The sequence below is a fragment of the Hypomesus nipponensis genome, chromosome 13 (genome assembly GCF_054491055.1).
Source record: "Hypomesus nipponensis isolate SF chromosome 13, ASM5449105v1, whole genome shotgun sequence".
Classification (NCBI taxonomy): Eukaryota; Metazoa; Chordata; class Actinopteri; order Osmeriformes; family Osmeridae; genus Hypomesus; species Hypomesus nipponensis.
Window position 1 is genome coordinate 18,045,558 of NC_140373.1, and position 70,028 is coordinate 18,115,585.

General features: G+C 43.8%; 8 protein-coding genes across 13 annotated transcripts in view; 4 read left to right on the forward strand and 4 right to left on the reverse strand.

Annotated features, from left to right (window-relative positions):
* Positions 1–6,310, forward strand: part of qki2 (QKI, KH domain containing, RNA binding 2) — a 10,560-nt gene extending 4,250 nt beyond the window's left edge. For 3 of the 4 annotated variants that reach the window (XM_084670298.1, XM_084670299.1, XM_084670300.1), the window contains 4 exons: positions 1,172–1,259; positions 1,888–2,175; positions 2,648–2,722; positions 4,854–6,310. In XM_084670298.1, the coding sequence (XP_084526424.1) occupies positions 1,172–1,259; positions 1,888–2,175; positions 2,648–2,722; positions 4,854–4,876 (474 nt within the window). In that variant the 3' untranslated portion in view covers positions 4,877–6,310. Of the gene's footprint in view, positions 1–1,171; positions 1,260–1,887; positions 2,176–2,322; positions 2,723–4,853 lie in introns of all 4 variants that reach the window. The other variant, XR_014729532.1, reaches the window with a different exon arrangement.
* Positions 6,311–17,839: 11,529 nt separating this feature from the next.
* Positions 17,840–22,165, forward strand: timm23a (translocase of inner mitochondrial membrane 23 homolog a (yeast)). Its single transcript, XM_084670853.1, has 7 exons — positions 17,840–18,279; positions 18,554–18,612; positions 18,718–18,811; positions 18,928–19,012; positions 19,207–19,265; positions 19,393–19,503; positions 21,466–22,165. Exons 1-7 carry the CDS (start codon positions 18,174–18,176, stop codon positions 21,582–21,584), a joined length of 633 nt encoding a protein of 210 aa, XP_084526979.1. The 5' UTR covers positions 17,840–18,173; the 3' UTR covers positions 21,585–22,165.
* Positions 22,166–22,548: 383 nt separating this feature from the next.
* On the reverse strand, positions 22,549–24,625 carry LOC146260511 (elastase-1). Its single transcript, XM_084670851.1, has 6 exons — positions 24,490–24,625; positions 24,119–24,228; positions 23,912–24,006; positions 23,522–23,802; positions 22,970–23,133; positions 22,549–22,728 (listed from the first exon to the last, which is right to left on the reverse strand). Exons 1-6 carry the CDS (start codon positions 24,623–24,625, stop codon positions 22,549–22,551), a joined length of 966 nt encoding a protein of 321 aa, XP_084526977.1.
* A 1,650-nt stretch (positions 24,626–26,275) lies between these two features.
* On the reverse strand, positions 26,276–27,241 carry LOC146260512 (uncharacterized). Its single transcript, XM_084670565.1, has one exon. The coding sequence runs from the start codon at positions 27,239–27,241 to the stop codon at positions 26,276–26,278; it is 966 nt and encodes a 321-aa protein (XP_084526691.1).
* Positions 27,242–27,269: 28 nt separating this feature from the next.
* Positions 27,270–28,210, reverse strand: LOC146260513 (uncharacterized). The gene is made up of 2 exons (XM_084670567.1): positions 27,386–28,210; positions 27,270–27,275 (listed from the first exon to the last, which is right to left on the reverse strand). The coding sequence occupies exons 1-2, from the start codon at positions 28,208–28,210 to the stop codon at positions 27,270–27,272; spliced, it is 831 nt and encodes a 276-aa protein (XP_084526693.1).
* A 5,522-nt stretch (positions 28,211–33,732) lies between these two features.
* nat9 (N-acetyltransferase 9) lies at positions 33,733–36,270 on the forward strand. Of its 2 annotated transcripts, XM_084670888.1 has the most exons (7): positions 33,733–33,899; positions 33,981–34,067; positions 34,605–34,714; positions 34,843–34,983; positions 35,072–35,131; positions 35,285–35,379; positions 35,478–36,270. In XM_084670888.1, exons 2-7 carry the CDS (start codon positions 33,991–33,993, stop codon positions 35,646–35,648), a joined length of 654 nt encoding a protein of 217 aa, XP_084527014.1. In that variant the 5' UTR covers positions 33,733–33,899; positions 33,981–33,990; the 3' UTR covers positions 35,649–36,270. The 2 variants fall into 2 exon arrangements, with proteins under 2 accessions (XP_084527014.1, XP_084527015.1); XM_084670889.1 differs by lacking the exon at positions 33,733–33,899 and having other exon boundaries at positions 33,906–34,067.
* A 104-nt stretch (positions 36,271–36,374) lies between these two features.
* Positions 36,375–39,243, reverse strand: lrrc59 (leucine rich repeat containing 59). Of its 2 annotated transcripts, XM_084670887.1 has the most exons (8): positions 38,991–39,243; positions 38,637–38,754; positions 38,487–38,546; positions 38,247–38,405; positions 38,039–38,143; positions 37,845–37,917; positions 37,437–37,628; positions 36,375–37,341 (listed from the first exon to the last, which is right to left on the reverse strand). In XM_084670887.1, exons 2-8 carry the CDS (start codon positions 38,733–38,735, stop codon positions 37,061–37,063), a joined length of 969 nt encoding a protein of 322 aa, XP_084527013.1. In that variant the 5' UTR covers positions 38,736–38,754; positions 38,991–39,243; the 3' UTR covers positions 36,375–37,060. The 2 variants fall into 2 exon arrangements, with proteins under 2 accessions (XP_084527013.1, XP_084527012.1); XM_084670886.1 differs by having other exon boundaries at positions 38,637–39,242.
* A 30,632-nt stretch (positions 39,244–69,875) lies between these two features.
* The window catches only part of LOC146260516 (uncharacterized), a 5,139-nt gene continuing 4,986 nt past the window's right edge, over positions 69,876–70,028 (forward strand). The window contains exon 1 of the mRNA XM_084670353.1: positions 69,876–69,996. Within this exon, the coding sequence (XP_084526479.1) occupies positions 69,876–69,996 (121 nt within the window). The remainder of the gene's footprint in view (positions 69,997–70,028) is intronic.

The window sequence follows — 70,028 nt, forward strand, 5'->3', positions numbered from 1 at the left end:
AAGTATAAAGACTTTTGTGCCAATGTCGTCTTAAGTTCGAAGTAAATCGATAGCAGCTCTTTAAAGGGTTGACCTCCACTATACAGTTCTCAGACTTGTCCAGTCGACACATGAAACCATACATCAGTCGTCTCAAGAGTGCCTTACAGGTTGGTACGTGCTTAGACACAAACAACTGACTAGCACTATGCCACCTAGGCACATTAAGTAGCAATTTAAAAGCATCATTGTAAGCTATTTTCAGTCTCTGTATACTCATTTTCCTGTAAATAGACCATAAATGAGCGTTGTACAATGGTGTTATGTAGGTTCTAAACAGGGAAAATTTAATTTAATCTGAGCACATAGAAAACTTTCTTAACATATTGACCTGAGAATATGTTTTACAACGCTGTCAATATCGTTGTCATCTGTCCAATCATCAGAAATGACATGGCCCTGATTTTTTATTTCCTCACAAACACCAAGGGGACTGTCAGATAAATAAAAGGTAGGCAAGGTTAATTTCCTGTCCTGATTACTTCTGACTATCATTATGTGGCTTTTCTTTGCATTTTATTTTATATCATGATCTATGCCATACTGAGAGCACTCCCTCAGCATCTTTTGCAACCCAGCACTATATGGGCTGAGTAAGACCAAATAATCTGCGTACATCAGGTGATTGACAATAGATTCACCTACAAGCCTGTATTTGTCTTATTCAGCTGACTTGATAAGTCGTCCATATACACATTAAACAAAAAGGGAAATAAAATTCCTCCTTGTCGAACTCCGTTACCAACATGGAAAGGAGCTGATACAGCATTGTCCCATTTAACATGAAAAGTTTGATTGGCATACCAGAACACCAAAATCCTCACAAGAGGTCTAGGGACACCTCTCGCTAGCAGCTTCATAAACAGTTTTTCATGACAAATTCGATCGAAAGCTTTGGAAGCATCAATAAAGCATAAAATTACAGATGAATTAAGACTTGTGTACCTAAAGACAATCTCCTTCAGAGCATAGATACAGAGATCAGTACCATGTTTTCTTTTAAAACCTGTTATGTACTGTAACCCAAGCTTAAAGAAACGGCAACTTGATTGATACTGTTTTGTGTGTGTGTTTGAGTCCGTGTGTGGTAGACTGGCTTAAATGACATTATATAGGATTTGTGTGTGTGTAGGCTGAGGGAGAGGACAGTCTGAAAAAAATGCAGTTGATGGAGCTGGCCATTCTCAATGGAACCTACAGAGATGCTAACATCAAGACTGGTAAGTATGACATCATCACCAAACGGCTCTTGTGTTTGTGCTGGAGGTTCACTTTAGAGATTAGGGTAAGGGGATGTGTGGAGGAGGTCAGCTGAGGTTAGATGATGTGTGGAGGGAGCAACTAAGGTTAGGGGATGTGTGGAGGAGGTCAGCTGAGGTTAGGGGATGTGTGGAGGAGGTCAGCTGAGGTTAGGGGATGTGTGGAGGAGGGCAGCTGAGGTTAGGGGATGTGTGGAGGAGGGCAGTTGAGGTTACGTTATGTGTGGAGGAGGGCAGCTGAGGTTAGGGGATGTGTGGATGGGGGCAGCTGAGGTTAGGGGATGTGTGGAGTAGGGCAGCTGAGGTTACGGTATGTGTGGAGGAGGGCAGCTGAGGTTAGGGGATGTGTGGAGTAGGGCAGCTGAGGTTACGGTATGTGTGGAGGAGGGCAGCTGAGGTTAGGGGATGTGTGGAGGAGGTCAGCTGAGGTTACGGTATGTGTGGAGGAGGGCAGCTGAGTTTAGCAGATGTGTGGGTGGGGAGTCGGCAGCTGAGGTTAGGTTCACAGTGAGTCTACTGTATTTCAGAATACTTTCCTTCTTGTAATGGATGTTTGTGTGCTTTCTTTTTCTGTCCTGTGTTTTCCCAGCTACTATGGGCTTCTCTCTAGCCTCCCATCAGGCCCCTCGCATCATCACTGGCCCATCCCCCATGCTGCCTTCCACTCTGAGAAACCCCACCCCCCTCAGCACGCCCACCATCATGCCACATCTGATTCGACAGATCCAGAGCTCAGCTTTAATGCAGGGAGCCAATCCCCACGCAGCACTGATGCAGCAAGCTCAAGAATCAGGAATTATATATGCACCCTATGAGTATCCCTACACACTCACCCCGTCAATACTGGAATACCCCATTGACTCTACTGGAGTACTAGGTAAACACACGTGCAAACAAACACTCTCAAAATAACAAAAACATGGAACATCTTGAAAGGCATTACATATATGATATGTATGAGAATGAACTAATTATTAACAATTGTGAAGGCTTTGGTCTCAGCCCTGTTTCTCCCCCACTGCAGGTATGGCTTACCCAACCAAGGGCTAAGATGCTACACACCTCCTGCACAAGATGGCTCTCAGATACAACCCCTTAAATAAACCATCACAAAGTCATTTTAGGGTTCACATTTCAAATGATCTCATTCTGGAAACAATAAGTTGGAATATAAAATGCATGTGCATTATTCCGTCTCATAAATGTGCATCTACTTTTAAGGTTACTGTAAATTTTCTTAGAAAGGTAGCTTGAAAATACCAGATTTTGACACGAGAGGTTTACTGTGTGTATGTCACAATTTTTACTAACTTTTTGTGTTTTGGTCATTGTTATTACACAATGAGCAGGTGCGATGACTGCTAAGGTACGACGCCACGACATCAGACTCCATCCTTACCAAAGGGTAGTGACCCCAGACAGAGGTCAGTTAGTTCACCAGTGTATGTGTGTGTGTGTGTGTGTTTGGACCTATTTATCTGTAGTATGATCCAAGGTTGGTTTCTATGTAGCAGTTGAGTTTGTGTCGTGCTAAGAAGAGCTGGTGAAATGTGTTGAGGTTGTGACAAACTTGAAAATTAGGTTACAGTGGCACAAAGGAAAGGAGTAATGAGACAGTTCTTAGCATGATTAGTGGGCACATGGGGTTGACCCCCAGTATGATAATGGATTGGTCCATTTACTGCAAATGTAAACACAAGTTTACATTTATAATGAAGTCAGTCCATTACAACCCAACCTAAGAGATCAAATAGTTTTATAAACTTAAATTATTGATTCATTTTCATGAACTAGATGTAGAAAAAATTACATATACTTTCATTTGTTGTTGTTTTATATATCAATGTTTTTTATTCTGGATTCTGGGCAAACCTTAGCCCCCACTCAGACTCCCTGTGAGAATGGTTATATGCAGCTTTGGTCATGGTAAGGTACTGTAGTGTGATCCTATAGGGTCCAGTAGTACTTCAAAGATGGTGTCTGACACCTTATTAACATATATTAGCGCAGGTGTAAATTATTTTTTTCTGGACCTTCTCTGATGAGCCATAGGGTTTACAGTCAGAAGGTCTTTATTCCATTTTCAGCAACATTGTCTTAACTGTTAAAGGGAGTATTGTGTATTGGCAAATGTGTAAGAATTACAAAATTAAAAGTAGTGTTTAAGTTTGTGGAAATGTATGTTTTTAGCCACAAATAATAAGTAGCAAAAATGAGCTATACATTGCCACTACATTGCATGTCTTGACTGTGCATTCTAAAAATATATAATAGACCCCCATGGTTATGAAATATTGGAAGGCCTCACAACTGGGTCATCGATTAGGAGGTTTATAGCATTAGAGAACCATATTGTTATTAGTGAAACAAAGCAACAAGCTGTGTTGATAGGTGTTGTGTGTTCTGGTCCTGAGTCTGAGGCCCTTTGGTTCTGCTGGTAAACCTCCTCAGATGGAGGCTCTGTAGAGAACAACAAACAGAATAAAGTCTGAGACAAGTCATTCTCCGAAGAAGAAACTAAAGCCTGCAGTGGAAATTTATAAGTGTCAATTACTTATTAATTCCTTCTAAAATCATATTTCTTAACATGTCATCGCTGTCTTGTGATTAGATGTATCCTTGCTTTCGCACTCCGTTTGAATGCAGTTCTCATATCAAAGTCTGAAAACCATAATTAAACTATAATCTCATCATCGTCTCTGATGGCCCTCTCTGCCCAGACTGATGCTTTACACTAAAATGTCACCGTGTTCCAGTGCCTCCTTACATGTATCTTTGAGTCATATAGCAGATGCTATTATTCAAAGCAATTTACAAGAAGCATGTTTATCAATAGTAAGGGAAGCGACATTCTCAACATCAGTAAAGCTTCTATAAGAACAAGTGACTAGCGGTCACACCTCTATGTCAGATACATGAAGATATCAGATGTCAGATACATGAAGAGCTGGATGGGGTTGAGAGAGAGGTTGGCCCAGTGGATTTGAGTAGATCAGAGGAAGGTGGGGCTTTGATGTTTAATTATTTAGATTATTCTCTCTTATAGTCATACGTGTACCCAAAGTTGAAGATAAAAGTGATTGATGGTTGGAAACAGTTGGGGTCAGTTCCACTGTGGAGAAGCTAATGGAGGATCCCTGGTGGATCCAGGAGCCACAGTTAGGCTGTCAGTGTTTCCAGGGTTTCAGGCTGTGCTAGGCGCATCATCACTAGCACTTGTAGCGGGCATCTGTAGCAAAAGCACTAGTTCTTTGAACCTAATATGCAAATATAAAACCTTTAGTAGCACTGCTGTGAACAATACGCCTGGTATCTGTTGTGTGCTGCAATTGAGATACCTGTACTGGCAGTGATATTGATGTGATTGTTCAGACCATGGTTATGAGCTCATATGCCGCTAATGAAGACATGTTTGATCCTGATGTCTGCCTCACTGCAATAGATCTGTTGTCATCCTTCCGCCACTAGTTGACACTAATATCTTTTCTATCTTTTTTCTTTGTCTTCTTTGTTTCTCCTCGTACCCTCCTCTCTGTCTGTCATCTAACTCTCCAGCTGCCACAGCAACTAATCCATGACCTCTGACCTTCTGACCTTTCCGCCCACTGATGACCCATCCACCTCACTTTGGCTCTCGGCTGCACCCGTGCCCCAGCCCAATCCACCAGAGACCAGCACTGCGTGAACAACCTCTGTCTCTGCCTAACCAGCCAACCAGGGGACATGATAGGAAACCCCTTCAGAGGACTCACTCATGGCCACACCTCCTAACCAGGTGTCCCCGCCCACCCCAAGGCCAAAGTACTTCTACTTAGTTAGTGTCCTCTAACTCTTGCCATGGTATGAGTCCAAGTGATGCATTTATAAAGATAATAATGAATCAAACACTGAGAGGAAACTCTACATGCTCAGGAACAACACCCCAGTCCTCTCACAGTGCAGTAAATGAGGAGACATGTTCTTTTGTCATCATGTTGCCTTTGTATCACCATAGCGTTTTATAAATCTGATGAACAAATAATAATTAATGATACAATACGAGAAAGATGTTACAAATCAGGACAACATTCCTGGCATTGTATTCCTAATGAAATACAAAGTGTCTCAATCAAGTTTTTAAGATAAATCAGGCCTAGCTTGTCTAAAGAGTATTCCCATAATCCTGTGTGTCATATATAAATATTATTTATAAAAACATCTTGGAGCACAATTGTACTGAACCTGTATTTGGGTATTAAGGCCCTAGCTATGCATTGCTATTGGTAGGTTCCTTTTTGGCTACCGTGTCTGTGGTAGTCTTCTACCAATACGACAGGGCCATCATATCAGTGTTAACATTTGTGTTTGTTAATTTGTTTGAGTTTTTTGGAAGAGTGGAAGGTAGATTTGTGTTTACTTGTGAGTGTGCATTGGCTTTCAGGTGAACTGTGTCTGTTGCATTTTGCCTCGGATCAACTTGTACTCCACTCAGTGCCTTCAAGAGAATACAATAATATATTCATTTTTAACATCTGTAACAAGGTTATAATATATTTTTCTATTATATTTTGTAAGTGAAAAATAACATTAAATGACAATGTCAGATAAGAAAAGTATGCCTTATCATGGATTATAATTTCAAATTTTCAGCTATAATAATGAAACTTTAAGCAGCTTTATCACATACTGGTGTGCCAAATGTTTGTAAAGTCCTGATGTAGTGAACATTTTTTTCAGAATTTTTTGTTGGTCTGTGTTGCTTACCTTCTGTGCCTTTTATATATAGATGTGACTGTTAATGGTGTAGTATCACTATTACTCTCCAGTACCAAGTATTACTAACTGACCAACCCAGTGATCTTTAACAGCTTTACTGATATCTGTCTCTGCTTGGATTTCCTTTAGAAAAACACCAGCTGTCTGGAAATAAAATGTGTTCAACATTGAATGTTTAACTTTTTAAACATTATTGGGAAAAAGAATAACTCATTGTACTGGAAACAGCAAACTATTAAACTATTAAAACTAACAAACTTGGTTACTTTCACTCTGTCACATAATTCTGCCAGTGAGCTTTTTTCCTACTAATAGTAGACTGTGGATACTGCAACAACTCTGGAAATACTAGTAAACTAAATGACTACAGACCAAAAACGATGCCAAAGGAAATATATCAAGAAATTTGTTTTTGGAAGGTCATGAAGAAGTTGAATGCAACAATCTTCCCTCTTCCCTTTCTCTCTTTCATACTTTCTGTTCAATCAATTAATCCTTTATTGACATACATGTGTATATTTAACAGTTACACTCACCCTATGAGGACTCACTCACACGCTCAGACAGTCCTCACAAAGTGGAAGTAAAAAGCATGATCTGGAAACCTACTTTCTGCTGTCTAGTAACTTGAATGAGATATTTTCAGAAGTAGTGAGCCTCTTTAGAACATCTGGTGATCTCCTTCCTGTAGCTCTCCCATCCACTACATCAAAGTCCCAAAACTCCCACCACTCACAACTGAAATCCAATCTGAAGGTATGTGTGTGTGAGTGAGGGTACAGTTGTGGTATAATGTACTCAACCTGCCATAAGTGACCATCCTATGTACCTCCTTCAGTTTCCAACCAACTGGCGAGTTGACATTATGTTTTATCATACCATCTAACATCGAGGTAAATCCAAGTTGTTTTTGTGCCAGTTGTCTGAGGACAACTAGTGAACCTGATGTTTGTGTAGACGTTTAAACAAAGCATGGTGACTGATATAGTCATCAGTGCTAGCTCACTGATCAGGCAGCAGAACATGAGTACTGAGTGCTTGTCCTGGTAGGTGTGTAGCTCCTGTCAAGGTCTGCTCTGCAACGTCCATCAGTCCAGAGGACTGACAGTCAACAGCTTGTCAACTTGTACTCCTGTGTCAGGACAAGGTCAAATTCTCAACCAGGTCAGTATGAGACGAGAGAAAGATTGGACGTGTACGCTCGCACACACACACTCACACCTTGGGAATGACAATATGGGATGACGCTCTGGGATGACATTCTGGGAATGACACTGGGATGTCACTCTGGGATGACTCTCTGGGGATGACACTCTGGGGATGATACACTGGGGATGATACTCTGGAGATGACACTCTGGAGATGACACTGACACTCTGGGGATGATACTCTGGGGATGACACTGACACTCTGGGGATGATACTCTGGGGATGACACTGACACTCTGGGGATGATACTCTGGAGATGATACTCTGGGGATGATACTCTGGGGATGACACTCTGGGGATGATACTCTGGGGATGATACTCTGGGGATGACACTCTGGAGATGACACTGACACTCTGGGGATGATACTCTGGAGATGATACTCTGGGGATGACACTCTGGGGATGACACTGACACTCTGGGGATGATACTCTGGGGATGATACTCTGGGGATGACACTCTGGAGATGACACTGACACTCTGGGGATGATACTCTGGAGATGATACTCTGGGGATGATACCCTGGGGATGACACTCTGGAGATGACACTCTGGGGATGATACTCTGGGGATGACACTCTGGGGATGATACTCTGGGGATGATACTCTGGGGATGATACTCTGGAGATGATACTCTGGAGATGATACTGACACTCTGGGGATGATACTCTGGGGATGATACTCTGGAGATGATACTGACACTCTGGGGATGATACTCTGGGGATGATACTCTGGGGATGATACTCTGGGGATGATACTCTGGGGATGATACTCTGGAGATGATACTGACACTCTGGGGATGATACTCTGGGGATGATACTCTGGGGATGATACTGACACTCTGGGGATGATACTCTGGGGATGATACTCTGGGGATGATACTCTGGGGATGATACTCTGGGGATGATACTCTGGAGATGATACTGACACTCTGGGGATGATACTCTGGGGATGATACTCTGGGGATGATACTGACACTCTGGGGATGATACTCTGGGGATGATACTGACACTCTGGGGATGATACTCTGGGGATGATACTCTGGAGATGATACTAACACTCTGGGGATGATACTCTGGGGATGATACTCTGGGGATGATACCCTGGGGATGATACTCTGGGGATGATACTCTGGGGATGACACTCTGGGAATGACACTGACACTCTGGGTTGACACATGGAACCACCGTTGGCACACAAAAAATAAAACTGAACAAAGCGTAATAAGGCGATGTACCTGGTCGGTATTCCAATGTACAACAAACAAAGGAGCAAAGGTGAATGAACTAAATTAATCTATCAGAATGAGAGTTCAAACAATCTCTCAGGGGTTCTCAACCCTGGACCTCAGGGACTCCCAGCCCTGAATGTTTTAGATGTTTCCCTGCTCCAGCACAACTGATTCAAATGAATGGTCGTTCGCAGGCTTCTACTGAGCTAGATAACGACTCAGGTCATTTGAATCAAGTGGCAGCAGCACCATGGAAACGCACATCCCTTCAATCACCAGCAATCAGTGTTGGAGGAGAGGGAGACAGGTGCTTAGTATGTTTGTCTTGCTGACAACAGTCCAGTGCTCCGGTAGACGTGGAGTTGAACTCACCGGAGCACGCAGTCCTTCACAACAGATGGATGGTTGTGCCTCTGCTGGGACATGGCAAGGTGGAGCTGAGCCGGCCGTTGTTTGGGCAGTTGTCTGATGATGATCCAAGGATCTTCAGGCAGGTCTGAGAGGTTCAGGAACCCCAGAGATGAGGGAGCCAAACCATGGAAAGAGTGGGATCTTTGTTCGCCACTGGTGACGAGCGGCGCGAGAAGAGAGATGTGCTGGTCGCATACCAGTTTTGGATCAAAAAGATTGGCAATTGTAAATCTTAATATAAACATGGAATATAGATTTGCATCTTCAATACCTGATTTTCAAAAACGTCAAAAATATTCAAAACCACATTTTCAAGAGCACAGAAAATCTTTGTATGTTGGAAAACCCGATCTTCAAAATCACAGTAAAGATTTGTACGCTTCATTGGATATATAGCACTAAATTATTATAAAAAAGACACCTGCAAAATATGAATTTTGAGTGCCCAGGATGAATCAGAGTGAAGGGGCTGCAACGTGAAGAGAGCATGCCAAACTGGCAGCAAATACTAAATAAAAATTTAAAATCATAATTTTGGCGTCGAAATGATTATCCAAACAACATCAATCGCGGCACTGCACTCCGTTGGATTATGAAGAGGACACATGCAGAATATGAACTAGCAGAGTGTACGGTTATTGAACTAAATGTGGGAAACTAAACCCATTCTAATTTGTACACACACACAGATTCCTGTCAAATTGCCTAAACTCTGTGGCCTTCCACCTATCCACTTCCGAGAGTGATTGTGGTTTACGAGCAAATTCATCTGGAATGTAAGTAATCTAATATTCACAAGAGCGTCAGAGATTCTATTCACAAGTCTGGAAGGTGGGTGAAACTTTAGATGTCCCTTTAGCCAGAGGTTTATCAGCTGCCTGACTACACCTTAACACACCAAGTATATCTAGTCAAGTGGAATTGTGAGACCATTACAACATTAACACTTGTAAAGGGATGGAGACCATGATGGTGCTCTTCATCAACTTGTCTAGGAAAATGCCTCATCTGTTATTACACTGTCTAAACGGGGATATGTCATTCGGTGATTTATGTACACTCCACTTTGAATGTCACGCCCGCCCAGTGATAGTCTGGTGTGGGTGGGATTGTGTTTAGTTTCTGTTTGTCAACCCTGACATTGAATGCACTTATCACACCCGTGATACCCATTATGTGCTTTGGTGTTCTTGACAAATGAACATGCAGGTATGTCACATGTAACTGAAATGTTCCCGCGAGTTTGACTGTTGACTGTACTTGTGTATTGAATAGTGTTTTATTAACTTATTGTTTGAGAGAATATGTATTAATTATTTGATCTGTAATGTACTATACAGCTAATGAAGCAATTCATGGAAAAGCTCAGAACAGCTTACACGAAAACTGCTGCAAATATGCAGAAGAAGCTTCCCTTGATCAGCCAGACACTGAGGGCCCTGTCTGCTCTGGATCCCCTTCTGAAAGGTCACTCACAGGCAACCATCCAGCTGAAGAGGTTGAGTGATATGGTGGCACACCCCCTACCAACTGAGATGCCCATCAAGAAATCATTAGATACAATGTGGATCTGTCCCTGCCCAGTTTCAAGGATAGGGATTGCTTGGTGGAGTGGTTTGGTCATGTCTTTGGGAAGAGAGAGAAATATCCAGCCCTCACTGCATTAGTAAAATGTGGTCTCTTTTTATTTTTCATGGTCCAAGAGTGGAGTCATTATTCAGTCTGATGAATGAAATCATCAACCCCAACAGTGGGAACATGAAAGTTTCAACATTTCAACCTCTTTGGATGAGAGGATGTCAGGTATGGGGAGGTGGATTACAAACTGTGCAAAAACATCCAGTCAGCAGGAGTCCTTGACAGATGACAGGAGAGTCATCTATAAAAAATATAGCTGCAAGCAGCGATGCGGGTTCCTCCGCAAAATATCATAAACATGTACACTGCAGAAGATCGAGAGTTGGACAACAAAATAGCAAAACGACTTCATGTTTGGTCAACAACAGGCTGAATGGGGATTTGAACTCATGAGCATAAGGTTACAAGTCAGTCTCTATCCTCTCTCCTGCACATCAACTGTTGAGATTATATGAATAGAAAGGGCAGAGTATTAGCTTTGGTCAGCTTTGGGACAAAGGCTATGAAACGGTTGACATTTCAAGGTGAAATTGCATGAAATTGTGCATGGTATTTCAGAATGATGTCATCCTGTTTAACTAAACAGATAATCAAAATGATGACAGGTCAAAAGATAATGGCTGGATTCCAACCTACTACCTTATACTTTACAGGTCACCATCCCAGCCCATTGAGCTATTCTCAGTGATGAATATTCTCATGTTCAGTTACTGTATAAAAAAGTAAGCTGTTTCTCCTTAGTTAGTTAGTTAGCCAAAGTTGAGACTGCTTGTACATTTCCTATAAAAACGGGACAACGGGATGACTGGATTGCTGCTGTAAAGAATAACTTACTCATAGTTTTTTTAAAAGGTTGTTTGGAGTGGAATAACTTGTCATGGAAGGGAATTTCAAATCATGCCTAGCATCAGTGGGGATGTGTCCTGGCTTAGGTTACTGAAAAGAATTTGTGCAACGGACAAGGGATCCACCTGAACAATCAATTTACTTCATTAGAGATAACCATTAGAGTTATCTCTATCATGCGTAGACTACAAGTAGCTAGCTACTGTGGTGAACCTGGCTTGTTTTGCAGTGGTTTACACAGTCTCACTAAACAGATAATTGGAGTGTTGTGATGGGCTCAAATAAACAAGCATTGCTATGTTTTACAATCGGAGGATTGATCGGAAGACTACAAAAAGCACAAAAAAAGCAGTTTCTCCAAAGGCGAGCATTGTCAGATTTGGTCCAAGTTCAATCATTGGTAATTTTGTCATATTTTGACATATCATCTTTGCATGGTACTTCAGGGGTGTGTGACCTTAAAGCCTATTAGGTTTGAACCATCCTTCAAAAATACATTTGATTTAGTGACACAAACATATTGAGAAAATGTGTACATTTAAATAAATACACCCCTTTCAGCCATTTTGTATTTGATTCATTTGTCTTAGGTAAAATTTGTAAATACGTCAATGATACATATCTATACAAAATCTCAAGTCAATTAAACCTTTGGTTCAAGAGAAGAAGAATTGTTAAGGTTTTCCAAAATTATCACTGAACAGAAAATTCCATCATGGCTGACCTTATGGATTCTTGAGGCTTTTTTGTTCCTAATGAAAAATGAGGTATGCACACAAAGTTTCAGAAGAATTGGAGCAATGGGGTAGCCTGGCTGCCAAACAAAAAAAATTGTTCGGGAAGTTGGTCTGGAGGGTCTCGTATTGGGGACAACTACAGAAAACCCAGAATCGGGACGGACCAATGAAATTGCCAGGGCGGGCTTTATACGATGATGGACAGATGATCAACAGTAACGTAATCAACAACGTCACGAAAGAGCCCTTGGGTTGAATTTGTTTTCAAAAAACAACATAATACGTTGTTCTGATTGGTTGTAGGTCTATTCAATTGAGCCTAGAGGCATTTGTTTTACGAGTTCGGTTGAAACACGCTCCGTACTCAAAGCCCAACGGAGAGTTTTCAGACTCATATTCTGACTAGAATTATGAGTATGACAACTTCAGGCTAGCAATGGGGTGGAAATGCCATCACTTTGAAAAGTTGACTTTTGGGTGTGGCCTGTGGCGCCCCCTATGGTCCGATGTGCCCCATATTTAATGTGCTAAATTAGAAGATTTGACCAGGGACTTTTAGAGATATTGGGGCAGAAGGAGAATAAGAATAAGAATACTAACAAAAACAATAGGTTCCCTCCTACCGAAGGCACCCTAGAATCAGAATCAGAATCAGAAAGGGATTTATTTGCCATGAAAGTTTGCACAAACAAGGAATTTACCTTGGCAGGAAGGGGCATACAATAAACATATAGGGACCTAAAATTAAAATATGTGGGCTATCTATACTAAGGGTACATAAACTAGCAGTACTAAGTGGAATTATAATTAAATAAAATGTATAATAAAATAAAATATAAGTTGCCATAAAATAAAATATAAGTTGCCAATTACAATATAAAAGAACAAATTAAGAACAAATACAAATATTACAAAAGATACAAATGTACAAGATAGAATTGTGTAAATGCAATGTGTTTTAAGCAGGAAGTCATTTAGAGTCAGTGTGGACCCTTGGCCTTGTTGAAGAGGCCAACAGCGGAAGGGCAAAAACAGTTTTTGTGGCGTGAAGTATTGGTCCTGATGGACCGCAGCCTTCTGCCGGAGGGGAGTGACTGAAACAGGGAATGTCCAGGGTGGAATGAGTTGGCCACAATCTTCCTTGCTCGCCTCAGGGTCCTCGAGGTGTGCAGGTCCTCGAGTGAAGGCAGATTGCAGCCAATCACCTTCTCAGCAGTGCGGATGATACGCTGCAGCCTGCTCTTGTGCTTGGAAGTGGCAGCAGCGTACCAGACGGTGATGAAGGAGGTAAGGATGACTCAATAATGGCTGAGTAGAAGTGCACCATCATTGTCTTTGGCAGGTTGATTTTCTTCAGCTGCCAAAGGAAGTACATGCTCTGTTGTGCTTTCTTGGTGAGGGAGCTGATGTTCAGCTCCCACTTGAGGTCCTGGGAGAGGATAGTACCCAGGAAACGGAAGGACTCCACAGTGCTGACTGGGGAGTCACACAGGGAGATGGGGGTGAGTGGGGCGGTGTTCTTCCTGAAGTCCACAACCATCTCCACTGTCGTAAGAGCATTGAGCTCTAGGTTGTTCTGGCTGCACCAGGTCACCAGGTTGGAACCCCGGACGAACCCTAATGATGTCTATGGATGTGTGTTAGCTTTACAGTAAATGATGCTTTTGATTTATAGACAATAAAGTAGTTCAACACAGGTAATCCCGTTTGTTTAATTGTTTATGACTTATGCTATACAAAAAAATTCTTTATGGTTAAAAGAACATGACATTTTTTTACAAGAGCACAGATTCTACATTGAACTAGCCTCTTAATTTTGCTCTCAACAATTGATGAATTGATGCGGTTAACTTTACAATACAAGAATTTTCCAGGGGAGCATGCCCCTTGGACCCCCCTAGAGGGGCGGGGATGCCCTGTATACTTCTCACCTTTTTTACCCCTGACCTGTTTGCATGCCTGGTAATGAGAGTGAGGGGAAAACAGAAGGGAATACAAGCACACAACAAGACAGAACACACATACCAGCAGGGCGAGGGATGTACGGGGGGGGCCAGGTCAGCAAGCATAATGCTGGGGACAGACTAAACGGTTTTTAGAAATCTTATAAGAAAAATCTTACCAAAAAAAACTGTTAACTCACCCCAGTGGTGTTTCTGTAAATTGTTTTAGGGCTTAGGAACATTTTCATGTTGGAATTAAATGAGAATACACAGTATTTTAAAAGCTACACACTTTCAAACATAACATGACCCCCTCAGGCACAAACTGTGAGAGACTACAAACATGAGGAAAAAAAATCCTAGATTTAGCCCTTCTGCCCCCACAGTGTGTGGTCACTTCTAACACACCTCACACCAAAGGAACATCTGATAAAATAATCTGCGGAACCATCAAGATAATCAGGATATTACCTAGGATTGTCGGAAGGGCCGAAATCGGCCCGATTATCCTGTGGTGTATCCCCAGCATAAGGCAGAGGGTCTCTCTCGTTTGACTAATGCAGCTTTGGCCCTGCATCTGGATAATAAGCTACTAAAGGAGATACACAACATTATATTCAATTTCATCTGGAAAAATAAGACACATTATATTAGAAATACTGTTCTTATGGATTCATATGAAAATGGTGGACTAAATGTATTGGATTTTTATACTTATATAATAATACTGATAAATTGGCTAAAACAATTTTTTGGGAAACCCCTCTTCAGTTTGGAATATGTTACCTCTACATGTGTTGTCTAATCTTGGTGGCTTAAACTTTTTTCTTGCTTGTGACTATGACCTTGACAAAATTCACGTAAAATGATCTGCATATCATCGACAGGCTTTTTTGGCTTGGTTTCTCATATACAAACACAATCTTCCTCATCACAACTATTTGATCTGGAATAACAAGAACATTTGATATTGGGTTACACTCCAACTTGTATTAATTTATTTTTTTCACCCTTATTTAGCCAGGTAGGCTAGTTGAGAACAAGTTCTCATTTACAACTGCGACCTGGCCAAGATACAGCATAGCAATAAGACACATACAACATAGTTTCACATAGAATAAACAAGCATAATAAGCACAGTAATTACAAATAAAACAGTTCAACACTGAGGATAAAAGTGCAGGTAAAAATACTGGAGTGCAAAGGAGCAAGATTAAATAAATAAATCAATACACTATTGGGATGATGTAGATAGATGGGCTGTTTATGTACAAGTGCAGTGATCAACATTGGCCCCTTGGGCATAATCTTGTTAATACCAATATTGGTAGAAATAATAATAGATCTATTCAACTTTGTTTCAGAGAGATATAACTACGGTGTCTTATGTTATTCCTTACTGGAATCGTTTTGTCAATGATATTGTTTGGAAAAATGTCTGGCTTCTACCTAATTTATATTTAGTCACAAATAAAGTGAAGGAATTTCATTAGAACTTATCCATAAATGTTATCCAGCAAAAAGCTATATTGAGAAAAGATTTAAGAAAGACATTGATGTTGTTTGCAGTTTTTGTAATGAATATGTAAATAAATATTTGTGCATTTATTCTGACATTGTTCAATTGTAAAATCATTTTTGCAAAATCTTTGTAAGTTTATTACTGAAAATATTGAGGCTGATTTTTGTTTATTTTGGAAGGAAGTATTGTTTGGGTTATTTGACAGTTCCAGGAAAAACATCTGTGTATATATAATTAGGTTGATTTCAGGTAATGTGGGACACTTTATGGTAGTGGCTCCAGTAGACTTTCAACATAACTGTTAACTCACCCCAGTGGTGTTTCTGTAAATCGTTTTAGGGCTTGGGAACATTTTCATGTTGGAATGAAATCGGAATACACAATATTTTAGAAGCTACACACTTTCAAACATATCATGACCCCCTCTCTCACTCAGGCACCATTTTCAGGTAATGTGGGACAGCTTGTCTGGTAAAGTGGGACAGTCATCGTCTGTCAGCCTAGTCTGCTAATATAATAATAATTAGTTTATATACAACAATGCTAGGTGCAAGGGTGTGGCAAGATTCATTTAGTTGTGGGGTTTGACTTATACAATAGGCATAAAGTGTAACTGATGTAAACCTTAGTGATCTGCAGTCTATGTGCTACCTAGATAGTCCCGCTGGGTTAGCATTTCGTTGGACTAGCGTTTGCGGTCATGCTTACAAGTCTGAAAGCGCTGGTTCAATGACATTGTAAGTTGTTATTTAGTTGGGAACTTAAGTGCAGTATGTTGCATTGGTATTAAACATTTGAGAACTGTCAAATTAAATTACTTTTATAGCATAAACACAGCATTACTAGATGTCCCACTTTACCTGAAAAATGCTGTCCCACATTAACTGACATGATCAGGTAATGTTGGACAGTCACATAAAACGTTTTTTTTCTTTCTAACAAAGCATTATTTTACACATTTTTGTGTGTGTTTCAATCAGTGGTTAAAGCACTTCAATATGCTGCAATAGTTTTAATTGTAACTTAATTTAAATTCCTTTCCCAGCCTTATCATTGAGAAATGTAATGTCATATGCCGCTGAACTTTCGATGCGTTTTTTCTGTATAGACCTCTTGTCAAGCCAGATCACGCCTACTCTGATGATGTCAGACAAATAAAAACCACTGCATAGTGACTAGAAGTGTTGTATTTACGAGTCAAGATCAGCTCTGGTGATTGGATGTCAGTTTTGCACATATTAAATCATCAAAATGCATAACTGTCCCACTTTACCTGATGTCCCACATTACCTGAACTCACCCTAATAATAATTCGTTTGTATACAACAATGTTAGGTGCAACGTTGTGGCAAGATTAATTTAATTGTTGAGTTTGACTTATGCAATATGCATAAAGTGTAACTGATGTAAACCTCAGTGATCTGCAGTCTATCTGCTAGCTACTGTAGCTAGGCCCGCTGCGTTAGTATTTCGTTGGACTAGCGTTAGCGGTCACTCTTACAAGTCTGTGAGCGCTGGTTCGATGATAGTGTGTTGTTATTTAGTTGGGAACTTAGGTGCAGTATGATGCATTGGTAGTTAACATTTGAGAACTGTCAAATTTAATTACTCTTATAGCATAAACAGCATTACTAGACGTCCCACTTTACCTGACATGATCAGGTAATGTGGGACAGTCACATAAAACGGGTTTTTTCTAACAAAGCATTATTTTACAAATGTTTGTGTATTTCTATGGCTCTGGGGTGGTAACATCCAGATTACACAAAGGAAGTGATCCAGGCCTCTAAGGGAAGCGCTAAGTGGAAGATCAGCTGCAGCTCAATCAGCTGGGCAATCAATTGATTGTCGACCCAAAGAGAGCAGATGAGAGGTTTGTTTTAGAAACGGGACCAAAATTCAAGTAAAGAGGCGACATAAACATTATACATTCATTTTTACATTTGGCCCTCCTCTTTTACAGTATTTTAAAAGAGTGTTTCCGAAACAAACCTCTCTCTCTCTCTCTCTCTCTCTCTGTCTCTCTCGCTCTCGCTCCATGGGGTCTAAAATCAAACTGTTCCACTGAGCGTTATTTGGCTTGGTTTAGTCAGAGCCTGTTTAAGGATATTAGACATTATTATTAAACATATTAGACATTCTCTGGTCTAGTTATACGTCTATGAGTGATGCCAACTTTCCGGTTAGCCTACAAAAATACGTCATCACTATGACACTTCAGTTTTAGAGTAGCCTACCGTATTCGTGCTCAACTGTCGCTAACTCGCTTTACTGTAAAGCGTGTTGGAGGTCAAGAGGAAGACAGCGAAATGAAAAAGCAATAACCAGTTCAGTATGAAAATATGAGTGCTTTATTTTCGGATGCGATCTAGATTCAAGGTACATTGATACACTGTGTTTTACACCGCTTAGTCATACCTACCTATGTTTATGTATGTATTTAATCAGTTGGAGTCTGAATCACGTTCTCGGGATAGCAATCTTAAGAGGCCGGATAGTTAGGCTAGTTAGCTGTTCTATCTAGCTAGCTGTCTGCCACATCTTCCCTCAACGATTCGTACTGGAATATATTCAAGTCGCTCCAGACATGGATAACAACGCTCCGGGATCGGGTGGTTTCAAAGGCGGACTCGGTAATCTCTTTGGAGGGAGTGCGTCTGAATATTCCAACACCGAGCTAGCTGGTGTACCATGTAAGTTACATTAACTAGTCGTTCATTGTATTGCTCTAGCACTGAGAGGACAAACCCATTTGAGTGACTAGTCTATCTTGCGACAGCAGATTTCATTCAGTTGTCTCAGACAAACTACTTAGCCTGATTAGCTTCTTCAAAGTCGTCGTTAGCTTGCTAACAAGTTAGGTAACAAACCTTTTACTTAGGTAAGGCTGTTAGGGGCAACAGCTTTCAATAGTTTGATATTTCCCACTGCTACTGTACTAATGCTGTTGTTGGTACTTCTTCCAAGTGACAGGAATGAGCCCTCTCTCTCCTTACCTTAATGTCGACCCACGCTACCTGGTTCAGGTTTGTATTGCACTGCTGAGAAGCCTAACTAACGTTAACAACTACTATACTGAATATCGTATGTCAGTCAGTGTTCCTGACTACGCCTACATTGTGGTTCCACAGGATACAGATGAGTTCATCCTGCCAACAGGAGCCAGTAAGACCAGAGGACGATTTGAACTGGCCTTCTTTACCATTGGTGGCTGCTGCATCACAGGTGAGGCCTCCTTCCTGACCCATCCACACACACACTGTCAGTATCTTTTCAGTGAGCCTCTAGTTTTAGCTTGTGTAATTTGTCTTCTCCCTCCTCATCCCTCACTTACTCTGCAGGTGCTGCGTTCGGCACAGTGAACGGTCTCAGACTGGGCCTGAAGGACACACGGGACATGGGCTGGTCAAAACCTCGTAATGTCCAGTAAGCAACCTCTCACTACCTTCCACTAGTGAAATTAGGATTACACAGGCATGATCAGTTTCAGTCATGGTATGATGCACACTGGTCTAGCCTCATCATTCTTAACAACTGGATCCTGGTTTGACGTTGTTAAGAATGATGACCCTACACCAGTGAGAGGTCTCACCTGGTTTGACGTGACATTTCTTCTTCAGGATTCTGAACATGGTGACTCGTCAGGGTGCGTCATGGGCCAACACACTGGGCTCAGTGGGTAAGCTCTCACCTGCTTCTCCCAGAACACCACCACACTAACTGAACATGTTCTTCCTCCATGTTTAACAGATGTGCCTGTCTTGGTGTGCTGTTTGTTGAGCTGGGTGTGTTCTGCCCTCCTGCAGCCTTGCTGTACAGTGTATTTGGTGTGGCCATTGAGAAGGCCAGAGGAGCCGAGGACGACATCAACACAGTGGCTGCTGGAACACTCACTGGGATGCTGTTCAAAGCCACAGGTGTGTGCTTCAAGTTCAGCCTTTATTTTAACAAAGGATTCGTACTAAGACCACTGTTTTGTTTCTCAGGCCAAGCCTGTAATTAGCCTACAAAATAACTCAAATCAATGCACAGAGTGTGTTATATAGGGTTTTCACCGACGTCACGTTCTGGGCGGTAACCCGGATGCGCGGCCATATTGGAGGCACTCGGTGTAAACAACTGAATGGAGTACAACCAAAGAATTTATATTCTATACTCTTTGGTACATTTGTAGCCATGTCTAAACGACCGAAATGGTCATCAAAACGCGTCCAAGATCCAAAGGCATATAGGGAAGGACTTACACCACAAGAAAAGGGTCGATATTTTGAGACATTAGGATTTATTGGCGGTGCAGATCCCTACCAGTTAGCTCCCTCTACTTGGATCCGTGACGACCCGGTGATTCTGCCTTCAGTTGGATATCCCGATATTGTTAACTACCTGGTTTTCTCGCCGAACCCAAACACATGCAGTAGTTTGATATGAATTATATTATGTCAATGTCAGCTTTACAGTAAAATAAGCACACAATAAAAGCAGTAATTGTTTTTACTATTTACTAGTAAAAATATTATCATTACAATAGAAATTGGTTATGAGCCGCTGAAATAAACATTTCACAATACCTGACAAGAAATGTTCCGAACAAATACGGATGTTGTCCAGATGTTTCCCTCATAGATCTTGGTTGAGCTTTGCCAACTTTTGGAAGTCGATAATATACCAAATGTTTTTCTCGATCTGTCCGATTGGTACAACCTAAAACACGGCAATAATTCAACATTTTCCTTGACGACTTTCGGGATATACTTCAGTGCCTGTGCTTTGTTGTGATGCCGAGTGCCTCCAAGATGGTGACTTCCGGTCAGATGACGCGTTGTGAAAACCCTCTATAAAAGATTGAAGATTAAAAGGGATTGAAATGATTCTCCTGAGATGATTGTCTTTAATGCTAATCTGTGAGAAGGCTCCTTCCATCCATGGAGGAGGACAATGAATGGCTGTCCTACCTGTCTCTGATGCTATGACAATCTGGAATGAATATGCTGAGAAATATCAGTGGTGTTTTAAGGTGTATATATATGCTTGTTGTATCTACGTTAATGTTTGTACTTACTGATGTTGTCACGGTACCAACATTTCAGTAGTCGGTACCAATACCAGTGAAATGTCACTGTACTCTATACCATTTTCGATACCAAAGCAAAAAACAAAAATTGGTTACTGAACAAGTCTCATTTGTTGACAGTAACAGTCACCTACAATATCTAAGGCTGAAGCCTACTAATGACAACAACAGAATGCAATCTCAATGCATGTACGCCCAAAGGCAAAACATGTGTGTGGACTGAGTGTAGACATTAAGAAATGATCTCACAGATGACTGAGATCATTTGTAGAGCTCAAAATATAAATATTGACACAACTTATAAAGTAGAGAGAGTGGATTCAACACGCCTCATGGGGCTCTTTACATTGTGGTTGCGCTACAAGCACAACATGTAAATATACATCCCAAACTCCAAAACCCAAACTTCTGCAAGTATGTCATCTAAAAGCCTGTACGTAAAAATGTGTTAACCTTGGTGTGCCCTCTCCTTTTGTATGCCCCAGTAATATGTGTTGCATTTGCAAGATGTTCTCATTGTCATCTGCCTCACGACCAAAGTCTAATTAAATTCTAATTTAGCAACTTTTCAGAGAGCCACTATTAACATCTGGTGAGATAAGTTTGGAAACACTGTGCTTGTCAGCGTCCGACTCTGCATGGGTACAGGGTAGAACCGTAGTACTGACTTGGTTACATTTTTTTGTGACAACATAACTACTGACTGCAATGGAAAGTAAAAAATACACAATTGCAGATGATTGTGTAAATATGCAGGTAAACTCACAACTCTTCCATCCTGTGTGTGTGTGTGTGTGGTGGTGAACAGGAGGCCTGAAGGGTGTGGCTCGCGGCGGTCTCGCTGGCTTGGCCATGTCTAGTGCCTACGCTCTCTATAACAACTGGGATCACCTCACTGGCTCATCCTCCTCTTCAAGTCTGTACTGAACTCACCACCAGGTGTCCTCAGTCACCTTTTTTAGCTTTCCCAGAATCACTGTCCACTTCTGCTGAGAGGAGCGTTTTGCGATGCTGTTGGAAGCAAGTTGTTGAACCATGGACTGAATAACGACTTGAATTCTACTTCCATGCCCTCCTATAGTATGTGCTCTTTCCCCTCAAGTGTCTGACAAGTTCCCACCATCTGGAGGATTCTCTATCACACACAGTCAAAAATGGAAATTGTATAGTTTTCCCAGCAATTATATGTGAAAACTTATTTGGTAGACATATGAATCTCCTTTGTCTTTACCGATATTAAGCCCAAGTTGTTGTTCCAACTCAGTGGATGTACATTTAAAATTGGGCAAGGTTACATGTCTGATTGCCTACAGTTGGAGTACATAACATTATTGATATCATCAATGTCATCAGCCTAGTAGTGTCATCATAACCTACTGAAAGCATTTCACCCCAGCACAGTCTTAAAAATAATACTGTTGTAATAATAATAAATATTCAGTGGGTACTAGTTTAGTGGTACTTAGACATGGAAGCCTGGAGTGAGTAAACATGACCTCTCAAAGGTATGGTGTGTGTATGTGCGTGTTCTCTTTGTCCATGTCTCATTTACCACACTGTCAAGAAGAACAGATACCACCAGTGTTTTGGTTTTATAAACTTTAATTGGTAAATAAACTAGGTATTGTGTTAAATAAGGAAGTCAGATCCGAGGCTTGTAGAAGCCACTGCTGTGCTGTGCATGCTGTAGTGTGTATCTTCTTTCATCATATTAGAGCTTCAACCTGGGAAATAGGCCAGCTAGCCAGTTTTCTGTGTGTGTGTCATAGATGCTGATATCCTAACCATAGACAAGTCTTACAAGTTCTTAAAATACGGGGACTAGGCAGGAGTATATCTCCATGTCCCCAGACACAGGATGTTGGATGAGGTACGGGATATTTGAAGAGGCTTAGTGAAGGAAGAAGTCTCTGATGCGTGTGGCCTCGATCCAGGGAATGTAGGCTGCTGTGCGCGTAAACACACTGGGCTTGTTCTCCACGGTGCAGCCAATTGGTCCAAAGCTCACCACCCCATGCACCTCCCAGCTGTCATGTCCCACCTGGCATAGCAGAGGACCACCGGAGTCCCCCTGGAGGGTAGGTGGAGGAGGTGGTAAAGCATACTGAACATTGGGACAGCAGGTCGATACTTGTATAAGCAAATAATCACTATGACTTGTCTCCTATCTCCAGTCCTGAAAAAGACATGCATTCGTCCATTTTGTGTACTTTTAGGTGTATTGTATTTTTATTTCTATTGGGTCAGTAAATAACAGGTATTCTAATGCCTGTCATCAGGCATGGAGGGAAAGCTTTTGGAGATAATCTTACCTGACAAGCTGCAGGTGGACCTTCGGTGTCTCTGAAGCCAGCACAGATCATGGAGTCTCTGACACGCTCACCCCAGAACTTCTTCTGCCGGCAGGTTTTGAAGTCAATGATGGGCAGACGAGCCTGGTTCAGAGCCTCAGCCAGGGACACGTTCTCCTTCCCACCTTAGATCCAGGGGACAGAACATCAGATCCTCTCATCCCCTGCCCCTTCTCAACCTTCCACTCATTCCTTTTAACCTCAGCCTTGTTCTCCCACCCCCCTCCTCACATCCCTGTCTCCTCAACCTCCCTCCTCACATCCCTGTCTCCTCAACCTCCCTCCTCAACCTTCCTGTGTCCTTAACCTCCCTCCTCTACCTCCCCCTCTCCTCAGCCGCCCTGTCTCAACAACCTCCCTCCTCAACCTTCCTGTGTCCTTAACCTCCCTCCTCTACCTCCCCCTCTCCTCAGCCGCCCTGTCTCAACAACCTCCCTCCTCAACCTCCCTCCCTCCTCAACTGTCCTGTCTCCCCTCCCTCCTCAACCCTCCTCAACCTTCCTGTCTCCTCACCTCGTGTATCCCCCCAGCCAGTGACCCAGCAGTAGTGGCCTGGTTTGAGACTGGTCTGTTTGCGCGGCAGGCAGGCGTAGCGAATGAAGTTGGATGGCACGATGTCTGTGCCAGCTTTCACCAGGGCAATGTCATAGTCCAGCTCACTGTGGGTTGGGTAACGGAAGTGCTCATGCCTGTAGATACGCTTTACTGGGAAGATCCTTTCAGGTTTCTCAGACCGCTTCAGCTGGTGCTTCCCCACAACAATCCTCCAGCTCCCAGCATCCTCTGCTTTCCCCCTGATAGAAACAGACAGTGGGGACTGACTTGTGTGGATTCTTTCCAGAATTTGTTTATGGTTACTTTCAAAGCATTCAGTAATGTGTGTGCATGAGAGACGATTCTTACTTCTGGAAGCAGTGTGCAGCAGTAAGGATCCAGTTCTTGTGGATGAGTGTTCCTCCACACACATGGATGTAGTGCTTACTGCCTCGAGGACGGACCTGACAGGGATGATACATGACATCATGTCCTCCAGTCACATACACACACGAGTGGTATATCAATGTCAACTTCTTGGTTGAATGTCTGTATTCTTGGCGGATAATCTGTTACCTGCAAGGACACCTGCCACGGCCATGAGTGAGGTCGGGCCTCGTTACCAGAGACGATCCGTTCAGCCATGTTGGGTTTGAAGTGGGACATGCCACAGTCCTTTGGCCAATCTGAAAGGAGAGGAGAAGCAATCCGTGAAGCACAGGGATGCTGATCACAGACCTGGCATGAAACAGTCACAGCCATACACAAACAGCTACTTTTTCATTTCTAACTGATCTCTGGTCAGCAACAAAAAATGAGTGATTACCTTTCAAAGCCTGAGATTCAAGTAACTGAAATCCTGGACTGAAAATTGTTGTCATTTATGTTTGTGTATTTCTGTTATGCATTTGAATATTATTAAGTGTATGTGTGTGTGTGTTTCTCACCCAAGTGCAAGACTTTGTGCTGGGGCTGACTTCCGGGGCTGTTGAGGGTGTGTGCAGCAGCTGGCGGGGAAGCCTGGCCCACCAGCAGCAGCAGCAGCAGGAGAGGGTTCCCAGGAACAGCCTTCATCCTCCACATGATCACTACCCTGTCCCCAGGCCCCACTATTTATACTGCAGCCTCAGGACCCTCCCACTCACACACAATCACACAAATACAAACATACAAACCACCTCTCTTTCACCCCTCACACACACACATGCACACACGAACACACAATCACACAAATACAAACATACAAACCACCTCTGTCTCTCACCTGCGCACACACACACAAATATACAAACGTATCTTCCTGACAAACAGGTAGACACATACAAAGATACAGATGTCGATCAAAACACATTCCTCAACGCACACACACTCATTCAAGACATATGCGTGCTTACAGACTTAAACTCCCCCAAAACACGCATACACATACAAATATACGCCCCTCCAGGGACAATAAACATGTTCACAAAGCGCCAACACTGGATTGTTCTCCTGCAGCCTGGGCTTTCCACTGCTGCTGGGATTCTGGGAGTCCCTTCACAATAAAAAAAAAACATACGTACACACACAGGCACACAGAGAATACATGACCTTACTGTATACATTCACTTCCACACAAACAAACAACACCCACCTCCCCCCACCTCCTGGTTACATGGTGTCATGTCACATGACACACTGGCCCACAGATGAACCTCTTTCTAAACTCTGTTCTAACTAATCTCATTCCCCCTGTCCAACCCCAAACCAGGACACCCTGTGTCTCTGCGCCTGCTGGAACAAGGTCTTTCTAGTTATACTCAAACAGCTAGAGGCATGCAAGAAAAATTGATGAATGGAGAGAGCTCTGGCTTTGTTAATCAACATGGTATCGCACATGCACATGCTCTGTTGGTTCCTAAAGAGTAAAATATGACAACAATAACTCCAATAGAAGCAGCCAGAGAGTGAAGCATTTTAGTACAGTGAATGACAGGGAATGTGCCGGCTCATCTAACAGAAACCACCTGAATGGCCTTACAGAGAACCGTCCACCGCTCTCACCGTCATGGTTCACCAAGCTCACATGCCCAGTGTGTGTTTGTGACAGTGGGTGAGCCCACTAAAATGTGTGTGAATGTGTATGCGTCATATTTTTTAATACACAATAAGTGTATGTTATAGATGAGTGAAAGATCAATAACAATATATCTTTTTAAAACATTTTATTCAGTCATGGTCCAAATAGTAGATTATATTGTTGGACATTTGTCCAGCATTCTTCCATTCTTTATCAGCAGACCATTCTTCTCATTTCTCCACACTTGACATACTGTATACAGTAAGTTAAACCCTACGCATGCGTGCCCCTGTGGGCCTGTCTTGCAAAGGCTGAAGAGAGGTACTGGGAGTAAACCTGGACAACAACAAGTTAGTATGGATGAGTCCTGGTAAATGTCTACTCTAATTCAGTGCTAATTCCCCTCTAGTTAATCTGTCTGATATTCATCTATGCTAGGTATGTTTACAAATACATTAGACGTAACACATTGGATATGAGATTACACTGATTCTTTTTTAGGCAATTGTGTATTTGTTGACAGTAAATATAATGTGTTTCCTTTTCCATCTTTAGCTACTGTGTCAATGATTGTTTGACAACAGGAGGAAACGCATACAAAATGAGAAGTTCCATGTGCCTCCTTCGTTTACAACCACGGTGAGTTTAAACAGACACAGGAGCAGTGGCTGGCATCAGTCGCTGGCTTTGCTGAAGCGAACACAGCAGCCAGGCTTCTTCAGTGACCTCATCACGCTCCTGCGCCTTGTCCGGATTCGCCTTCTCTCAAGGGAGGGCGACTTGTTTGATGTTTGGGTTCCCCCCTCCTCCCTCTCCTTTGCACTGCCATCTTCCTCCTGTACCTCTTTATCTTTCTCCCCTTCTCCTCCCTCTACCTTATATTCCTTTTGCTCTACAACTGCCGGCTCTGCTTCATTCTCTACTGCAGTAGAGAGCTCAACTGGTGCTGAGGTTTCTGGGACCGTGGGCGTGGGTGTCTCAGTTACTGTGGCAGGACTCTTGATCTTGGTGGTTTTGTTCTTGGTCTTGTTCTCTCTGGTCTTGTAGGTTTTCCTCTGCAGGTGCTTCTGTATGGCTGAGGTCAACTCCTCGGGGTCCAGAGAGGCTCCGTGTACATCCCATGTCATCCCATCCTCATCCCACTGCACCTGCTTCATACTGCTCCTCCTCCGTGTGTAATCCCTCCCCCCAGTCCTCCTCCCCTCCTCAGTCTGGACCTTCAGACAGGACCTTCTCCTCCCTCCAGGTGCGGGTGGGGGAGTGCTGACCTCCCACACCACCTCGTCCTTCTCCTCCCCCTTGCCCTCCTCTCCAGAGCTGTCCACACGGAACATGCTGGAGGAGGGAGACACCAGGTTAGAGTGGGAGCCTACTGATGCCCTCAGGTTGAGTCTCGACCCTGGGGGAGAGCCCAAGATGGAGTGGGATCCCATGTAGGAGCCCAGGTGTCTCCCCAGGTTCCACATGGATCCAAAAGGAGAGCCCACCTGGACCGCCATGTCTCTCAGCTCCACCTGGGACGTCATCGTCCATTCCTCCTTGCATGCACCGCCACCCCGACCCTGACACAGCTGTTGGGAGGTCACCAAGCTCGCCGTCTCCTGTTTCACATGGGCAGACTTGAAGAAGCCGCCATCCATTTGTGAGTCACTGAGCGATGACGTGAATTCAGACCTTTGATATTGGGAGGGGGAGGAGGCAGACAGACAGTTTGTTGATAACCATGGCAAGTCCATATGATGCCAAGAGACTCTGTCTCTCTTCTGCAGTTTGTCAAAGGGTACATGAGTCTTGCAGTTCTGTGCTTCAACTATGGTTCCTGGAAGTCCACCTTGGGGATGTGTGTCGCTGGGACTGGTGAACAGGCTGGGGGTTCTCTCTCCGTTGTCCCTCTCTTCCTCACTGCACTCCGCATCCAGCAGACTTCCTCCAAATGTGCCTGTCCCCTCCACATTTGTCCCAGAGGAGCCAGAGGTAGATGTGGGTGAGATGGCTGTGTGTTTCTGTTGTGGTAGTAGCAGTGGGGAAGGGACATATGTGCGTGTATGTGAGGGGGATGCCACTGGGGTCTGAAGGGGTGAAATGAATGGGGGAGGAGTAGGAAAGGCAGAGGCCTGTCTAGAGAAGGGAGATCCAGGAGAATACAGGGCTTGCTCAGTATGACTACAGGGGTTTGAAGTCCCTTCCTTCCATATAACTGTGTCTGGTGTGCTGCTTCCACTACACCCACTCCCACTACACACGTTACAATTCTCACATTTTGCGTTTCCTTGTTGGGATAAGTTTGTGGGTTGGAATGTGTGTGTCTGTTGTAGTTTATGTTTGTTGTGAGGTGTCTGAATGAACGCTTGCTGCAGGGCTTGTATGTTTGGGGCTATAGCTTGACTTGTGTGGGTGTGATGGCTGGCGCTCCGTCTTAGATCCAGTCTTGCCAAGGCAGGATCTCGCAAGAAAGGCATCCCTCTTGTCATGACTATGTCCATGGAGCTCTTGGACAGAGAGAAAATGGGCCCATGCTCCTCCTCCTCTTCATCCAGCTGAGCTTCATGCGAGGATCTAACATGGCCACTGCCAAAGGCAAGATGCTCAGAGAGTGGACGCCTTGCCATGGCAACAAGAATATTTTCTGTAAAAAGGAGAGAAAGATTTCCAAATAATCAATCTTTTAACCTGACAAAAAAATTTTTTTTAAATTTCCCCCAGTCCTATCATCTATCATTCTCTTTCTCTAAGAAACACAAACATGTATGTAAAAAAAGTGAGACAGAGATTAGCCTAATCTTCTCTCATGCACACATGCATGATCAAATACAGTAATACATTTTTCATAGAATTACTATTCTGAAGATTAGTCTACACATCCAAATTGCGGAGCCTAGCACAACATTTTCTTTTGTTTATGTCAACGTCGGCATAGAAACTAACTGAACGCAACTTATAAGCATTTTCTTTTGGCTGTCTCTATTAATAATAAAATAACTAAATATTCTTGCTTTTGTATGTTGTAATTTCTTGGAAAGTTTTACATCCACAAATGTAATTATAAGCTACAAATTGTCAGCCTCTTTGCTCAGTTTTATTAAACAAATTGAAACTTTATTTGAATACATAATTAACATCTGTTAACAAGAAAACAAATCAAGACATCAATACATCTTTTTTACATTTAACATTTTATTTTAATATTTCTCATGCATCCTATATATTTATTTTTATGTTTTTTCTTTTATTATTACTAGCCATCCATCCATCATCTTCCGCTTTTCCGAGGGTGGGTGGTGGTGGCAACACTTTCCAGATCCTCCCAGGAGATCCCTAGGTGTTCCCAGGTCAGAAGAGATATATAATCACTCCAACGAGGTCTGGGAATACACCGGGTTCTCCTCCCAGTTGGACGTGCCTGGAAAACCTCCATAGGAAGGCTTCCAGGAGGTATCCTAGTGACATGGTCGAACAACTGGCTCCTCTCGATGCGCAGGAGCAGACTGTTATTATAATTGGTGGCCAAGCAGCGAAGTTCCGAAACCACCTATTGTTTTTCTTCCTTTTCTTATTATTAAGACATTTCTTGCTTGCATTGGAGTCTATGGCAGCCCTTTGAACCGTAAGGTTAAAAAGTTGTGAAATTTGGCACACTCGTTAAGGACAGCCACCTCATTATTTTCACCAAGTTTCAGCACTCTAGCGCCACCAACGGGTCAAAGTTGTGTGTGTGTTTACACAAGTAACTTTGGAACTGTATGGCCAAATTTTCAAAATTAGATACCGTTGGATTCCCTGGATCAAGAGGGTTATATAGATTTTCTGCCATTTTGAATTGTAAGGGAAAACGTTTTTTCGCTACTCCTCCTACAACCGTTGTCCAATCTTCCCCAGAATTGGCACAGTTCATCGTCAGAGCAATCCTCACTCCAATTATCAAAGGGATTTTAATTTTCTAAACCATTTGTCCTGTACATCTAATAAAAATCTGCAGCAAAGCCTCCAAACAGGAAGTTGGGTTGTTTCTCAGCAAATCTATGATGTATTCGCACCAAAACTTGCTGCATGTACTCGGAACCCTGTTCTGAGGATGTCTAAACTTTGGGTCATTTGACCTGCTTGGCCACCTCATTGCTGCTTGCAGCTATATTTATAATAATTATAATAATTATATAATTTATATTGTTTACATCTTGAATAAGACAGCTTGTTCTTTAACATTAGGCCTATATGTGATATTAATAAATATTTTTTTAAGGTGATAGGTCTATTGTTTCATCGCCAAATTTGGGCTGACAGTTTCAAGCAATCCCACTGATTGGACCAGATCTTCGCATATTACATCAATAGTTCCACAGATTCTTCTCCTAAGTGTATGCTTTGAATTGTTTTGTTATGGGCTCTTGGAAAACAATAATACTACACATTTTCTAAATACAAAATTAACATTCTAAATTAAGAGTATTGAAGTTGTCCTTTTATCGCAATAAATTGGATAGGCTGTATGTGAGTCATTTAATTACGCTAAATGTCAGCCGTTGACGGTGATGATAAGTCATCCATAAGGATTTTCAAAATAAAGGTCAAACGATTACTGTACTAGTAAACCAAGTGTAAACTTTGGTTCCAGGTCCTAAATCCCACATATTTTTCTTCACTTTTGAAAATTGTGTTTTGAAGATACAAATATTTATCTCATGCTTACATGCAGTTTTACACTTCCAAATCTTTTTTACCCTAACTTACCTTATAATAAAACTAGATGCGGTAGTCGGTGTCAAAGAAACAGCTCAAGGGGCAGAAGAGGAGACAGGTGACTCAAAGAAGTGTAATGGTCAATTGATTGATTGAGTCCAGTACTGATTGTGTGTGTGGCTTTGCTGCCCTGCAGATGGCTTTTCAGCTTAACATGGAGAGCTCATTCAGACACTCACGAACATGCATACACACAGACACACTCTTAATCACGCACACCCAGATACCTGCTCACTTTCTTTCATCGAGGGGCAGTTCTATGGGCGTATGTGAAGCCCTCTGTGACATTGCTTGTGAAAACAGCTATCCAATTACACATACCCAGTACAAACATCTGACTCAAACTAACCAACACCAACATAGACACCCTTATCCAAGCCACATACTTTCAAAGAAAGTATACTTGTGTATAAAGTATATACACAAAAACGCACTTCAAACACCTTCGAATCACCTACAGACAAACACACACTTATGTACTTCTTACCTTTGAACAACTGTTGAGTTGTTTCCTCTTTATTCCCCAGTTGAGTTTGGACAACTGTATTCCATCTGAGAGTGTTTGATCTACTCTTCTGTACCTCACACACCTCACAGTATGCCCTCTCCTTCTCTACCTCCCCTCCTCTCTCGCACAAACGTTTTTTGTATTCCCTCCCGTCTTTTGCAACAATTCATTTAATTAACATTTTAAAATGTTCTCCATTCTATTCCCTTTTGGTTAGTATCTTTCTCTGCCTCTTTGTCTTAAGCGCTTATCTTACATAGTGCCAAAGTAGCTGTGTGGGTCATTGACTGTGTGTGTGTGTGTGTGTGTGTGTGTGCGTGTGTGTGCGTTTGTGTGTGATAGCAGTACGTTAGCATTAACTCCAAGGATTAAGATCCTTTCATCTCATTAGCCGTGGTTCGAGCTGACCAATCTCTACAAGGGGATTGTGTGTATGTGCTTGTGTGTATGTCTGTGTCTGTGTGTGTGTGTGAGTGTGTAGGTGGTAAAGGTTACCCAGGCTGTAGTTCCTCTGGCCATAGAGAGGATCAGCCCCCAATCTCTGTAATCGTTAAGACTCAACATATAGGGCATTAAGATCAGGTGTGCATGGTCGAAAGATAGATTAGAAACATAATGCTGAGATGAGAATAGAGGGACAGATGACATGATAAACATCCTTAAGGATAATTAATTAACAATTTGGAATCTGTGAAGAATATCAATTAACATTTTCTGAAAATGTTTCTGAAAAGTGGTGGATGCAACAAAACAGATGCAACAGAATATTATAGATATATTAGAGGCCCAAAGAGTGCATACAATTGTATGCTTTGTTCACCAATAGATAAAAGATTCAAGATAGTTGATCTATCTTACCAATAAAATGGTTCCTTGTTAAATGCAATATACATAAATAAATATTGTATCAACAAGAATTTAAAAAACTCTTGCTGTGGCAACACGTTTGTGCTCTACCAGTATTAGAGTCTTGTCAAATACAAACCGTTCCTTGGCATTAACCACCGTAATATATTTGAGAACTGTGCACTTCTAGTCCAATGATTTAACCAGCACTTTTGGCAATAGATTAAATACAACACCTTAACACTGAGCCTATTTCTCCTGTCCATCAGTAGTCAGAGGGACTATGCAGACACAACTGAATCTGAAGGTTCCTCTGCAGCTGGTCTAGACTGTGGCTCCACCTGTGCCCTGCACACTCCTCCATCATCAACACTTACTGTCATGTTTAACATATTAAAGAGTTTTAAAGAGATAAGGAGCTGCATATAAATATGTCTGTAGGTCAAGATTCCAGTGGAATTAAGTCAACCACTTGCCAAAAGAATATCAGATGTTTAGGTAGTAGTTTGTAGGCTAAAGGTTTCATTTTCTGTTTTCTTGGTTCAGTTAGAAAGGGAACGCAAGGATGGATTCCTGTAAAAGCTTTATATTATGTAAGTTGTAAAGGTTTATATGGGACTGACTTATCCAAGCACCAGGTTCTATTTGCATCATATAGTAGCCAAATATCCTATAAATGACTAAAGCAATAAACCTCGAGAGGGTGTGGTATATCATCAAACAACCCATGGGTTGTGCTGCAGTCATAGGCAGGCACAGCCAATTTGTATAATATGCAGAAACAATGGTAATTGTTCTGGTACTCTGCAGTGCACCAGCCAACATTGCACAATTATTTCCCTCTTTCTTGGAAGATATGAGTAAATACTCATTGTTATGATTTAAATTCCAAAAACATTTGTTATTCCTTTTTACAAGACAAGGAACAACTCCCAAGAAAACTAGCTCACATCTGAACTGTAACACAATACTTGTTTTTGTGGGTTTTTTTTTTACCAACCCTAAGACAAACAAATACATCTTGCACACTGTACAGGAGCTGGCTTTGTCAGTCAGATCTTCCCTGTCTTGGGATGGCATAACTACTGTACGATTAAAATCCTCATTGTTGTTGACATTTGGCAATGCAATATGTTATTAGGGTCTACATTTTGTTTGGATTTCTTTTATGAAATTCGTTTGGTCTTTTATAGTATAATTTCTTTAGTTGCTTCTGCTTGTTCTGCACTACATTTCATTTTATTTCCTGATGATAAAGTCCCATTCAACCATTAGTGGTCTTTTCTTGATTATACATTCGCTGTTTCAATAAACAAAGTCTCCCACTTTTAGAATGGTTTAATCAATATTGTTGATATTATCATTTGTGTTATCTTTTCATGTAATACAAGGTTCCATTGCTTTACAAAGTCAAGTCAAGTCATTTTTATTTATAGAGTACATTTAAAAACAGCCAATGCCGACCAAAGTGCTGTACAAAATCATAAAATATGGCAAAACAACAATAAATAAGAACAACAAACAACACAATTACAGTAGGTACGAGTGACCCTAAACTGACTTGAAAGCCAAAGAATAAAAATATGTTTTAAGACGAGACCGAGATGTCTCGGTGATGGGGAATGACCTGACAAAAATGTGCAGTTTATTCCACAGAGTAGGGGCTACAGCTGAAAAGCCACGATCACCAATTTGTTTTCATCCGAGTCTGTGAAATGGCAAAAAAGAACTGGTTTGATTATCTAAGGGGCCTGAAAGTGAGATAATGTCCCTCTTACAATAATCAATTCAAGACGATAGAAGTGCATGAATAACAATTTCCAAGTCTTTGAAAGAGAGGAAATGTTTAAGTTTTGCAATAGTCCTTAAATGAAAGAAACTACCTTTGACAACAGAATTTGTTTGTAAAATGTTTGTGTTGAATCAAAGATAACACCCAAAGACCCAGTAGACAGATAGGCTACATACAGACATATAGGCTGTCTGATAACCAAAGAATTGTTTTATTTAATTGAAACATTTACTGTTTCATAGCACCACATCAAAATACATCACGGTCATTACCATTCTACACAGGTCTCACTAATATCGATTCCAGACCAGTAGATGGCGGGTTAGCTCGCTTAGCTGGCTATAACGACCAACATCACTGGACCAAACCAACGAACCTAGCAAACAAGGAAGTGAGTCAAACAGTACTTGTAAAGGTAAGTAAATGGTGAAGTAAATCTTAGAGCGCAATGTTGGGATGCTAATAAACAGTTACTTCGCTACCCGTTGTATGACAGGTGGCATACCATGAGAATAAACGAAGATACGTTACTGGAGGGGAAGAATGTTGTGTTGGTGCCTTACAACGCAGATCATGTACCCAGGTATTTTATATTCAAGGTTTTGTCTAGATTTCACTATAGACCACGTCCCTATGTCTGTGCTGCTTCATAAGGGACCTGTAACAACGTCCTCTGTCTACAGTGCACGCGCACTACATCTCCGCACACATTTCAGACCCTATAGGCTACCTGTCCACGCTCAGCTAATTGTTGTAAGCTGTGTCTCATTTATGTTTCTGTGGTTGCTAGGTGTATTTTGTATGTCCCCGTGGTTGCTAGGTATCATCTGTATGTCCCTGTGGTTGCTAGGTATCATCTGTATGTCCATGTGGTTGCTAGGTATCATCTGTATGTCCCCGTGGTTGCTAGGTATCATCTGTATGTCCCTGTGGTTGCTAGGTATCATCTGTATGTCCCTGTGGTTGCTAGGTATCATCTGTATGTCCCTGTGGTTGCTAGGTATCATCTGTATGTCCCTGTGGTTGCTAGGTATCATCTGTATGTCCCTGTGGTTGCTAGGTATCATCTGTATGTCCCTGTGGTTGCTAGGTATCATCTGTATGTCCCTGTGGTTGCTAGGTACCACCAGTGGATGGAGTCCTCTGAGCTGCAGCAGTTGACTGCTTCAGAACCTCTGACTCTGGAACAGGAGTATGACATGCAGAGCAGCTGGCGGGAGGACGATGATAGTAAGCACGCATACACACACACACACACAGCCCAAAGAATCGAACCGGTGATCAGCCTTTATTATTTGGCCTTTTTGTCTTCAGTAGATATGTCTCTCTCTACATCCCTCCTTTCATTCCTCTCCCAGAGTGCACGTTTATCATCCTGGACAAGCAACGCTGGGCTGACCCAGCGATGCAGGAAGAGCAGTGTATGGTGGGCGACGTCAACATCTTCCTGACAGATCCCAGCGACCCCTCTCTTGCCGAGCTCGAGATAATGATCGCAGGTAAACAGCAACAAAATTACAATTGGTTCTTCACCGACTGACCTGAATAATAAGAGCTGATAATGATAGTCTTCTGATGTTGTTCCAGAGCCATGCTACAGGGGAAAGGGCCTGGGGAAAGAGGTTACATGGATGATGATCTGCTATGGTACTGTGTTTCACAGTCAATCATAGACTCCCCCTCTCCTCCTGGATTAGAAGATGTGCTTTAAATAGAGGATCATGTTTATGCTAAAGCAATGTTACAATGTGTTGAAGGTTTTCCCCCAACTTCTGTTGTGACAATGGTGTTGTCCTCTAGGGGTGACTAAACTGGGAATCCAGAAGTTTGAGGCAAAAATCGGACTGGACAACAAAGTCAGCATCGCTATGTTCAAAAAGTTCCACTTCCATGAGGTATGGCAGTCAAAGTATGATCATGTTTAAACGGAAGGAGGGACGTCAGTGACATGGTAGCAATGTGTAGTCATCCTGCTCCAACTCTTGTCCTCCAGTTGTCCGTGAGTGAGGTGTTCAAGGAGGTGACCCTGGGGCTGACCGTGGACAAGGCCATGCGGACCAAGCTCATGGGCGACATGGCCTTCATGAAGGAACAGGAGTACAGGAAGGCCCGCGAGAGCCGGCTGGAAGGGACCTTACCAAACACATCACATGCCTCCCTGTGAACACTGCCCGACAACTTCCTGTTTTCAAACTGGTGACTACGGTCAAAGTGTTCCCAGGCATACAGCTGCATCAGGCTACCATTGACCTGAACTGGAAACTCTTGTTTTTACTAATTGTATGCCCAGGAACTGTACATACACAGGTATGTAGGGTCCACCTCCTTCTGTAGTCCTACATGTTTGTTGTGATGCTGCTCTGGTCAAAGTCAGGAAGGAAGAACATGAGTAGATGTCCTAGACCCAAATATACATTTAGACCAAATTATACTCTTCATACAGGTCTCTGGCTGAGCCAGAGAATGACATAGAATTTTGGGACTCATTTCAGAGGCGAGCCTACTTTTAAGAAATGTACATGTGCCAAGTGTAAGTGGAGTACTTTTCAGTACTTAAGTATTAGTTAACTGTGTCTGTAAATGGTCACAAAGACAGAGAATGGGAAGGTCCATCTAGGGATGTATTCTCTACAGATCTATACTCGATTGGGTACATGATTTTCTGAGGTTCATGGACATCTCATTAATGTTTTCCATAAATATATTGGAAACTGTAAACGATTGGGCTTGGGTAATAAATGTTTACTATATAATGCGCATATTAAATTCAAGTCTTTTTTTTATTACTTTGGATTTTTGTATTTCTTTATTTGTTTTATTGATCGGTTTTAGGCTTCAATACCAACACACCTCGTTAAGATTATTTAGTAATAGAAAACAACTGCAATGGTTGGCCAGCACACAAACGTTTATTGATGTTGACATATCTTAAGTATAGCTGAAACATGATTGAATATCAGCAAGGAAAAATGCTGCTATAGCCATGGACTTGGTCAAGTATTACAGCCATTGCAAAACTTGGAGGCATCAATAGACTTTATAGAGTAGATAGTTAGATGTTATCATTAAATATGTGACAACTCAACATTCACACAGTTTTGGAAAAACTTAGAATGCCTAACACACCAATGTCCTGTATCTTGTCCTTCTGGCTCTGGGCACTTCAATGCACAACAGACAAGGCCACTTGTTTGGCTGGGCTTCTCCGACTCCAAGCTGCTCTGCAAAGGGCACTACATAGCCACGTAAGGCTGTAGGTACATGCGTAATACAGAGGTGGCTATTAAGACTATGCCATGATTTAAAAACGAGGACCTTGCACTGAAGAACCAGGACAAAGACAATTCCATAGGAATTTAAGATGATCATCCAACTTATCACCCCCCCTCATCCCAACCCACACATCACAGTCCAGCGAGTTAAAGAATGCAAGGCCCCCCACTGTTATCAAATCCCATACCCCAATGTCCTGTAAAGTTCAAAAGTGAGCTTTGGACTAAATCCATGTTTGAGCATAGTAAAGGCCAGTGGGAGCCCTGGGCTGGTAAAGAGGGGGACATGGAGGCAGAGAGACCATTAGTTTTCAGACGGAGCCTGGCGTTCCAGTAGTTCCTGACCCAGAGTGGACAGCTTGTGCACCAGCTGTCTGACCACATTCTCCTGCTCCCGTGCCCACGACAGGCTGTCACCCACGGCAACATTGATTGGCACACAAACAGGTTCCTTCTGTAGCTCTGTCAGATGACAAGCCCCTATGGCTCCAGCCAATCCCAGCAGCATCAGGAGGAAGATCTTGAACAGCAGGCCAATGAGAGAGCGTTTGGCTTTTGGGAACGAGTCCACCACTGCTTGTTTGTCTTGAGATGTAAATGAAATAAATAACACATGAATGAATGATGAGGTGACAGCAAGTTTACATGGTTTGACCAACAGTGCAATGCAGCTGTCCTACCAGCAGCCTGTCCGTTTCTCTTCTTCTTCTCCTCCTTGTTCTTCTTCTGTTGTTCCTGAGCAGCCATGGAAGCCATCTGAGCGTTGTACTCTTTCCTCCTCCTCTCCTTCTCTTCTGCTTTCTCTCTTTTACGAGCCTCTCTCTCTTTTGCCTCTCTCGCTCTCTGCTGGGCTTCCTTCTTTTTCTCTAGTTCTAGTTTTGATAGTGGAGAGAAAGGAAATAAAGCAGGATTAGCAGATGGACTATCATCAATCCCTCATCTGGAAAAACGTATTTTTTGTTATCTGACTACACTGGTGGGTAAATGTCTTAGCTTGGAAACCAACCTCTAATATTATAGGTTTGCTGGTTTGATTTCATGAGCCAACAACCAACCATCTCTGGGATACATACACTTGCAGTACCCACCTTTCTCCTTCAACAGGCGCCGCTCTCTCTCCTTATCCACCAGCTCCTGAAGGGATCTCATGTGCTGGAGAACCTTGGAAAAAAATACAGCCTTTTCACTATAAACCAGTAACACTGTTTTCAACAAAGCTACTCCAGCTCTCTCATCTCACTGTCTTTGCGGCATTCTGTCCATGACATCTCTGTCTTCTTACCTTAGAAGCACACTGCTTGCATTGTTTCTCGTCCAAACAGTCACCTGCAGCCATTGCTAGCTGTGGTTCTAGAGGGTTATCCTTGAGATCCAACCACTTCAAATTCTACAGACCCACATACAAGCCACAAGGAACATTTGTTTGTTATAAATCCAGTAATAATTCCAGTTTGTACAGTGTGTGTGTGTGTGTATGTGTGTGTGCATACCCTGAGCTCTGAGAAGCTAACAGGTAGGATGTTCAGCTTGTTGTCGTACAGGTCCAGATGTTGCAAGTTGCTTAGGCGACCCAGGTCCTCTGGTAGACTGCTCAGCTGGTTCTTGCTCAGGTCTATCTTGACCAGGTAAGTCAGGTTGCAGATCTCTGGCTGCACACAGTCAAAACCATAGATTCCATTAATAATTATTTGAGGAAAGACAATGTGTGTTAGGATGCAAGTGTTACTCACAGGTAATGAGGTGATGTTGTTGCAGGACAGGTCCAAAACTGTTGCTTTGGGGAATGCGGCCTGTGGTGGCACATTTAAGAAAATGTTACATACAGGTCTGATGCTAAACTAATTGTGAATGTAGTCTTTCTACATGTAAAAAGCACTTACCAGTTCTTTGACCGGTACTTCTGTTAAGTTACAGAGGCTTAGGTCCATTTCGTTACCATTGATTTTGTCTTTCAGATTTATCACCTTGCTTTTACTCATTGTGGCCTTGGCTTGAGAGCTGTATAAGAAACAACTTTTTACAAAAAACTGTAAGCTGATGGACACGGTTGGTTTGTTTGCATAATGGCTAATTTATCGTAAACGTAGGCCTGGTGTTTCCGTTTTTATGCCAGTTAATAATTAAACCGTTTCTGTCTACCTGACTATGTAGCTAATCTGGCTAAAAGGTAACAGTTCCCACGATGACAGGCACAGTGACAAAGTGGGATGGTTTTCAAGAAGGTCCACACTCACCTGGTTTAAGTTGACAGTTTAAAACCAGCAAAAGGAAAGGCGAGACAGACCTCTTTGTAAATATAAATGTAAGAGCTCTGGTAGATCTTGAATTTTCCAGTCTGTAGTTACAATGAAAGTCCACGTCAGTCATTTAACTCGTGTGCTTCAGTTCTTAGCATCGAGTCAACAACAATGCCACATCGACATTGTTGCATACATTGCCCTCTACAGCATTGGAGGACGGTTTCTCTGTTCCGCTCCTGCTGCACACAGCCGTCATCGCCAGAAGTCGACATAGTTCCCAAAGCCCCCTCGCGAGATGGCTCTGGCTGCAGCCTGCAGCCTCCCGTCTCATGCCCTCCCGTCTCATCCCCAAACTGTCCAACGGTAAATTCAGAGGGTCAAAAATACTAAATCGCGAATTATTTTACGGATGGAGTTAAAGGTTCGTGAGCACGTTTGTTGCAATAAATTGAAAACTTTTTATCAATAGGCCTATTATTTGCGGATACCTGGATGTTATTGTTCTGTCCATTATGTTAAGGTATATTTGATTAAACCTGCGATGTCCTTCATTTAAAACTGCATCAGCGTTTTATGTTGACATTTGTTAGCGAATATTAGCTAACGTTACCTAGAGCGATTTATGGTTGCAGACTTTGATGGTTTCTTTTTGTGATTTTCCGTAAGGTACACATCAGTGTCTTAAAAAAAAAAAGAACACACGGCAGGTGACAAAATGCACGGTGTGCTGTTATGTTAGCCCTAACCCCTCGACCTCTGCTACGACTCCTGGCCTTAAACTAATCCTAACCACAACCGTTGTTGTGACGCCTAAACTCAACCGGGCCTCCCAGGCTGCAGCCGTAGAATGGATTTTAGTTTGTAGCTAAAACGTACTCCAAAGTAGGAAGGAGAAATAGCGGACCAGACAAGCTTTTATTTTGAAATGTATAGGCATGAGACGGGAGGGCATGAGACAGGAGGGCATGAGGCAGGAGGCTGCAGGCTGCAGCCATACACTCTTGGGCGCACGAGGGGCGAGGGGCAAGAGTGTGTAAGATCCATTCTACGGCTGCAGAATTGTCTTCCAAATTAAATAAGGTTGCTCAACGTAATTTTGGCAATTCGTAGCATTTCATTAGGACATGTTAGTCTGTAACATGAAGGCAAAACTGATTCAACCATTAAAACCATATATGATATATCCTCTGAAAGCTTATACCCTCAGGATGTTATCTATTGAGACAAGAGACACTTCCTTCTCTCCATATTAGTATGCTGCCCATGCATAATAAATTCGGTATTGGTAAATGGAGTATATGGCTGATACTTTTTTGGGCCATTTAGGGAAACTGATTCAACCACCTCACCCATGTATTTTTTCTGAAAGCTTACATCCTAAGGATGTGATCTGTGGAAAATACTACATGTTTGAACACACATTTGACCATTTCATAACTGTGCAGTCAAGGCTTCTAAACCTATACCAATTGTTAATTTGATACGCTGATAACATTATTTACATATCAGAAATCTTCATATGAACAATCTACTTTGAGCTTATGTCAATTATCAATATGAAAGAATGCTCAATGCATCTCCATGTCTCCTGATATAGCCTAGGTGGTTGAGATTGAGAGTGAGTCAGAGGCAGGGGCAGCATGCAGGGGCAGTGGAGACAGCTCTGTTGCTGAGGTGAGTGCTGAAAGGTGACAGGTAGTTGAAGATGTCCCATTGCTTATTGGGAAGTTTAGTTTTCAAAATATTTAAATGTCCAGCACCTCAGTATATGTATAACATCTATGGTAGTAATAGTTTAATAATAAACCGTAATTCTTCCGCTACTACAAAGTATAGTTCCTACATAAATCGTTGCCACGCAACAGCCAGATGGACACCTTTGCCGTCTTTTTCAATTTGAAATATTCGATGCGCAGTAATATGGAATGTTAATAGCGTGTGGCAAAGTTATTTTGAAGTAATTTATTGATTTTGTTCAAGATGTGAAGACAGAAACATTATTAGCCCTTATCAAGTGCATGGCTTTCTTCAGTGTTTTGAATTTTATCCTACAATTTTCAATTGCTCCCACGTTCTTTTTTGGGCTATTATTCTCAATCTCCTGTTGAGAATATTGGCCATAGGCTAGCCTGTCAGAATGGTTGCAGACAGCTCATCAATTTACGCAAATTATCAGTAGGCCTAAATGCATATATATATATAAATATATATATATTTGTTAAGTAGATTTGGTAGGTCTACAATATACGCATTTTAACGGTCGTAATGGTTTGACAAGTTGTCTCCCTTGCCATGATAATTGCGGCAACATTGCCCTTTTTGGGGACAACTCAAAAAAACTCCAAAAATCAATTTACGCTGCTGAAACAACACCTTTACGCTTTGCTTTTTGCGACATAACTCCTCTTTTCGACGATCGCCTGATCTGGGCTGCAGAGTCTAAGCTTATTGAGGTCTAGCTTGAATTAGCGTTGCCTGTTAGTGGAACGGAACGTTAGTGGAACGGCTTCAGGCTTAAGTCTAAGTTGACGTGTACCCAAGTGAGACTTATTCGTGTTAGCGCGACTTGCGTTAGCGGCGTTGATGGAACACCCCCCTGGCTGGAGTTTTTCATTTACAGGCCATTCCATTTCAGGCCTAGGGCCTAGCTCAGGTCAAACTACAAACATCATAAAACACTCAAGGCTCTAATAGGTATCAAGGCCTATGGCTCAATATAATTAGTTTCCAAAATGTGGGGAGGAAGAATATCAGACAAGGAGATCAGGGGCCTATTCCATAAAGGCCGCTCAAAAAAGCTAGACTTAAAGTCCTAAACCAGACTTGAATAAGTTTAATTAGTCAAGAGGGGCTTAAGCGGTTCCATAAAGGCCAATTTCAGCTCACGCAGTCCTACTAATTCAAGTCAGATTTACGTAGTCAAGCTAAAGCGCGTGCGCCCTATTTTTTAACAGCCCGAGAGGTAAAACATGGATCATACAATCCACCACGGCAAAAGCAATGCACACTGCCACATGACTTCTTCCATAAAGAACGTCCCCTTTAAATCGTGTACAATGACAGCTCCCTCATCCACCGCTTCAATCAATGTAAAATGACACGCCATGATTGACGTCGTGAACGTAGACCTTCGTTGATTAAAAAATACCCTCTAAACTAATCTAAATTGACTTTTTTTGACATTGTTTAAAATAAATAGCCTAATATTAATTAAAACATTATCCAGTAGCCTAGTGCTAACTTTTTAAACTGGGGTTTTGTGTCGGGGAAAAGGGGGGCGGATTTAGGTTTGTTTTGCAATTGTAGGCTACTGTTAACAATTATATTGCTATGATAATTATACTCGGATAATTTAGATTGAGATGTAGGCCTATGCCTGATGCCTAAACATTTTAAATCACAAACTAACATACATACATTTAACGGCTATGGTGCGTAGCCTATCAAAGCATTATTCATCATTGTTTAACGCATTAGGCTAAATGTTGTAGCCTATGTAGGCTATTTACGTTGATTTTCTATCAATGTTGAACTGATGAGAATAAGAAAATGAGAATATACGTGGTAAATCATCGTCTTCCCGTTGGGTCAGTGTTACAGGGACGTCTGGTTAAGCACCAGCAACCGCCTAAGTTGCCATAGTAACCGAGTTCGAACTACGTTGAGCTAGCTTTATGGAACCAAATGAACAAGAAATGAGACCGACTAACTGACATAAGTCTGGCTTATTCGGTAAACTCGCTTTATGGAACAGGCCTCAGTGCACATTCTGACTTGTACACTAACATCAATTCAGGAGATCAAGTTATGGCAGACAGGGTTTTTTTGATTGTTGAACAACTGGCAAAATGTGGTGCCACACTGGTCATGCCTTCATTCCTCAAGGGGAGAAAGCAGCTAAAATGTAGCTAGGCCAAACACTAGATAGTGTATAAAATAGCAAAATACAAATATTTCATTATTTACAGTAATTTGTACAGTACACACACAGTAAACACAGTATTTACAGTAAACACAGTATTTACAGTAATTTAAATTGTGTTATTTATAGATATCTGTATATTTAGGAGGTTCACTTATTCAAGCTTAGCATAGATGTAATTTATGTTCTGTGTACTTATGTTAGGCATATGTAAATGCCAAGTGCTTGCGTTGTCTTAAGAATGTGCATCAGACAATACAAGACTTGAACTTGAACTATATGAAAACAATATATATATGCTATATACAGACGTGTACCTACTATATTAAACAATCAGTATTTAACTGATAAGAAATCTTAATGTTTGCTTTATCCAACATTTACTTTTCTACTGTTAACTCTGCTTGCTCATCGATCCACAAATCCTCAAAACTGCTCATCATTACAATGATAAAGTTTCCATAGCCAATAAGATAAATAGGTACTTAATTAACCCCGAAGGAAAATTATTGTGTCCAGACATATAGCTAGAAAACTCACGCAGTCCAGAAAATCTTTAATCGTTAAGTTGGATATTGTAGCTACAGCAGTAGCTACTGTAGCGATCTCAGTCACTACGAGTTTGATACACCGTTACAATATTACCGTTATTCGCTAACAATATCAACAGCAACGACATCGGGAACATCTCGTTTTTCCGTTATCGTCATCGTCGGCATCTGCCGCTTGTCCGGGGATCGGGTCGCGGGGGCAACGACCTAAGCAGGGAGGCCCAGGCTTCCCTCTCCCCGGCCACTTCCACCACCTCTTCCTGGGGGACCCCGAGGCGTTCCCAGGCCAGCCGAGTGACATAGTCCCTCCAGCGTGTCCTGGGTCTTCCCCGGGGCCTCTTCGCAGTGGGACGTGCCCGGAACACCTCACCAGGGAGGCGTCCAGGAGGCATCCTAATCAGATGCCCGAGCCACCTCAGCTGGCTCCTCTCGACGCAGAGGAGCAGCGGTTCTACTCTGAGCCTCTCCCAGATGACCGAGCTTCTCACCCTATCTCTAAGGGAGAGCCCGGACACCCTGCGGAGAAAGCTCATTTCGGCCGCTTGTATTCGCAATCTCATCTTTCGGTCACTACCCATAGTTCGTGACCATAGGTGAGGGTAGGAATGTAGATCGACTGGTAAATAGAGAGCTTCACCTTTAGACTCAGCTCCTTCTTCACCACGACGGACCGATGCAGAGCCCGCATCACTGCGGACGCCGCACCGATCCGCCTGTCGACCTCGCGCTCCATTCTTCCCTCACTCGTGAACAAGACCCCGAGATACTTGAACTCCTACACTTGGTTCAGGATCTCCTCCCCGACCCGGAGATGGCACTCCACCCTGTTCTGGTCGATAACCATGGCCTCAGATTTGGAGGTGCTGATTCGCATCCCAGCCGCTTCACATTCGGTTGCGAGCCGCTCCAGTGACAGCTGAAGGTCACGGCCCGATGAAGCCAACAGGACCACATCATCTGCAAAAAGCAGCGACCCGATCCTGAGGTCACCAAACCGGACCCCCTCAACACCCTGGCTGCGCCTAGAAATCCTGTCCATATAGGTAATGAACAGAATCGGTGACATAGGGCAGCCCTGGCGGAGTCCAACTCTCACCGGAAACAAGTTCGACTTACTACCGGCAATGCGGACCAAACTCTGGCACTGGTCGTACAGGGACCGGACAGCCCCGATCAGGGAATCCGGTACCCCGTACTCTCGGAGCACCCCCCACATGAGCCCCCGAGGGACACGGTCGAACGCCTTTTCCAAATCCACAAAACATGTGTAGACTGGTTGGGCGAACTCCCATGTACCCTCCAGGACCCCGCGGAGGGTATAGAGCTGGTCCACTGTTCCACGGCCCGGACGAAAACCACATTGCTCCTCCTGAATCCAAGGTTCGACAATCCGGCGGACCCTCCTCTCCAGGACCCCTGAATAGACTTTCCCAGGGAGGCTGAGGAGTGTGATCCCCCTAAAGTTGGAGCACACCCTCCGGTCCCCCTTTTTAAGAGGGGAACCACCACCCCGGTCTGCCAGTCCAGAGGCACTGTCCCCGATGTCCACGCGATGTTGCAGAGTCGTGTCAACCAAGACAGCACTACAACATCCAGAGCCTTGAGGAACTCCAGGCGGACCTCGTCCACACCAGGGGCCCTGCCACCGCGGAGCTTTTCAACCACCTCGGCGACCTCGGCCCCAGAGATAGAAGGGCCCCCCCCGATGTCCCCAGACTCTGCCTCCACGTCGGAAAGCGTGTTGGTGGAATTAAGGAGGTCTTCGAAGTATTCCTTCCACCGATCCAGGACGTCCCCCGTCGAAGTCAGCAGCGCACCGTCCCCACCGTATACAGTGTTGACAGAGCACTGCTTCCCCCTCCTGAGTCGCCAGATGGTGGTCCAGAACCTTTTTGAAGCCGTTTGGAAGTCATTCTCCATGGCCTCGCCGAACTCCTCCCATGCCCGGGTTTTTGCCTCCGCGACCGCCAAAGCCGCATTCCGCTTGGCCTGCCGGTACACATCAGCTGCCTCAGGAGTCCTACCAGCCAATAAAGCCCGATAGGCCTCCTTCTTCAGCTTGACGGCATCCCTCACCTCCGGAGTCCACCACCGGGTCCGAGGGTTACCGCCGCGACATGCACCGACCGCCTTGCGGCCGCAGCTCCGGTCAGCCGCTTCAACAATGGAGGCCCGGAACATGGCCTATTCGGACTCAATGTCCCCGGCCCCCCCGAGACATGATCGAAGCTCTCCCGGAGGTGGGAGTTGAAGCTCCTTCTGACAGAGGGTTCCGCCAGCCATTCCCAGCAGACCCTCACATTACGTTTGGGCCTGCCAGGCCTGACCGGCGTCCTCCCCCACCATCGGAGCCAACTCACCACCAGGTGGTGATCAGTTGACAGCTCCGCCCCTCTCCTCACCCAAGTGTCCAAGACATGCGGCCTCAAGTCCGACGACACGACTACAAAGTCGATCATCGAACTGAGACCTCGGGTGTCCTGGTGCCAGGTGCACATATGGACACCCTTATGCTTGAACATGGGTTCGTTATGGACAAGCCGTGTTTAGCACAGAAGTCCAACAACAGAACACCACTCGGGTTCAGATCGGGGGGGCCGTTCCTCCCAATCACGCCCCTCCAGGTCTCACTGTCATTGCCCACATGAGCATTGAAATCCCCCAGGAGGACGAGGGAATCCCCTGGAGGAGCGCTTGTTGTGGAAAAAACACCATACTGTTGTAATTATGAAGATGGTTAATGATTAAGGATTCAATGAAACTTGTGATCACCTTTGTAGTACATGCTATATTATTGGAAACCAGATGCAATGCTGTTGACTGATTATTGTTATCCCTAAACAATGGTAGGAGACATGGAGCCCAAAATATAAGGTTTAAATAATTAAAGGATGAGTGGGGGAGAGGAGCATGTGTATGCTTTCATAAAGGACCAGGATGCATAGCTGTAACTTATGAGACATATTTGTGGCCTTACGCCCAGAAGCCTAACACAGCTGGCTGTTCAAGGTCAGAAAGAGCCTAATTGGAAGAAGTGTCTATGTAGGGAAGTACCTGTTTTGAATCCCCTGAGACAAGGGATCCGCTTTGTAAGATTACCTAATGTCTACGAAACCAACAAAATATCGTACCATATTAACATACAATGGGGAGAAGACTATATAAGTTAAATTGTCCAGAGAAAACTTCAGTCTGATCCCGGGATCACGCTCACGTTCTATTGGCAATCTTTGTTACCTGAGAACCAATAAAAAACTTTGCATCAACCCTGCTGAGTTCAAATGCTGTTTTTACATCTTGAGAATTGACTGAAGACGTACAGAACTTTTGTTTCATCAATTGGCGAGCCAGCCAGGAGAAGTTTGAGAGATCCACCACGGGCCTGTGGGAAGAGAGCACCTCGGAACACGCCTTGGCCAAACAAATGTATAAGGTAAGCAGAGTTTTTATATACATCTGCTTAAATTCAGTGTGTTTCCGAGGTGTGAGCCCACCCTGCAGGCCAGGTAAACTGGTGCAATCTCTTCTTCAAAAGAACCTATTTCTTTTATTTAAAGTAATAAAACTATCAGAGCACTGAAACCCAGGTTTGATGCAAACATATTTTATGTTTGTATGTATTTTGTATGTCTTGTACTGCTATTGGTGTGGAAAGAATGAATGATTTATATGTGTGCTTTCATTTAGATTAGAAGGTATTTGAATGTGTGAGGCATATGTGATATAGTTGGTTTCCTGAGACAGTTCATCAAAGGAATACATCTGATATCGGATGTGTCGTGTATTTGAATGTGTGAGGCATATGTGATATAGTTGGTTTCCTGAGACAGTTCATCAAAGGAAGACATTTGATATCGGGTGTGTCGTATATTTAAATGTGTGAAATTATATGTGGTATGAATGGTCTCCTGAGAAAGTGTATCAAAGGCAGACAAAGGGCAGGAGTGAGTTGTACAAGTTTACATACACTTGGTGCCCTCACAGAGCAAGTGTAGCTCTGTTATGAGCCGGCAGACTGTCTTAGGGTAGGGAGTCAAAGTACTTTGTCAATTAGATAACAACTGCGCGCATCGCTGGAATAGCGATCAACATCATTGGCCAGAACTTAATGCTTGTGAATATGCTTTTCTATCAGAATGAGTAGATATTGGACATATAAAGGACTGTAATTTACTGTAAATAGAGAAAAACACACACAGCGAAGTCTGCACATGCACCAGGAACATTAACATTAAATGTGGTAGAGTAAGGAAAGACAAGAGGCTACAAATTGTCTGCTGGGCTGGGCGATAGCCAGATCTGCGTATTGCGTATTGTATGAAATAAACAACCTGAAGACAAAATTACAAAACTGCAGTGACAAGATGTCCACAACCTGGCTAACACCTGAAGTCAGACCAAACGAGAACCCCCACAGCGCATGGCAACAGCTCAGCGGCAGAGGGACCGTGCACTTAAGTCATGAAGTACAAGAGCAGCACTGGGTGAGAGATGGAGGAAGACTTGGGAGAAGATCCAGCCTAACCGACAACCTAGATGTGAGGAGAACAGAGGATCCAGATGACCTGATCCAGCATTGCCCACTGGTGGTTAAAGGACCAAATGCACAACTGCCAAGAGTGGTGACCGGAAATCAAGTGGACAGCGTAGGGTTCGTAGGTCACCGCAACCAATTATGGGCAGAGCTAAGGAAACACTACCCAGAGAAGATGGATCCCTCCAAGCTAGATGGCGAATTGCTGAAAGATGACCAATGTCCATCTAAGGTTCTGCGTGCTTTTCAACGCAAGTGGAGCAATGGAGGCATTGCTTCAAGATGTACAAAAGTGTCTAGACGGTATGGTAGGCCTGATGAGAATGGACTGGCCAAAACACATTCCAACAGTCCATCACGTCAGTAACTGCGGAGAAGAAAATCAGGAAGTGGAGGCCCAGGTTCCCGAGAACCCAACACCCCAGGCCCCAGTGACGTTCCAGCCACAGCCCCAACCTCCTGCTCCACCAGGACCAGTGATGTTCCAGCCACAGCCCCAACCTCCTGTTCCACCAGGACCAGTGATGTTCCAGCCACAGCCCCAAACTCCTGCTCCACCAGGACCAGTGCAGGCAGCACCAGTCAACCCCCCAGATACCACACTGCCTACGATCCAAGTGCATGGCGGCCCCTCAGATGACAACTATCGTTCCTGGAAGGGAAGAGGTGGACCTATGCAATGTGGAGGGAGACCCTGTGGGGGAGGAGGACGAGGCCAACCCCCACAGCAAGATGGACACACAGTCCAACCCCAATCTGACGAACAATCAGCCACAAAATGCATGGAGGTGCTGGGGATGTGGACAACAAGGACATTACAAACGAGGCTGTCCAACAAACCCGCCTGTGGGGCCAGCGGCAGGCTGGCAATAGAGGTGCCCAGAGAAGCCTGAGGGGGAAACAATGTTGCCAGTTATCTCATTACAACCACGTGAAGAACCCACCCTATCAGTTATAGTGAAAGGACCAGAATATGCCTTCATGGTGGACACAGGAGCGACATACTCATGCATTGGAAAACATGCCTTCAATCTCCCCCTCTCAAGTTCATCCATCCGAACTGTAGGCTTTTCTGGGAAAACACAAGTGATTCCACTTACGGAGCCACTCACAACGAAAATTGAAGGAAAAATTATTGTAGCGCCTCTACTTTACTTAGCGCATACTCCCATCAATCTATTAAGAAAATACATTCTTTGCATATTAAAAGCCAATATCGTGTGCACCCAAAGCGGCCTGCGAGTGGAGTTCCAAGAAGATCCCTCAGCAAACCAGATGATGCCACTGACGGTTGAAAAAAGGAACTACAACATGTCTTAAGTCCACTAATGAATGTAAATACTCAAAAATCCCCAGAGCCAGACACCACCACTAGCGTACTGGCTACAATTGTGGCCCCACAAGAATCTTCATTGATCCAGTCATGGGAAGAATGGGAGCCATGGATCCAAGCACTTGTAGGGAAATCAAGACCACAACAAATGCCGCTCCACTGCACTCTTCTATATGACAAACATCAAAGTCACACGGACTATTTAATTTAATTTATTCATTTATTTTGCAGGGACATTAGCGCACTAATCAACAGCAAAACTAAAGAGGCTAATGTTCATCTGCTGTCCCCTGCCAGATGTTTGAAGGCAGCCTAAAATTATGCCGCCTGTTGGATAGAGTTGATAATTATTTATTTTTTTAAGTACTCTATCAACAACCAGGATATCTTTGTAGGCCCCGAAGGAGCTGCTACAACTTTAACACTCCCACCAGAATAATAAAAAAATTAAAAAATTAAAAAAAGAATGTTATATTAAATACAGGACTCTGCCCCTGCGTTACATTAATGACAATCTCGCGAATTAGTACCAATACTAAGAGTAGCTTTACAGGAATTAGAATGGAGGCCTACAAATAATACACATATCCCCTGACACACGTTATAGAATTTCAGTAAAGTTAGGGACAGCTGAGACAGTGGTAGTGAATATAAAAACATAAACAAAACTATTTAAATGTAAAACTATAATGTAATGTCAGCTTTGAGAGCATTTGTTAGAACAGAAACCCCCCACGTTATGATTAAAACATAAGACAGATGTAGGTTATATAAAGGCAGCAGAACCCATACATGTAAAAGTAAAGCAAGGAGCAAGATTACCCTACCAGAGACAACACCCTCTCCGACACCACGCTATAGACAGGATTAGATCCACTATTAAGGATCTAGTGAATGCAGGAGCCCTAGAAACAAAAAGCTCCTGTAAAACACCCATCTTTCCAATAAGAAACCACTCTCTAATTATCGATTGGTACATGATCTGCGAGCTATTAACTCCATTGGAGACGTTCCAAAGGTGATTGTTCCTGATAACCACACCATACTATCCAACATTCCGCCAGGCACCAAATGGCATACAGTTGTTGACCTGTGCTTTTTTCTGTTTCCGTACATTCAGACTCACAACACCTGTTTGCTTTCACTTTTGAAGGTAAACAAATTACTTACACCCAATTATCCCAGGGATTCCTGGACAGTCTAGCTGTGTTTCATCAATGTTGGCCCAGGACTTGCAGAATCTGCAGGTTACCAGGCTCCGAAACATCAGACGATAGGGTAAATGCTTACCTTGTTGGGAATGACGGGATACAGCAGACCATGGATTTGTGATTATGCCCTCAAATCAGCACCTTTGCGAGCCCTTACTAGGGCCGCAGGGCTGGCAAGTAATGCTGCTACATTGCAGTGGACCAAAGAGGTGGAGGGAGCTTTTTAGCTCTCAAAAGTGACATGCAATCTACCCCTCACCCTTGGCAATCCCGTTTACTCAAAACCATTTGATCTATATGTTGCAGAACGATCTGGATATGCTACTGCTGTATTGTTGAAAGACACGCCCATGGGGAAACAACCATTAGCCTATTACAGTACACAACTAGATAATGTAGAGGCAGGACTGCCACCCTGCTGTCAGAGACTGGCAGCCACTGTTCTTTGGTTTCAAACAAGCATCATAATAGACAATGGGACACCCAGTAATTTTCTACACATCCCATCCCATATGCCTTATTCACGACCCCACATTTAGTTTTGGAACAGGCCAGAAGAACTGATTACGAGGTCATACTGTCAGCTCCAGAACTAACCATTCAAAGGTGTGGCACAGTGAACCCATACCTGTGTTCATGTCACTGATGTCTTTGCTATTAGGGATGCGCATGGTGGTCACCATTGCGCCAGGGGGTGATTATAGATCACTTTCAAGTCGTACGAGGGTCATCATATTTAGCAGCCACAGTTGATATTGTTACGCGAATGCAAAGTATGTGAACATTATAATATCAGGAAAGCATTTTCCGCTCCCATTTCACACAGTCCAACAGCAGACGAACCATTTAGACATCTAATGATAGACTATGTAGACAAGATGCAACGTATAAGAAGACTGAGATACATCCTGGTAGTGATCTGTCGGTTCAGTAGATGGGTAGAGGCAGTGCCAATTGTAGATCCAGATTCCTGACCAGTAGCAACATTTTCTGTGTAGAGAGGTCTTTCCAAGATTTGGGATCCCGGATAGCATAAGCTCAGACAATGGACTACATTTTGTGTCCAAAACATTTAAATTGGCATTAAAACTGTTAACAATCAAACAAGGTTTGGCAGTGTTTATCATCCCCAGTCACAAGGGACAGTTGGGAGAGCCAACTGTACCTTGAAAACCAAGGTAGCAAAGATCATGGCTGATGGTAAGTTAAACTGGGTAGGTCTACAGACCTTACCGCCGGCACTAATGATAATGCGCCCGAGTACTAACCGCCTGAAAACCAACCGCCTGAATACTAACCGCCTGAGTACTAACCACCTGACATTTATAACACCGCATGAGATGACTACGGGAAGACTTCTTCCAGTTCCTTATTTAAGAGGACCCATTGAGGGTCCCTCACTTGAAGGAATTGGGAAGGGAGGTAGTGTTTCAGCAGGCTAAAGGTGTCAACAAGGAAAGGGAAGCAGAGATTCCAGAGAACCAGCAGACGGTTGCACCTGGAGATTGCGTCTACGCGAAGATGAACATGGAAGACGATCCCAACCGGCTGACTGACCAACAACCCAGACCGCCAGCAGAGACCCATCTCCACCAGCCCCACTGGACCAAGCCCCGGTGTGGCCACCACCTTTCAGCTCACCAGGACCATCACACCGGATTCAGCGGCTCGATGACCCAGGAACCACCAGGCTACGATCCAATGACCAACCATCACCACCAGGAGTCCAGACCATGGAAGGTGAAGGAAAGGATCCAACGGGAGGAGAATCCCAGATTGAGACACGGATGAAGACACGACGACCTGCTCACCGGACCCTGGACCGCTGAGACCGCACGGCGGATTGGAGACGTGTCACTGGCTAAGTTTAAGAGCCTCCAGAGACGGGCGTCCAAAAAGATAACAATGTTTCAATACTGCATGACGGAGAGGACGAGTACTACAACGGCGGAGGCATCGTTACAAGGAAAAAGAGTGTCAGAGAGATGAGGTGATGGCATTTCAGCACGGAACCAGGTGCTGACTCGCGAGAATGAGAGGCTGAAGATGACGCTGGAGAGCGTGCAGCAACGTTGGGGCAACTACAAACGCATGTACCCACTGGGCCCGCCATTACAAGATTATTACACCGAAAAGTAGTTGTACTAGTTCTCCTTCACCACTTAGTAGAAGTCACATTGTTTCCCAGTTGCGCAGCTGTTTTATGGAGTGTGAAGAGGTCTGTCCTTAAACCAGTGATCAGTTAACAACAATTAAAGAAAATGACTACCTTATTATTTCTCTACTGTTTAGAATGTTCTGAATATAATAAACAGTGTTTGATCCATACCAAGCAAATTAAGCTCATGAGCACATAACCCTTGGTCTTATCTATTAATTATGTTTCTTGTATCATCAATGAATTGATATTATTCTATAGTTTTATTATGCCTGCATAGCCATAAGTTGGGTCTATGTAAGGTGGTGTGACTATGAAAGGCCTGTGTAAATGAGACAAGTCAGAGGTCACAATATTTCCAAAGTGTATTATGCCATGCAACTTTGTACGAGGAAAATAGAAGGAATGACAAGGCCATTTCTGGGAGCCCTATCTAAAGACCTAAACAAAAGCTATCTAGCATACGATGTCCTTTTCAGTGCCTGCAAAGGCTATGTTACTCATTTTAGCAATTGGGTATTAGGGAAACGTCTTCAAGTGCATTAATTACACATCACAAGATCAATTAAAAATGCATGCCATATCCTAGTTTCTGTTCCCCTTTTTGTTTTGTTGTCACCATATTGTATTTGTTTTGCTGTCGTTGCAGCATTTTTGTATTGATGTCATTGTTCGTTTTGTTTGTCTTGTATACTGTTCAGAGATGCCCTTAAAGTTTAGGCCCTCAGCACAGGGATACAGGGTTATGAGGGATGGGTGGAGGTGTTATTGTTAATTGCAACTTACTTCTGCAAGGTGCAGCAATGATGCATGACCCAGTTGCTCACTAGCCCATCATATGACCAACAGTTCTTGTGTGAGAGATATTTCAGTCATAATGAAACGTAACACACGCTTATGCTAAAGAAACTGACCAATTTTTATGAGTAGTAGGACCTCAGTGCTAAGCTTCTCAGTGTGGCCGGTGGAGGAGCAGGAAGCTAGCGATGACTCGGTTTGTCTTATATACTCAGGTAATGATGGGAACAGGTGTTCATGTCACATTATGAGCAGAGTTTACCCTGATGACTCGCGGTATGTGTGTCATTGGGGCTACGAGGAGTTTCTAGTTACCCCAAAACCTTTTACTTAACACCCCTCTATGCATTGCAATAAATTGATAGCTCAATCGAGTTTTGGAAAGTCGAAAAGTCCACCAGGCCGCCACGGTTTAGCTTTGCACATGATGACATGTTTATGTATTAGATTGAAATTAATAATACCCTGTTCTGTATTTTGGATGGTTCTACTGTCACAATGCACAATTGGGAAGTCTATGATTTTGTTGCCTAAGGTGTTTTTGAAAGTTTTGTGTTCTATCAGAACTTATGTTCATTCAGTATTGTTTCTGTTGAATAATTACAGCAGTGTTTCCGGTAGGGTTGTGATGGGACTTTGTAAGTCCCACAGGGGGGAAAATGTTGTGGAAAAAACACCATACTGTTGTAATTATGAAGATGGTTAATGATTAAGGATTCAATTAAACTTGTGATCACCTTTGTAGTACTTGCTATATTATTGGAAACCAGATGCAAAGCTGTTGACTGATTATTGTTATCCCTAAACAATGGTAGGAGACATGGAGCCCAAAATATAAGGTTTAAATAATTAAAGGATGAGTGGGGGAGAGGAGCATGTGTATGCTTTCATAAAGGACCAGGATGCATAGCTGTAACTTATGAGACATATTTGTGGCCTTACGCCCAGAAGCCTAACACAGCTGGCTGTTCAAGGTCAGAAAGAGCCCAATTGGAAGAAGTGTCTATGTAGGGAAGTACCTGTTTTGAATCCCCTGAGACAAGGGATCCGCTTTGTAAGATTACCTAATGTCTACGAAACCAAAAAAATATCGTACCATATTAACATACAATGGGGAGAAGACTACATAAGTTAAATTGTGCAGAGAAAACTTCAGTCTGATCCCGGGATCACGCTCACGTTCTATTGGGAATCTTTGTTACCTGAGAACCAATAAAACACTTTGCATCAACCCTGCTGAGTTCCAGTGCTGTTTTTACATCTTGAGAATTGACTGAAGACGTACAGAACTTTTGTTTCATCACGTTTTCTAGCACCCCCTCCAGAGACTCCAAAAAGGGTGGGTACTCTGAGCTGCCGTTTGGTGCATAAGCACAAACGACAGTGAGGACCCGTCCCCCCACCCGAAGGCGGAGGGAGACTACCCTCTCTTCCACCGGGGTGAACCCCAATGTACAGGCGCCGAACCGAGGGGAAACAAGTATTCCCACCCCAGCTCGACGCCTCTCACCAAGGGCAACTCCAGAGTGGAAGAGAGTCCAGCCCCTCTCAAGGAGACTGGTTCCGGAACCTATGCTGTGCGTCGAGGCGAGGCCGACTATATCTAGCCGGAAACTCTCTACCTCACGCACCAGCTCAGGCTCCTTTCCCGCCAGCGAGGTGACGTTCCACGTCCCTAAAGCTAGCTTCTGCAGCCGAGGATCGGACCGCCAAGGCCCCCGCCTTCGGCCGCCGCCCGTCTCACACTGCACCCGACCCCCATGACCCCTCCTGCGTATGGTGAGCCCACTGGAAGAGGGTCCCACGTTGTCTCTTCGGGCTGTGCCCGACCGGGCCCCATGAGAAAAGGCCCGGCCACCAGGCGCTCGCCATCGAGCCCCACCCCCGGGCCTGGCTCCAGGGGGGGGCCCCGGTGACCCGCTTCCGGGCAGGGGCAACTGAGAACCATTGATGTATTTCTTCATGGTTGGTTTTTTGAGCCACGCTTCGTCTGGTCTTTCACCTGGAACCTGTTTGCCTTGGGAGACCCTACCAGGGGCATAAAGCCCCCGACAACATAGCTTCCAGGATCACTAGGACACGCAAACCCCTCCACCGTGGTAAGGTGGTGACTCAAGGAGGGGCAGTGCGGCATGTCCAAAAATGCAAAGACAAAAAGAAAAGTTTGGTTACAACAGCCTTGCGAGGAATTTCACTTGTTGTGTTTGTTCATTTAGATGTTTGTAATGTTATTGTTGGTTAGTTAATATAATCTTGTTGTTCACCCTGATTGTGTATGTTGTATAGCTTAATCAGATCAGAGAGTCAACTGCTGAACTGCTACAGGTTCTTCTTGCAATGAGCAAAATTTGAACGCTATCTTAGCCTAGTTGCCCACATGATTTCAGTTGGTCGTGCATTGACTGAGAGTGTGGAATTGTTTGTGGCCAGACATGAAGTCGTTTTGCTCTGTTGTTGTCCAAAGTCTCGATCTTCTGCAGTGTACATGTTTAAAATATTTTGCTATTTTACGGAGGAACCCGCATCGCTGCTTGCAGCTATATTTATTATTATTATTGTAATTTATCTCATGAACACATTGGTAAAAAGTTTTGAAATTTAGCATATTGATACAACATGCCACAACCATGGCCAACACAGACTGGCCCACATCAGACCATAGGGGGCGCCACGCCCAAATGTCCACTATTTAGAGTGGTTGCATTTCCACCCCATTGCTCCAATTCTTCTGAAACTTGGTGTGCATGCCTCATTTTTCATGAGGAACAAAAAAGCCTCAAGGACCCATAAGGTCCGCCATGATGGATTTTCCTGTATAGTGGTAATTTGGGAAAACATTCAAAATTCCTCTTCTCTTGAACCAAAGGTCTAATTGACTTGAAATTTGGTACATATATGTATCATTGACGTATTTAAAAATTTTACTTAAGGTAATTGAATCAAGTACAAAATGGCTGAAAAGGGTGTATTTATGTAAATGTCCACATTTACTCAATATGTTTGTGTCACTAAATCAAATGTCATTTTTGAATGATGGTTTTTCAAACCTAATGGGCTTTAAGGTGACATTACTCTGACGTACCGTACACAATTTCACCTTGGTATGTCAAAATATGATTGAATTAGAGCTGTTTCGACTTTCGCTTACCACAGGAGAAACAGCGTACTTTTTTTATACAGTAACTGAACGTAAAAATATTCAACACTTATTAGCTTGCTGGGCTGGGACGGCGACCTGCAGAGTATGAGATCATAGGATCGAATCCAGCCACAGTCATTTAGCCCGTCTTAAATTTGAATATCTGTTTGGTTAAACAGGATGACATCGTTCTGAAGTACCATGCGCAATTTCACCTTGATATGCTTGATATGCAGAATGATATGTCCTACAAAGTGCAAGGTCACAGGTTCGAAACTAGGCACTGTCTGTTGGCCTGTCATATTTTTTTTTTGATTACTTGTTTAGTTAAACAAGCAGACATCATTCTGAAATACCACCGCAATTTCATGCAATTTCACCTTGAAATGTCAAAAGATCATTGAATTACAGCTGTTTAAACTTTCGCCGAATTGACCAATCCATGCTACAGGAAAAACGGCTTTCTTTTTTATACAGAAACTGACCATGATTACCCAGTTCTGCGGGTGGCTAAATAGGTTGAGAAGTTGCCGTGCAAAGTGCAAGGACACAGGTTCGAATCTAGGCACAGTCTTTTTGGCCTGTCAATTTTGATTACTTGTTTAGTTAAACAGGCAGACATCATTCTGAAATACAATGTGCAATTTCATGCAATTTCACTTTGAAATGTCAACCGTTTCTTAACCTTTGTCCCAAAGCTGACAAGATTGGGCGAGATAATCAGCGTCAGCCACTTGGGTACCCAGCGTCAGCCACTTGGGTACCCAGCATGCAGTGCGGCATGTCCAAAAACGCAAAGACTTGTTGAAAATAGTTTGGTTACAACAGCCTTACGAGGAATTTCAGTTGTTGTGTTTGTTCAGGTAGATGTTTGTAATGTTATTGTTTGTTCGTTAATATAATCTTGTTGGTCACCCTGATTGTGCATGTTGTGTATTTAAATGGGACCAGAGAGTCGGCTATGGTACTCCCACAATTTATTATCGCAAGCACCTGAACATGGGCTCTGCCCAGCCCAGCTGACCACATGACTACTGTATATTGTGCATTGCCTGAGATTCTGGAAAGAGATCAACTCAAGAAGACTTTAAATATCTGATAAAAGGCTAATACTCTGCCCTTTCTGTTCGTAACATTTCAGCAGTTGGTGTATAGCAGAGAGGATAGAGATTGACTTGTGACCTTATGCTCATGAGTTTCTAATCCCCGTTCAGCCTATTGTTTTTGGCCAAACATGAAGTAGTTTTGCTCTGTTGTTGTCCAAGTCTCGATCTTCTACATTGTACATGTGTATAATATTTTGCCATTTTGTGGAGGAACCCGCATCGCTGCTTGCAGCTATATTTTGACATCGAATTTGGAGAGTAATGTATTATATTCTATTTGTTGTTGTAATTATTATTGATTAAATTAAACCTATAAATTATATTCACCATTACTTGCTTGTGTGATATTACTTCTTTACAATTTACTATTACTTGCAGTCATTATTGCCATTTACACAGCACCAGATTAATTTGTTCTTTAAATGATAACTCACAAGACCACGCCTCAACTGAATTGGTTTTGAACAGTTTACTGAAGGGAATGTGGGATGTGCAGGGGGCGGTTCTGCCAGGGCACTTGACCAGCTCCAGATGAGAAGTACTCTGTGAACTTGGTCCTCACAGTGATGGCCTCTCTGCTGGCATTGTTGCTGCCAACCCTGGCAATATTACCCCCAGAAGTGTGCGAGCAAAACGCTAAAGAAGCACCAAACGGCAAACACGGTCAAGCAGGGCTTTATTTGCCTCAGCAACCAAACATAATAACACGGTGGTACGTTTGGGGGAAAAGGGCTGGACGGTACCAAATCAAAAAAACAAACATTAAGTACCCACCCCTAACCTGTCCCAATCTACCACGCACAAAACTAAACTGGCCTGGCAGACGGTTAACCAGGTGCCCTACCCAAAGTACAGGGGTGGTCCACACAAAACTACCCTAGTGTGTATAGACACTGTATTTTCCCTACGTGTAATGTACACCCGCGGGCAGCTCTAACCTACACACTCCCCAAGTGCAGTGCTCACCAATAACAGAGTGGATGCCTGCTCCAAACCAAGAGGGCTGCATACAGAAAACAGCACAATTTATATAGGAGGGCATGATGGGATGACTGCTGATTGGACCCAGGTGAACGGCCTCACGGAATGGGAAGGAAGCGTTGATTGGAACGAACAGAACACACACAGACAAGACACAACACACTCAAGGAACCCTGAAACAGACAAACGCTGGGGGGGACGTAACACGGCCCCACCAAAAAAAACAAAATCTCTGGATTCTTTTTTCCCCTGCAACACCCAAACCAACGGAACGGCCCCCGTGACCTAAGGCATCTCCCACACCCTCGACAGGGCGTCAGCTACCACGTTCTTAGAACCCTTTATATGGTGGATACTGAGGTTGTAGCCCTGTACAACCAAAGCCCACCACATAAGGCGGCGGTTTTGGTTGTACATACGATGCAAGAAGGTTAGAGGGTCATGGTCGGTGAACACAGTGATGGGCACAGCACTAGAGCCAAGGTACACATCAAAATACTGCAGGGCCAGAAGCAATGCCAGCGTCTCCTGCTCCACAGTGGAATACCTGGCCTGTCAAGGGTTGAATTTCCTGGAAAAGAAACATATGGGACTGTGTACTCCCTCCCTATCCTCCTGTAGAAGGACCGCACCAGCACCCACCATACTGGCATCAACCTCCAACTTAAAAGGCTTGTTAAAATAGAGAGCAGCAAGAACCGGAGCAGAGCACAACAAGAACTTCGCCGCCTCAAACGCACCCTTGCACTCGCCGTCCATCCAAAGGGCACTTTTGGGCTGATCAAAGAATCCTTGCAGATGGTGCCGTCCGTGGGCTTGTACGCCGTCATGAACTCATCCAGGAACACCTTGAAGGTGTTGACCCCGACTGTGGTCACGCTCGCTCGCTGCAGAGTGGAAATGCACGTGCGCCCGTCGGCCTGGGTTCGCGCGTCATGCCCTAGTAAATACCTTTCCAAAAAGCCTACATTCATGTTGCTGCTAACCGGAGATGCGCATTTATTTCCCCCTCTTTCTTGAAATTCACAGTAATGCGCCTGAACATGAGATTAGAGTGGGGACGCGTTTGTAATTCGAGTCAGACCACGGAGCATCGATTAGGGAAGCTTTGGAGACTCGAAAGTGAGATCCTCATTTTGGTAGCTCTGTTTGAAGTTTTTGTCTTGCTAGCGCGCTTGCTGCATAGCGGAAATGCACGTGCGCCCGTCGGCCTGGCTTCAAAAAGCCTACATTCATGTCGCTGCGTTGCTGCTAACCGGAGATACGCATTTCTTTACCCCCGTTCTTGAAATTCACAGTAATGCGCATGAACATGAGATTCGATTGAGGACACGTTTGTAATTCGAGTCAGACTACGGCCCATCAATTGGAGGGGTTTTGGAGACTCGAAAGTGACATCCTCATTTTGGTAGCTCTGTTTGAAGTTTTTGTCTCGCTCGCGCGCTCGCTGCATAGTGGAAATGCACGTGCGCCCGTCGGCCTGGGTTCACGCGTCACGCCCTGGTAAATACCTTTCCAAAAAGCCCACGGTTATGTCGCTGCGTTGCTTCTAACCGGAGATACGCATTTATTTCCCCCCACCCCCCTTGAAAGCACTCCTTCGGCTAAGTAGCGCGTGAAGGTTAAAGTGATTGTTAGAATTGTGGAGCAGATCCAATCTACTCGCTCACGTTTGATGACGTTCTTTCAATTCCGTGCAGCGGAATTACTGAATACAGCGGAAGAACTGGAGTACATCGTCCTAGTGACATTTTAAGTAGCCTAACAATAGAGACGGCAAACGTTGTCGGTTAATAGCAGTAATAGTTTACTAGGATGTGTCCTGTAAAGGAATGAATACACGATGCTAATCCTGCTGCAATTCCATATACTGCTAGTTATGTCTCTTACTTATTAGAGATGCATATAAGTCCAATGACATGCTGTTTTGGATGCTTTATGCAGGCCGTAGCGGTCCCCTAATATTGTAGCCTATCTGCATATTGTCTTGTGACATCCTAAGAGGAACATGTTCAATTGGGAGCATTGAGCTGCGTTTTCTCAAGGCAGAGAAGAATACCCTGGCCCGGTTACACCTGTAGATATACCAATGTGTACTGACAAAGCTGAACGTGTGTCTGATGTAATCAATGTGTCAGAAAATGAATAACGATAATGATGAACCAAGGAGCTTGTGAGACGGTCCGCAGAAGCCAGCTATAATGATTGCAATAGGTATCTGCATGCTGCAGGTAGCCTGCAGGGACGCTTCCCCGATCTGTGCCCTCGTCAAAGGGCAAGTGAATACCTTCAACCCCTGCCTAGCTTTGATATTCTTATACATACCTTGATGCGTTCTCCGCGAGCCCTCTGCCTGTAAACATGTCTGTGCTGTGCCCTTTGCAGGGTGCACCGTTTCGAGTCCCGCAAGCTGCAACCGTGTCCATCAAAGCATTGGTGGCAGGTGTCCAGTTGTACGTTCAGTGTGCGGATCCTTCTTCATGCAGCCTTCTGGGGAGCCTGTCTCTCCGTCTTGTAATGAGCGGTGCATGGAAGCAGCGGGCTGAAAGCAGACAAACGTCTTCCTAACACTCCATCTTTACTGCACAAACTACCACTGAGACAGGGGTGCTTCGTGTTAAGTCGACACCCTGCTCGATAGTGTTTCTCGGGTTCTGCGGTGTAATGGTACCCCCACTGTGATAGTCCACACTAACTACCTTTTGTCCCCTCTCCTTCATGCGCCAGTACCTGCTGTACTGCCCCGGGCGACACCCGATGAGCCCTGTTTACCAGTGACGCAGCCGGCAAGGCCACGACCAGATCGTGGCTCATGCAATTCCACTAAGTTCTGTGCGAGTTCTATGGCCTGTCCCCGGAGCTGTATACGGCGTATTCCTTCTGGATCGGGGCGGCTGCTTCTGGTGTCCAAGCTGGACGTCGTGGAAGCGCAGAACTCATGAGCTCTTGAGAATCGAGACCGGGGCCGTATCGGGCGATGCTTGCAGCTGGTAAACAATAGAGGCTTGCATTGGATAACGCTCTGCGACTCTCTACTCTAGGCCGAGCAGGCACTCAATCTGGGCAGGCCTCCAAGCTGAGCAGGCGCTCAGGAAGCTGAGCAGGCGCTCAGGAAGCTGAGCAGGCGCTCAGGAAGAAGCCGAGCAGGAGCTCGAGAAGAAGCCGAGCAATGCGCTCAAGCTGAGCGGGTCTGAGACCTCCGGTGACCAATGTGGTCCGCATTTATCTTGTGGTTGGGTGGCTTCATACATTGCTATGGTAGTATGTCTCTTCGGATCTCCATGCAGCCGTGGTGATCCACAGACGTCTTCTGATGCGCTACGTCGCCATCAGAATCCAGTGTCTACATGGGGACGTCCGTCCAGATGCCTTGGGAACAGCGGATGCACCGCTGATTTGTCTCACACATAGTTTTGTTGCTAGTAACAGCGGGATGTCATGTGGTCCTCCTGAGGCTCAGGATGCGCGATGCTCCGCTCTACACATAGTATAGACTGGCGGAGTGTCGGTGTTTTGGGATTTAAGTTGTTGCTCCCTGCCTCATGTCATGCATGTTGCAGTGAAGGCAGGGAGCGCTTCCCCATGTACATCCATTCCGCCAATGTTAAATCATTTGTCATGTGTATGAATAAATGGTGAAATCAATCACGTGAGTGTCTTGACTGAACTGTATAAGGTGTCACACGGTACATTTACAAAGTAGACCAGTAGCTGAAACTTAACAAGACCTGAACGTCCTGACTTGTGATAGTTCCTTCTACTTGAGACGTTGTCTTGCAGCAGACCTACCTGCTGTTTGTCTGCTGAATGTGTTTGCCTCCTCTGGGGATTAATACATATTTTCTGATAGTTTTATGTTCTGTCATGTGTGGAACAACTGAGCCAAATGTTGATGGTGTCTTTCTGCTTCTACTCACAGCTCTGCTGTTGACCAATCACCTCTCTGAACTTGATACTGTGGAGGAACATTGGATTTCCTGTGTACTTATGTTATTCACCAATCAATAGTTTGTTCACTAATCAATAGAACTAGTCATTGGATAGTAGTAAATATGTTTTCATGTGAGTTTGTGATCGATAAGAGTAGATTGGGTCTATTTGTCAGGTTAAATAGATGTTCAGGGTCAGGAGAAAGTTCTGGGTAAACGTCTGTTGTGATGCCGACGGGGAGAGCTCCACCTATGATCTCTCTGTGCCCTGAGAGGGGTCATGAGCTGGGAGCTGAGAATCTCTTTCTCTGTGACTGTTGTAACACCATCACTGCCTGACTGTCACTTTCTATGTTTACTTTCACCCTATGAAAGATGGTCCTCCGGCCTTCAGAGCGGAGAGAGAGACATGATTGACACCTCAGCCTGGTGTTGTCATTCATTGTCAGAGGTCTGGTTTTGTCTCCCAATCTGCAGATTGATAATACTTATAAACATTCAGAACTCAACTGAACTTAGTCACTCCTTTAATGAAGAGACGTACAAAACCCTTTCTTCATTAATACCATGATACAGTAACTGACAGCAGTGACTCTGTTCTACCTGAGTTTGCCTCAGAGTCACTGGTCTCATGAGAACTTCCGCTCCTTCTAGAACTTCCTCAGTAGAACTGTGCTGCTCTCTGCTGGCCTCAACCTCTCCTGCAGGGGGCTGACTTTCTGACTGCTGCCTCCAGCCAGCCTCAAATGAAGGTAAATGTCTGTATGTGTGAAGAGTAACTTTGGTGTTTCATCTGCAGTTCCTCATCTGACCTCTAGGGATGGAGGAGGGGTTATACACACCTGTTCCCCACCCAGGTTAAAGTGCAAGTGTTTCTACAGTACAGCTGACACATTAAGAAAAATAGGTTTAGATCATATGTACAACCATGGAAAGGTATGAATTACAGGTAGCTAGAGATTTATATGAAACATCTGTCTGATAAAGTATTGGAATTCAAGTTCAGAAAAGGTAAGAAATTATCTTGATGTGTTCATGTCTGTATTGAGGAAACATCAGCAAAAACATGTTTCTGTGTGACTCAAAGGTCAGAAGAATAAAGTCCTTGTGGTTTGCCATGTCAAATGGAACAATAATGAAACCGTCATGTTTTAGCATGATCAAGTTTTGTAACTGTCTCTATACAGGAAGGACACATGGCAGAGGCTGGACAACACAGTAAGTGGACACAAGTAGTCATTGTTTGCATTGAAACATTAAGTATAAATGTACAAATATGTACAAACATGTTCACAATCTGACATTCCTCTAGTCATTAAATAAACACATTCAATAATAAATGAACATGTGCAGTATACAAACATGATGTTTGTTTGTATGCTATCATTCTGCTGTTTTGTGTGTAACCCTCTCTACAACCATCCATGCCGCTGTGTTGTATATAACCTCTCCATACTGGTTACATTATCATCCATGCTGCTGTGTTGTATATAACCTCTCCATACTGGTTACATTATCATCCATGCTGCTGTGTTGTATATAACCTCTCCATACTGGTTACATTATCATCCATGCTGCTGTGTTGTATATAACCTCTCCATACTGGTTACATTATCATCCATGCTGTTGTGTTGTATATAACCTCTCCATACTGGTTACATTATCATCCATGCTGCTGTGTTGTATATAACCTCTCCATACTGGTTACATTATCATCCATGCTGTTGTGTTGTATATAACCTCTCCATACTGGTTACATTATCATCCATGCTGCTGTGTTGTATATAACCTCTCCATACTGGTTACATTATCATCCATGCTGCTGTGTTGTATATAACCTCTCCATACTGGTTACATTATCATCCATGCTGCTGTGTTGTATATAACCTCTCCATACTGGTTACATTATCATCCATGCTGCTGTGTTGTATATAACCTCTCCATACTGGTTACATTATCGTCCATGCTGTCCTTCATGTTTGCTAGTGATGTGAGTTTAGATTCTTCCTCCATGTCTCTCTAGGTTGAGTGTGTATAGAGCATATTTACATTTATTCATTTAGCAGACGCTTTTATCCAAAGCGACTTCCAAGAGAGAGCTTTACAAAGTGCATAGGTCACTGATAATAACAACAAGATAGCCCCATAGCATTGCGGGTAGCCAAAAACAAGAAGTACACATTGTGAACAACCAAAAAATAAGTGCTAAAGGGAAGAAACCATAAGAGCATGTAGTTAAGCAAGTTACAATTAAACAACATGAATCTCTAAGTGCAAGTGTACCTGTAGGAAAGCAATACAAATAGGATTAACTAAAATAGAATACAACAGTTTAAATCAGCTACCACTAACCAACAAGAGCAACAGTCTAAGCAAGTCATTCTGATCGTGAGCAAACCATTCCTAAGTACCGTTGTACTCCCGGAACAAGTGCGTCTTGAGCCTTCTCTTGAAGGTGGAGAGACAGTCTGTGTCTCTGATGGAGGTGGGGAGTTGATTCCACCACTGGGAGGCCAGGAAGGAGAAGAGCTTGTGTTGGGACCGGGCGGTCTTGAGCGGTGGGACCACCAGGCGGTTGTCTGAAGAAGACCGTAGGTGGCGGGTGGGGGTGTAAGGCTGCAGGACAGACTTGATGTAGTCGGGCGCAGTCCCGTTCACTGCTCGGAAGGTCAGTACCAGTGTCTTGCATCTGATGCGGGCCGTTATGGGTAGCCAGTGGAGGGAGATGAGGAGCGGGGTGACGTGGCATATAGAGTCTGTGTGTGATTGTTACTTCATAGATGCAGACTGGATACTTGTCCTGCACCTGCAGAGATGTCAGTCCTGTTTCTCTTCTCCCCAACAGATGAGTTTAAACTCAGAATACCAGAGAGGGTTGTGGAGGCTGATGGGGGAAAGGATGTTACCCTCTCATGTCACCTCTCTCCTAAGACCAGCGCTGTTGCCATGACAATCAGGTGGTTTAAGAAGACAGAGTGTATTTACCTGTATAAGAATGGCCAGGTGATAGAGGGCAGGGGCTATGAGGGCAGAGTGAGTCTGGTCACCCAGGAGCTGGAGAGTGGCAACGTGTCTCTGAGGCTGAGCGACTACAAGTGGAGGTCAGATAGAGGAGTGTACATCTGTCAGGTCATCTCTGGAGGACAGAAGGAGGAGGATACTGTGTATATATGGAACAGAGGTAAGTGTTCTACAGCTACAGAACATGATTATGAACATCTCTACATGAACTATGACAACACAGTCTCTCTGTCTGTACAGATACAATTATACTTTCACATGTAAGTCTGAGTTAGAGCATTAGAGGTGTTGTGACTTATCTGGTTATGCTGCCCATTCTAACCCCTCTATACTCTAAGCTTGTAGACATGTACAGTATTGGAAGAGACAGGCTCAAATCACTTAGTAGTGATGCACATTAACGAAGAATATGTTGAACAAACAATGCACTCAAATGCATATGACATCACTTAATTATCTTACTTGGTCGAAGATGATTATTCTGAGTTGTTATATTCTCTCAGTAAAACATGAAATGCCGTAGTCTACATGTGTAGACGAAGAACAGTCATCCTCTTCATGAAAGAGCCTGAACACAGAACATAAGAGCTCCACTGATGTATGTTGATGAAGGACTACTGACATAGAGCAGTGGTATCTTATAGAGCAGCATTTTATCCTTGCTCTTTGTTCATCTCCTGATGATAATAATGATGTATTAATTTCATATTTCTGTTGACTGACAAATATTTGTTAATAATGTGTTGCTATATGATGGGTGTTTAATTATCTTTTTAATTTATTTTTAAACAGGTTGGCTGGGTGAGTGATTTCTAACTTCTGCTTTATAACGAAAACAAATAGTCACCATTGTCTTTTAGTTCAAGATTTCAGTAATCACACCATAGATTGAATAGATATAGCTTTTATTGAAGCAGAGCTGGTAGAAGAGCCAAGCCTGAGGCTGGTAGCAGAGCCAGGCCTGAGGCTGGTAGCAGAGCCAGGCCCGAGGCTGGTAGAAGAGCCAAGCCTGAGGCTGGTAGCAGAGCCAGGCCTGAGGTCCTGGGAGGACAGAGTGTGATTAGGGGATGCACAGAATGAATGATGATGAGGATGATGATGTGAAGGGTGCATGCATAGTTAGCAGGCATTGAACTCTGGGTGTGGCAGAGAGTCCTAGTGGGTCACGGCCGAGCAGCAGCTCAAGCAGATCCCCAAAAGGAACAGACTCACCTAGCGGGCTGCAGCCAGGCTGATGCCAGCCTGAGTGTGGTGAAGGTCAGGGAGGTTGGTCCTGACGTACGAGCGGTATGCCTGGAAGGACCAGCGACCCAGGAGCTGGATGGTGTGGTCGGCCACGCTTTGGCTGGAAGCCGAGGAGGCTGCACCAATCCTGAAAGAATGTGCTGAGTAAAGCGAAGGGTCGTTACCTGATTTGGTGAGGATGAGGAGGAGATGATGGTGGAACCCGAAACGGGAGGCGACCTGATTCCGTGGTGAATAGTGTGCTGGAGGGCAGGGCATGACTTCCTGACTTGGAAAGAACCAGGTTATGCAGAGACTCATAGGGGCTGAGGGGAGAGTTGAGCAGGAAGATGGGAACGGCTGGCCCACTTTGATTTGTTTTGCTGCGTTTCAGGGGGAAGATGAGTGTGTCTGGGGAGTGTGGAAGGGGAGGAGTAGCCAGTGCGCAGTGTGTGTATGCAGGCGGCTAGCAGGTCGGCAGTGAGGGGGAGCCGTGCGGAAGGAGAGCGGGGATCTAGGCGCTTAAGGCCTTTTATAAGGAGGGAGGTTTGACTGTGGGAGATGGCTGTGCAGGGGGAACCGGAGAGCAACTTGCAAAAGAAGTTGATGCCACTGAGGTACACAAGGATAGTGGAAGTGTTGATGGAGAGGTGTATGTGTGCGTGGAATGAAGCTTGGAGGATGGCCCCTGGGTGTAGAGTGAAGGTTGTGGAGAGGTGCCGTCATGGGAAGATGGTACAGGAAAACGGAGGATCCGGGACTAGGAAGGTGTCCGCCTCTTTTGCCAAGAGTCTGAATTTTGGAGGGAGACACAGAGTTAGTTTAATAACAAGGAGGGGCTGGTAGACACCCGAGCGCAATTGAGTGTAGCAGGCTGATAGCAGAGCCAAGCCTGATGCAGTGTGGGGGCCTTGCGCCAGTGGAGATGGGGGGTCGATAGTGAGGAAGTCGTCCAGGAGATGAAGGAGGAGGGGACTTCTGGACTGGTTGACGAGGATCCAGCGGAGTGCTTCAAGAAACAGTTAGATGCACGGACTCCTTTTGCATCCAACAGACATGGAACAGGGAGAACATGGAAGAGAACTCTGCTGCCGTGAGCTCCCGTGCTGCCGGGCGGGTTCAAGGTGGAGGAGCAGGACGGGAGCGGAGCCACCTGCAGGGGGAAAGCACAGGACACGGTCAGGGGGGTGTGGCCCGGAGCAGGCCAGGACAGAGCACGCAAGACAGAGCATGTAGGGGCAGGTGCAGGGCAGGGGGGCACCACGTAGGCGAGAGACGCCGTGAAAAGGGCAGGAAGGTCAGCGGGGGAGAGAGCCGAAGCCGGGGCAGGAGGAGGCGGGCGAGGCAGGGTGCGGGAACCCGCAGGGCGTGGCTCAACATAGTGAAAAACATGTTGAAAAAATAAATAATGTATAGCGCCAAATATTACACTGATGTATGTTGATGTAGGACCATTAACATACAGCAGCTGCATCTCATAGAGCATCCTTGCTTTCCAAAAATCTGGTTACTGACACTACCATGTTATTCATCATCAATGTTTAAGATTAACTCACACAGTATACTGATGTGTTCTGTTTTAATGATGTTTTAACTTTCTATTTCATATCCTTCTACACAACTTCAGCACAAGGTGAGTCATTTTAAATATCTGATTCAAGACATACAACATTATAGGTTAAGAATGTACCAATATATTTTTGATTGGAAGATAACACTGCTATTGCTTTCTTTTAAATTTCATGGTGCCATTATTTAAATATCTGAAAATTCTCCCTTCATGGTCAAACCTGTGTGCAGAGATACACTCAGTATTATTCACATGTATCCCATAATAAGCTTTGCTCCTGAGATCCACGTGAGCTTGGGTCCAGGTCTGATGTTAGTCAAACTTCTGGGTTAAGAAGTTGAAGACTGTGTTCTTCACCAGGAGGAAGGTAGTGAAGGAGGTCTGCATGATGTTGGATGGGAATGATTTGGAGAGGGAGCAGGTACTCAGGTTTCTGGGGTCTATTTTGATGAGAGGTTGACCTGGGCTGATCATGTTGAAAAAGTGTTTGTCAAGTGCAAGAAGTGTATGTGAACACGTATGTGGTTCTGGTTACAGCAGTTATAGATTATGGGTGTATTGTCTATGGGGCAGCAGCTCTGCTCTGACCAAGCTAGACACAGTGCAGCCCAGGTCCTAACACTGTGCAGTGGGACAGTATGAGGACAGGGTGGGAGCTGACTTGGCTGAGATGTTCTGTAGTCGGGTGCTTTCTGTGTACAATGGATGACTACAAATATTCACAAGTGGGTCAAAGGATCCACAGTCTGGTTGAACAGGGCAGCGTTTGTTGTACCTGATAGGGAGGTCATGGTCTGAAAGTGCTTCTAAGATCACCTGGCTGTATTTACAGTGGAGCTGTTGGTGATTTGACTGGCCTTACAGTGGATGGAGGAGGTTGGAGTGGTTATATGCTCAGACTCTAGTGCAGTTCTGATGAGTGTACAGTCCTTCACATCCCACAGTAGACAGGACCTGCTGTATGAGGTGCTCCGAGGTCACAATGGTGTGAGGAGGAAGGGGGTGTGGGTCAAACTGATGTGGGTTCCAGAGTGCAGACAGTCTGGCTAAGCAGGCCCTCAGGGAGGAGGGGGGGTGAGGTGATGGTGTCTATCAGTAAGGCAGAGGCTGAGGCCCTGATATGGACAGAGGGAAAGGGAGAGGTTAAAGGTGAGTCTGAGTCACTGGACCTTTTCTAAGAGAAACCAGACCAATAGGGAGGATTTAGATTTAGATTAGATAGACAAAACTGCTTAAAACTTCAGAATATTCATTCAATAAATGCTGTATTTGGTTTAGAAATGGAACATGAAATAATATATAATTTCTACAATTATAATTTATTAAAAGTATTTCAACACAATTTGCTGTGCTGATGGTATTACAAGTTGAACTGTGTATGTTCCAGGTTGCTTGACAGAGAATGTATTACTGCAGTGTAATATATCTAACATGTCAGTTCTCCATCATTGTTTCAGCTGAGTATTTACAAAGGGAGAGCCCAGAGAACAAGAGGAGAAGAGAGGAATCTGCTTGTTTGCTTGGTGAGTATAAAACACTGTTTAAAAGACATATA

What these genes read in the sequence shown, in the direction of transcription:
- timm23a (XM_084670853.1), top strand. Translation starts at nt 18,174, where the DNA reads ATGGATAACAACGCTCCGGGATCGGGTGGTTTCAAAGGCGGACTCGGT. An exon ending in CGAGCTAGCTGGTGTACCAT is followed by an intron (nt 18,280 to 18,553) that starts GTAAGTTACATT and finishes ACTTCTTCCAAG; the next exon opens with TGACAGGAATGAGCCCTCTC. An exon ending in ACCCACGCTACCTGGTTCAG is followed by an intron (nt 18,613 to 18,717) that starts GTTTGTATTGCA and finishes GTGGTTCCACAG; the next exon opens with GATACAGATGAGTTCATCCT.
- LOC146260511 (XM_084670851.1), bottom strand. Translation starts at nt 24,625, where the DNA reads ATGTGGAGGATGAAGGCTGTTCCTGGGAACCCTCTCCTGCTGCTGCTG. An exon ending in CGTGGCAGGTGTCCTTGCAG is followed by an intron (nt 24,007 to 24,118) that starts GTAACAGATTAT and finishes CATCCCTGTCAG; the next exon opens with GTCCGTCCTCGAGGCAGTAA. An exon ending in GTCCACCTGCAGCTTGTCAG is followed by an intron (nt 22,729 to 22,969) that starts GTAAGATTATCT and finishes CCTACCCTCCAG; the next exon opens with GGGGACTCCGGTGGTCCTCT.
- LOC146260512 (XM_084670565.1), bottom strand. Translation starts at nt 27,241, where the DNA reads ATGGATGGCGGCTTCTTCAAGTCTGCCCATGTGAAACAGGAGACGGCG.
- LOC146260513 (XM_084670567.1), bottom strand. Translation starts at nt 28,210, where the DNA reads ATGGCAAGGCGTCCACTCTCTGAGCATCTTGCCTTTGGCAGTGGCCAT.
- nat9 (XM_084670888.1), top strand. Translation starts at nt 33,991, where the DNA reads ATGAGAATAAACGAAGATACGTTACTGGAGGGGAAGAATGTTGTGTTG. An exon ending in AACGCAGATCATGTACCCAG is followed by an intron (nt 34,068 to 34,604) that starts GTATTTTATATT and finishes TGTGGTTGCTAG; the next exon opens with GTACCACCAGTGGATGGAGT. An exon ending in CTGGCGGGAGGACGATGATA is followed by an intron (nt 34,715 to 34,842) that starts GTAAGCACGCAT and finishes TTCCTCTCCCAG; the next exon opens with AGTGCACGTTTATCATCCTG.
- lrrc59 (XM_084670887.1), bottom strand. Translation starts at nt 38,735, where the DNA reads ATGAGTAAAAGCAAGGTGATAAATCTGAAAGACAAAATCAATGGTAAC. An exon ending in AAGTACCGGTCAAAGAACTG is followed by an intron (nt 38,547 to 38,636) that starts GTAAGTGCTTTT and finishes GTGCCACCACAG; the next exon opens with GCCGCATTCCCCAAAGCAAC. An exon ending in GCAAGCAGTGTGCTTCTAAG is followed by an intron (nt 37,918 to 38,038) that starts GTAAGAAGACAG and finishes TTTTTTTCCAAG; the next exon opens with GTTCTCCAGCACATGAGATC.